The sequence below is a fragment of the Sinohyriopsis cumingii genome, chromosome 4 (genome assembly GCF_028554795.1).
Source record: "Sinohyriopsis cumingii isolate HCF-2022 chromosome 4, ASM2855479v2, whole genome shotgun sequence".
Classification (NCBI taxonomy): domain Eukaryota; kingdom Metazoa; phylum Mollusca; class Bivalvia; order Unionida; family Unionidae; genus Sinohyriopsis; species Sinohyriopsis cumingii.
Window position 1 is genome coordinate 106,581,958 of NC_142964.1, and position 72,089 is coordinate 106,654,046.

The 72,089-nt window shown below is 36.2% G+C and overlaps 1 long non-coding RNA gene across 2 annotated transcripts; it reads right to left on the reverse strand.

Annotated features, from left to right (window-relative positions):
* Positions 1–23,661: 23,661 nt before the first annotated feature.
* LOC149801839 (uncharacterized) lies at positions 23,662–59,843 on the reverse strand. 2 transcript variants are annotated; one of them, XR_016420481.1, is made up of 4 exons: positions 59,487–59,843; positions 50,088–50,185; positions 27,794–27,926; positions 23,662–24,556 (listed from the first exon to the last, which is right to left on the reverse strand). It is a non-coding gene; the product is annotated as an uncharacterized LOC149801839 (long non-coding RNA). The 2 variants fall into 2 exon arrangements; XR_016420482.1 differs by lacking the exon at positions 50,088–50,185.
* Positions 59,844–72,089: the final 12,246 nt, after the last annotated feature.

Below are 72,089 nucleotides of genomic sequence, written 5' to 3' on the forward strand. Positions count from 1 at the left end.
TTATATCTTGATTAGTTATGAGTTAGTTCCTGAAGCTTATCGGCAAAATTCAGAAACTTTAAAAATGAAGCTGACTAGACCTATCTCGAATTTGCATGGGAAAAAGCACAACAATTTCATAGGATGTGCTCTTCTAGAAAGGTTAATAAGATTACGAAAGTCTCAGACAACTCATATTGTTTGAAGAGTTTAAGAATTGTGTCCATAGTTGACATTAGGATTTATCTTGACGAACATAAGATCGAAACCTTGGATAATTCTTCTCGTGCGGCTGACGTGTATGTTTTAGCTCATATAGTTTCTTTTGTACATAAGACCTTGCCCACAGTCTTCTGGCAGAAAAGTACTTCAGTCTAATACAAGCCCTTCTAAATCTCAGACTGGCACAACTTAGAAAAATCAAGCTTCATATATGCTTGACTCAGGATGCTTGTCTCTTCCAACGTGTACCTATTGTAAGAAGAAAGGACACGTTATTTCTGATTGCTACAAAATGAAAACTAGGCATCAGAATCAAGACGGACCTATTCCAACTGCTCTTATTTCTAAGAGGTGTAGGTCACGGTCTTGTATTGAAAGCAATACATTTGTTGGGTCTAATAAATCCCAGTCTGATTTCATTATAGAGAATTATGAACCATTCATATCTAAGGGTTCTATGACACTAACAGGTGATTCGGCCATACATATCCCTATTAAAATTTTAAGGGACACAGGAACTTCTCATGCTCTTTCATTGTCAGGTACTTTGCCTTTTTCTGAGAAGTCTTCTTCTAATGAGAGTGTTCTTATTCAGGGAGTAGAGTGCGGCTTTGTTGATGTTCCTCACCATTGAGTAACTTTATCATCAGACTTAGTCTCAGGACCCTTGGCAGTCGGCACAGTGTATGTTTTACTTGTTGAGGGCATTCATTTATTACTAGGCAGTGACCTAGCTGGAGACAAGGTTGTGGTTAATCCACTTGTAACTGACAAGAATTGCTTAGATCAGAAAGTAGATCCGATTAAAAAAGAATTCCCTGATTTATTCCCAGCTTGTGCAGTTACCAGAGCTATGGCAAAGAAAGCTCTTGAGAATGATGTTTGATAAGGAAAGTATTCCTTTAGCTGACACATTTATTAGTCAGATGAGGTCACTTTCACTCCTTATTTGGCTCAATCAGAATTTATTGATCACAGTGATCCTCTTTTAACTACTCATTCTCTTTATTCTAATCAGGGTGAGAAACGGCAATCACTTGTTGTCGAAAAGGAAAAAGATCCTAAGATTTCCTACTTGTTTCAAAGGGCCATTAGTTAAACTGAAGCCACTGAAGTTCATGTCTTTTATTTCATTAAAAATTGAATTTTTATGAGAAAATGGAGACCTCCCGAGGTACCTGCTGATGATGGGTGGTCAGTGAGCTATCAAACTGTAGTTCCTAAACCTTACATACAGGTAATACTTAGTCTGGTCCATGAAATTCCATTGGCCGTTCTTTTAGGGATTAATAAGACTTATCACACGATCTTGACTCATTTATATTGGCCAAAAATCAAAAGTGATGTTGATAAATACTGAAGATCTTGTCATACTTGTCAAATGTTAGGAAAACCCAATCAGAAGATACCTAAGGCTCATCTAAAACCTATTCTTGCCTTTGACGAACCATTTAGTAGATATATGGTAGCTTGTGTTGGTCCCTTATCTAAGACCAAATCATGTAGCCAATACCTTTTGACTATTATGTGTGCGTCAACAAGGGTTCCAGAGACAATTCCTTTGGGGACTATTAAAGCTTTGATCGAGTGTTTTACCAAATTTGGCCTTCCCAAATCTGTTTAATCGGGTCAAAGTTCAAATTTCAAGTCTGGAACTTTGCATCTGACATTGCTTTAATTCTGCATTCAGCAATTCACGTCCAAAGGAAAATTATGGTTTGACAGAACTTCAAAGGAGAGAATGTTTGAATCTGGATATTGAGTTCTGTCTCTCCTGCTCATTCTTCAAAATTTTCTTCAGTTTAGATATTACTGCCGTTATGAAGTTAAGAAGAAAATAAGAGAGTTTAATTAAAATATTACTGCTCCTGGGATCTAAATAAATTATAGGAGTACCCGTATATTGAAAGAGATAGCCAGGTTAAACATACCATTAATTATGTTGTACCTGTCCCACTCATTGGAGATCTAAGTGAAGGAATATCATCGGATTCTACTGATATTGGAGTGACAAATCTTTGGTATTCAGAAATTATGAAAGATCTGGACCAGAAACTTTCACATTTGCAAGAGCAAGAAAGAAGTGAACTTAAACGGTTATTATTTGAATATGAGCACTTATTTCCAGATGTGCCTACAAAAACAAACAAAATTTTCCATGAGATTGTAAATTACAAACCTGTGAAACAACAGCGGTACATGATAAACCCTCTCAAACAGGAATACTTGAAGAAAAGGAATTCAGTATTTGTTGGAGAATGATTTTATAGAGCCCAGTAAAAGTAACTGGAGTTCACTATGCATACTTGTTCCAAAACCAGATAAAATATTCCGTATGTGCACTGAATATAGGAAGGTGAATAGTGTGACAAAAACAGATTCATTCCCATTACCAAGAATCGATGACTGTATTGATAAGATAGGGAATGCCAAATATGTCACCAAATTTGACCATCTGAAAGGATTTTGGCAAATTCCACTACCGGAAAGAGCAAAGGAAATTTCGGCATTAGTGACTCCATATGGACTTTATCACTATAAAGTGATGCCGTTTGGTATGAAAGGGTCGCCAAATACTTATTAACGTCTCATGAATATAATCACCTCTGGTCTAGACAATTGTGATGCTTACATCGATGGTGTCATCATCTACAACGATACCTGGAAAGACCATCTATCAACAATTCGGAAATTCTTTGACAGACTCACAGATGCAAGTTTGCAAACTAATTTATCCGAAAGTGAGTTATGTCGTGTTAGTGTAACTTTTCTGGGACATATCGTGGGACATGGACAAGAAGTTAAACCTATAGATGCTAACGTCAAGGTTATATCTGAATTCCCTGTACCTGTTCAACCGATGCAATGTTAGGTATGGCCGGATAGTATCGGAAATATTGTTGAAAGTTTTCTACAATTGCTGAACCCCAGACAAATTTATTGAGTAAGAAAAACAAGTTCCTCTAAACTGAAAAATGACAAGTTAAAATCCATATTTGAACGCGCGCCACTTGTTACAGCTCCAAATTTCAGCCAATCATTTAAACTGTCTGTTGATGCAAGTGATGCTGTTGTTCGAGGAGTTTGATTAAAAAAAAACGAAAATGGTATTGATCATCCAGTGTGCTATTTTTCTAAGAAATTAAATAAGCACAAAAGAAATTTCTCATCAATCAAGAAGGAATGTTTGGCTTGATATTGGCATTACAACATTTTGAAGTTTACATTAGTTCAGCTCCTTCTTCGATTATTGTTTTAGTTACCACAACCTCCTTACGTTCATCGGCAAGATGAAAAATAAAACTCAAAGACTACTAAGGTGGAGTTTGTTGTTACGGGAATATGATAATGACACCAGGCACATCAAGGGAAAAGATAGTGTAATAGCAGACGCACTTTCCTGTGTATAACAATGTATTATTGCATGCACACTGTTTGTAATTTATAAGAGTTCTTTTTAACCTCTTGTATAATTAATCTATGGTAAAAAGAAAGATTTATCATATAAATATTTCATTTTCTTTATGGGAGAGTGTTACGTACATTTGATTTAATTTATATTTAATTTACTTTAATTGTTTGTAAGTTTTAAAATCTTTTACTTTTAATTTCATTACATGTCAAAATAATGTAGTTTTGTTGCTAGGAACTTGATTTCTTTCAGAAAATATATTGACCATGACTCTTTAATTGTAAATACCTAAGCCTGTTCTAGTTCCCGACCTTGCTTTCAGAAATCACTGAGACAAGTAAACAATTTTTTATCTTTATCCTATTCTTAGCATAAAATGGTTGATTTTGGTTAAGGTTATAGTGGGACTACGTGTTTTTAGACGTAAATACTTCTCGAAGATTCTGGAAAGATGACTCTCATTCGGGAATTTGTTTTGCGTCTCGAGTTACTTTATAATCTGTGTGTATAGAGATGTTTCTCATTTAAGCTTCTAAACACTGGGACGTAAAGGTTTTTCTTTTCTTGCATCATTTTGGGATTACACTTTAATGTTTATTCGAATTATTTGGATTCAAAATGATTAATTAATTTTCCTGGAAATATATGAGTGCTCATACAGAATTATTGCACAAAGATATTTCATTAAATTATATCGGGAAATTAAAACACCGGATTATTGTTTTGTGAATAACAGAACTGTAGACACAACATCACAAAGGATACAGTATACGTCATCGCCTTCCATCTTGGATTCTTTGTCGGGAATCGAACCTGGATTCATTAGAACATTTCATTATTAGGACTTCGAAAATTTAATTCTTGGATTATTTTTTGGATTTGATTCTTACAATCGTAAGTTCTATTTTTTCATTTTTTAAGAGTTTTTCCAGGGAAATAAATTATTTGTTAAATTTGTCAAAGCTTGTTTGTTTTCACTTATTCTTTTGTTGCTGTTTATTCTAGCCTAAACAGTAACATAAGAATTAGCTAACACATAAAAACAGATTCAACAACAAGATTACAAAAACAAACACCATAAAATTACAAAATAAAACGATCATGATAGGTTTGCTTGGATATCATGTGTTAGGTTCTATTTATCATATGTAGAGTTATCTTAATAGCAAACAGAAATGGAGATTATCTCTATGAATACTCCAGTAAAAAGTATGACCATGTGTATCGGTCGGATGGCTAACTGACTGTTTGAGGTCATAATTGTGAATAGAATCTAAGATTTTGTATGTGTATTGCTTTTCAGGACTAAGTGAAAATTCAAATATTCAAGAATAATCAGGTTGCTATTTATAGAATTTCCATACTCTGGGAGGTTGGGAAACTGCTCAAAAAGAGAGATTTATTCAACTTGTTTTTTTTCGACTATTGCATTCGATCACCCATTCGTCCACCTGCATCCTCCTTCTAACTCAAAAATTAAAAGCACCAAGGATACAAAAAGCACACACAAACTAGTCTATTCATTCACCGATTTACACCTTACACTCGACCGTCGTTAATGGGGTCCCAAAATCTTCTACCATGGCCGTTTCAACGCAAACGTGAGCTCCCGATGTAAATCAGCAGACAAGCTGCTCGCTATCTTTGTCTAGTTTCTAGAATTGTCTATTTAAAAAAAAACAACTGTGTCCAATATTTTCAGTGTCTATTTATAATATTTTTAAAATAAATAAAACGCATAAATAGGATGAAACTCTTGAATACACGTGTTCAAAGAGATGTTACTCCAAAATGTACGGAATTGTTGAGATTATCAAAGACGATTGAAAAGATAGACTGACCAAAGCAAATATGGTGACAGTGTTGTTAAAGAAACTCCCGTCTGAATCGAAACGCCAACAATTTGACAGTGTTTGGAACCCCCCTGGCGACACTCATGCTTGAAACCACAAATCAATGAATGAAACGAACAAGCCTTGCACACACTTCACTTCCCTGATGCCTTCCCGTTTCCAAAAAACAGGATAGGGCGGGGCACAAACAAAAGGGATAGTGTGAGAATAATACAGCATGAGGGCGGTAGAGGCAGAAAAATGGACTGACCTTTCTTCCATTGTGAGTGAGGTTTGGTCCCGTTTAAACGATGTATGTTATACTTGTATATTAATGCCATGGAAATGGTTTAAAATGCAGGAGGCTAAGCTCAGTATTAAATGATATTAAACCTTATTTCAGAATCCACGCCTGGGACACGCATCGTCTGTAACTTAACATTAGGAGCTGATCTTTGATTCAGAAAATACTGATGACATTTGGATAGATACACAGTGTAAAGTGCAGCAGGCAAGATCAATCATCTGATCCTCAAGACATACTTGAAAATACTGTGCAAAAAAGCAACAAAACAAAGCAAACAATGTCAATAAAAATAGGCTTAAAATGGTTACGCTACTTTTCTATTGCTATTCCCCAATTTCTGACATAGTCTTGTTGCTCTTCCAAGATTTAAATTTATAATTCTTTGCTTTTGAAAAAACAATTCAGTTGCGTTGAAATTAATGATTTGTCCATATACTTTACCGATGAGAGTCTCGGGCAAATGCACTTCTTTATCAATCATCCAGGTAGGGCACGATTTCATTTACAGACAAAGTCAGTTTCTTCACTTTCCCGTTGCTTGTTTGGAAGGAACAGTTCCACTACAACTCTGTGTACATCTTTTATCTCCTTCCAACATGATTGTTAGTGTACATTATGATTGTTACATTACTAACGACTGCTGCGCATGGGCGCGCACACAGAGGGACAAGTGGGGAGAGGGCACGTACCCTCCCCACACCCGATTTCACCTCTGAGCATGTTTTGGCTTACATCCGTAAAACAATAGGTGACAACTTCACGTTTGCCAGTCCACACTCACCTCTATGATTTTGCTGGCGCCCCTGCTGTTGTATCTATCAGTATTACATTAGTTACGATCGATAGAAAATCCAACAAGAGAATATTATCTTTTTATATATTTTTAAACTTGTTTAAAATATATGACGAAGATATACTTTGTATTTCCTTAAGTAATATTCATCCGTGATCCGGGTACTACCACAAGTACTATTATGTGTACTCGTTATCAACAGATACAATGAACATCAGAGATTCCGTGCGCATTTCCGCGAATCTTGCTGTCAGCCGAGTGGATTTTGCCGAGTAATGATGATGAGGTTCAAGTTGAACGGCAACATAACAATAACCATAATAACAGTGTACTAATTTTACTGCTGATACTAATATTAACACTAAAAATACCATTCTTATTCTGAATCGTTAATTATGTCATCTATATATGCTTAGTTTAGCTAGTGATGAGTGACATAGTCCGTAAATAGAGAATACTAAGTATCAGCTTAAAAAATATGTTACAAAGATTGTTGAGGGAAAGAAATGCACGTGAAGACTACAGACTTACCACAAGATTATGGATCGGAAGTGGTTTGTTTTATTGACATGGAGATAAATATTGATTGCATGTAATACGTATATCTTAGTAAATGATTTAAACCCCAAAAAGCAAGAAGAAGATTAAAGGTAAGAGGGAAGGAAGAGAGAAACTGTTGAATAGAGAAAGAAAAAATTTGCATTAAATATGGCGAGGAATTATTTTGCATTGCCAATCATCACCGCTGGTGTACTGCGTCATAACCGGGATAGTCGCCATATAATTTCAAGCAAGGTTTTACTTCTGGTTTCCTTATTTCCCACACATTTAGAGTAGGAATTTTACTAAAATTATGGCAAATTGCAAGGATTCAGCTTGTATTAGTCTCAGTACAAACGACTGTCTGGTTTCTGCAAATATTAGCAAACAGGGACAATTTCGGTTATAACGCGGTATACCAGCTTCGTTGATGCCTGTTACCAATGAATATAGCTGTTCAACTATACTCAAATATTTTTGAAGGAACTAAATTCAGACCTATTTTAAAATGCATGTATCTGTGCAAATATGTCTATTTTATGAATATATATGTGTACGCCACACACTGTAGTAATAACAGATATTGGTTAAACGTATGCGATGCATTTACAGTTTTAACATTCTATTATTTGAAGAGGACATGTAGGATTCGTTGAAGCTGAAATATGTTTATATTTCTTGGAAAATAAAGTTAATTATTATTATTATTATTATTATTATGATGTTTTGGGTAGGCCATGACTAGATTTTCGATTGGTTCCCTATTTACATGTGTTTCATTTACATATGGCGTAACCCAAACTGACCTTATCAGTGTAATTTTATTATCGCAGGATTTTTCTAAGTGATAAAGAATGGAAAATTTGGTTTTAGCAGAGATCTGACTTTTTAAGCAACGAGTCGCAATTTAAAATGTAACGGGTCACTTTTGTTTCATTCTGAATTTTGCAGTCGTCGAGAGTAGTTCACTATAATTTAGATCTGATTGGTTGTTTGATATTAAACTCTCTTCCACATGTCACTTGTCACTTGTCACAGTCACAGTCACATGTCACATGTCACTTGTCACAGTCTATTGGCTGTCGAAGAACGCTAATTATAGCAGTAGGTGCTTAACTATGCGACTGACCAACAGATGCTTTGGTATAATTTAAACTTTGTTTATAAAGACTTAGATATCTTTGTTTCGCATACTTGGCGAATGACAGTACATTAGTATCATATGTAACCAGCCCGTTACTGCTGGCCGTTTCGAATCTCGGGCTTTAATGGGATTGGGGACGGTACAACTAAAGACATAATAACAAGAAGAGCGCATTATTATCTGGCAGGAAAAGGGAAATAATATTTTAAAGGAGGTCACGTGTATTCGAGTTTTCGCGGCATACGGCATTGCCAAGTTTCCTTATGTCTTTAAAAATCTGCCAAAGTTTTAGAATACATTTTTATGACAACCATAGGGATTATAGTAAACCTTTTCAAAAATTATCTCCAGAAAACAGCACTAAGAAAGAAAAACCTGACCCAATAAACGTGATACAACACGCCACGAGATTCCGTTTAAAGTTTTCTTTCTTTTTCTTATTAGTATCGCCACAGAGAAATGTTATTTCATTAAATAAAAATATTATTTAACACACATACTGATTTATCCTTTAATTGATTTTACATTAATTAATCATAAATAAGCATAATTTGGTGATAAGATTTTTTTTACATGTTCCCTTGCTACCTAGATTCTGATGCAACAGAAATGTGCATCAACGCAATGTGCAAAACGGTCTCTTTCAGGACAGTGGAGGGCTGCACAGTCTTGCGTTACTCTACATACAGAAGGGTTATTATTTATTAATAAGAGAATGGACAAAATGCATGAGCAAGCAAGTTGCCAGGAAAAATACTAATCTACATGTTCAGTTCGTCACCTTGTCAGTAAGATTCTTAAAGGATTTGTAACATTATCCTTGATCATGCATAAATTAATTATTAAATTAGCAAGATATAGCTCATTTATATTGAATATATGTGTGTACTTCTGCTGTCGCTATTTACATAAGTATGATGATTAATGAGTGAGCAGTAGATAGAATGGTAAGTTACAAGGCAGTGCTTAACTCGATTATAATGAAGTTGCCACTTGATTGTTAAATACAATACTTTGTAAGTGACACATTTGTCCATGAAATATCCAGATGTGATATCTGGATGACATCGAACCATCTCAGAAGGTCAAAATTGGAGGACAACAATGCAGCAAGCGACATCATTCAGAAGGCAACATATTACTCACCGACGGGAAGAATATCAAATTTGAAAGAATCTCATCCGCTAAAGCAAACAATGAACGCCCTGGCGTAGTTTTCTGATGAAATCGACCGGTCTACACTGAGAACGGAACTCCAACCTAACAACCGAGTTAGAGCCGACGCAGAGACAGTCAACCCTGTAGAAATTTTACGTGCTGATAAAGCAGCTGAGGAGGTGAATAGACCTTTTTCTGAAAGGTCATTTTTGAAAAATTAAACCTCATACGAAACAAATAAGGCCAATAATGCCAAACCGAAGCCTCTAACTTACCGAGAGTTTCTCTATTAGTTCTTTTTGTGCTACTTTATCTTTGTCGTTCGTGGTTTTCTAAATTTCTATGTGCGCTCGTTTACCCGCCGGACGTTTCTCCTCTACTGCTGTAATGTGTGAGTAATGAAATCATTATGATATCAATAATGGCGCCAGCTATGGAGTCTTATACAGCTAGATTAGATAGAGAAAGACTAGAAGCAATCAGAAGATATATTCTCGTTCGTGATACTCTCAAACAAAAACTGCAGGATTGCCAAGAAGCTCAAGTTAAATATGCAGAAGGTACAGAACAATTATTTAAACCAATTGTCGAACCAACCAAGAATATTGTTACAGCAACTGAGGCAACACAAAACACTCTTGAAACATTGCCTGCTGATATTGCTGGCCGTCTTCAAGCAGCTCAACCACCACCCCAGCAACCTCCTCAACCACAATCTGAAGTTCAACCACAACCTCTCTCAAGAGTCAGAACCAGGATAATAGATAAATTTACACCTGAAGGTATTGCCGATATTTAAAAAAAAAACCCAGACAAAGTAATCGTTATTGCCGCGTTTGGATATCGTGAAAGAGACAAATATTAAAACCCGAATATATTAATACTCTAAAAGCTACCGATTGGATTAAGGATATATATCGTGTCGCTACTAATATTCTGCAGATCAGATCTGTGAAAGATATTAATGATTTTAGCATCTTTAACCAGAAAGGAAATGATTATGTTGAACAAAAAAGACAAGAAAGGAGACAAAAAGAGGAAGAAATGAAGCTGCAACTTGAAGAAGCTAACCCAAAATCAAGGAAACAAAGAGAAAAGTAAATGAAGTCGAGACTTAAAGAGGTTGAACGAGAAAGGAAACAAAGATAAGATGATTTGAAATCTGGAGAAATTAGACGCAGGAAGAAATTACGTTCTTCACCAAGTAAGAAAGAAGCAAAATGGAAACCAGTCTTAGGAAAATGAGAGAAAGAAGCAGATATAAAAATAAGTGAGGAAGAAGGAGCGACTGGAAGTGGTCTTATTACTGAAGGAAGTGGTCTTATTACTTGTCCTGTCAGTGTTCTTGCCGATGTTGACCAACTAGAAATTCTGATCGGAGGAAAATGTGCAGGTAATAATTCTCCAGAAAATATTAATGAAATATCTGATATTTGTCAACGATTATTTACAGGAGGTGTCATGGATATTAATGTTTATCGATCTCTCACTGATGAAATCGTTGATGAATATCACAGTGATTGAGGATATGTAATTAGATCAGTTACAATAAAATAAGATGATCGTACACAATGCTCAACGTGGACCTGTAATGGTCAGGGTGATAAATTCGCGATTACCAACATATAAAGTTGCATACAGAGATGTACTTGGTGATGTTGTTCAGGGACTATTTAGAAGGATAGCCCCAAAAACAATGCCGGTTGCAAAACAATTATCAATGAAAGCTATTGACTTTGTTCGTGATGAAGTTATTGGTGCTGTTGGTGATATTGCCGGTAAAGCATTTTCAGCAATCAAAGAAAGATTAGCTCGATTAGTACGAGGAAAACCACAGCCAGTAAAATTGCCTGGCATTGAAATTATGCCTGCAAATATCAGTAAAATAATAAATCAAGCTGCAAATAAAATATTAACAGTTTCCTTATATACGTCAGGCAGAAAAAGAAATAAAAATAATAGCAGGAAGTTGTCTTCGTGTTAGACGATGATATTTATAATAAAAATGTTCAAATGTAAATCCGATCCAGATTTGGTATGGACGCACCGGTTCCTAAATATGAATCTATACGCGATTATCAATATTATTCTTGTGACACACGTGTACGAAATCAGCGTAGTCGAATCGAATTACACGTTCAATATAAAAGCTGACAATTCTTACCTGCTGAAGCGTTTACTGAAGTAGAAGGAGAAATTATAAAAGCAGATGATACTGGATATGGTCCAGGTGATAGCGTTGGTTTTGTTAACAATGGTATTATGGCGTTGTTTGATAGCGCTACGTACATGATTAACGGAAGAAATATTGAAATAATTCGAAAAGATGTTGATGTTGCCACAAAGATATTAAATTTAGCAAGATATTCAGATGATTATACAAGATCAGCTGGTCCGTCAGTGATGTTTACCAAAGATAACACTAATCATCCTGAATATAAAAGGGTATCTACAGGTAACGTAAGAAACGCTGCAGGAACTGCAGAAACACCTGCAGTAATATCGATGAACGCAAATTTCAACTTGGGATTTGCAGCACGTAGATCAATGTTAAAAGTTTATCGTAGAATATTTTCATGTGCAATTCCACTGTCTCATATCTTTGGATTTTATAGAAATGTCAGAAAAGTTATCTTTGGAGTTAAACATGCAGTTGTACTTGTAAGAAAGGCTAATGATGATGATACACTTTGTGATGTTGAAGGAGCTAATCCTGCTCCAACTGCATCACTTCATGGTAAAGTAATGCTGACAAAACTTTCACTGTGGATGCCAGTAATGACCCCATCAATTGCTGACGAAGAAAAATTAATTACTTTTATGAATTCAGGCGGAAAATTATTGTTATCATGGTTGACAATGACAATATGTAGCATTCATAGTAATATTGCTTGGTTATTCACATGGCATATTGCGTCGCAACAAGGATTTTCTGCACCAAGACATATTTATTTTGCTATACAAATTACTGCACGATTAAACTCGCACACAAATAGTCATATGATATTTGATAAATTTAATGTTAGTGAAGTTTCTTTAAGGATAAACGGACACCGAGAACCATCTGAAGATAAGTTGTTAAATTTTGATCTGAATCAATTAGCACGTGCATATCATTGTTTAATGACGTTTAAAGGACGTGATCAAAAAACAGATACTGGTTTGCAAATATCACAGTTAGATTATACAAGTCTATATCCAATCTATTACTTTTCACTGGAACATATAGACTATTTTAAATAATCTGTCGTTGATATTCATCTTCTAACTCGTGTAAACCCAGCTGGTGTTAATTATAAAGCAATTGCAGTTATACTCAGCGATAGAACAATGCTACTTGAAGTTGTTGGTGGACGAATGAGAGTTATTGATGCTTCAGCAGAAAACATGTAATTAAATCGCTCACGATATTTATAATGTCATATCATCATGTTAGCGTTACTCTGACTCCTTTTCACATTTAAAAACTTCAGTCAAGTTCAGCAAAGAACTGCGGAATAAAAATATCACTAAAGAAAAGATCTGATCACATGTGGTCAAAATAAACTATCATTGTCAGAACATCAACTCAGACATTTCAATAGCGCCAAACAATCAAATACAGGCGTTAAACTCAATATTTCGGCTGGTGCGGTTAAAACTCAATTAAAACAGGTGGTATATTTCTTCTTCTTGCAGATATATCAGCGTTAATAGCCGCTGCAGCCCCAGCTGATGCAAAAGCAGCTGCACTTGGTGCCTTTGGAACTGCTGCTGGGATGGCAGTAAAGAAAGCAACAGGATAATGATTTAAAAAAGGGTAAGGGGTCTAAGATTACCAGGAGCCCCTTATCGATACGTAAAAGGTTTGAGATTTCCAGGAACAGTTCGTTTATTTTTCCAATGTCAAATTTTGATTTACTTGATGCTGCTAAAAAAAATAAATATAACACTTTTAGAGGTGCATTTATGCGTGATCAATTACCAGAACGACCAAACAATATTGGAACCGGTATCATTAATCTCGATATATAAGTTCCGGTCCTGGTACTCAATGAGTTAAATACGCAATTGATCCACGTGGAATTATTTATTTTGATTCGTATTGACTGGCTCCAACAAAAGAATTTTTAAATTACGTAAACACAATAAAAACTCCAGTCTGGTATTCAACATTACCAACACAAACAATAACAGATCCGCCAATATGCGGCCGTGACGTAATTGATGTACTCGACGCTATATCTTCATAACATTACCACCTCATAAAGTCGTACACGAGTATACAAGTAGACACTAATCGTTTTAAATAGATCTTGAAGTATAATGGTAGTTATTTACGAAAGATCTTCCATGAAAGACAAGAAAAAAAAGATGATATTGATTTGTCAATTTACGCGACCAAAGATAAACTTGCCCACAATATGAAGCTCTCAGGAGTTGAACGAGATGAAGTTGTTATATTTCAGGATAAATGCGGTGTTTTAAAGACGAATAATATTGAATGGAATGACATAATTCGTTGAGTTCTCGGTGCTACTACGGATAATATTCCGGTATTTACTGACGGTGATAGAATCGGAGACTCAAATATATCGATCGCAACTATTAGAATTGAAATTGCAAAAAGTGTTACTAATCATTTACGATCTACCGGTGATACAGCTTGAATGGAAATAAAATAAATTGTTTTAAGAGATCCAACATCTGATGAAGATGCCGCAACAAAAAATATGTAGACAATAACTATAATACAGTTGATATTAAATTAACCACGCTGCGAGCTGAGTATGACGTTCATTAAAGATATTTTTTAATCTTCGTAGTAAGTCCGTTGACTGTTGACGTAAAACTCGGCGATATTTAAAACAGCTATGTCCGACATTGAAACGATTAATAAAAGATCATGTGTTATCAGAGATCCTAAATCATTTTCAGAGCTAATCATGATAGTGAAGAGCAATATCGATGCTATTAGAAAAGCACTAGAAGATGTTATAAAAGGAATTCCTGATATCGTTAAAAAATGTAATCTGATTAAAATTCCCCACAAGAAGAGTATCAACGTGGTATACAGTGTCATCAGGATCATCAACATGGTCACAGCAGAATAGCACTATGAAACCTACCGCAGAAGTCACTGGTGTGTATAGGCTGTCCGTGTTCAGCGGTACAAAAGTTTGTATATTTACCACGTATCCCTGGAGTCATTCAGCCGATATTTTGTCTGGAACCCTGTCTATTGTGTTAAATAAAGGAGACGAATAAACGTTTATGCTAGAATCATCTGATAAAAATTTAACCGCAGCGTCTTACTGGTGGTGTCTGGAATTTGTCGCTGAAACACTTCAATTGATTACTAAATAATTAAAATATAATGAGTATTCTGATCAATGTGCAACATTACAGATATAATCAAGCACGTGAATGGCAAGCAAAACTAAACAAATATCGTTGACGAATATACAGTAAAAGTACAAAATATCGCAGACGTATAGTTGCTGTTGACATAATTGTATATCCGGCGTCTGCTATTATTGCTGGAACCGGCTTATTACTATCAACAATAACACCATCGCTAGTGATAGTATCAGCAGTTGTAAAATTTGTTACACAGGAACAACAATTGCCGGTATTCCGAATATCATCGCAAACAATATGCACGTGTACAAACACAAAATTACATGATTATATACTACAGTTACACACAGCGACATTAGCATACTCAAAGTCATCCTCGTGATTATCAAGAAGCATTAGAGATGGAAAAATATTAGATTTTGAGTTCACGGAGATGATTAAAATCTACAAAGAAACATTACTGTGATAGAATCCACGCCTCATTTAAAAAATAATACTAATAATAATGTCAACGCCGAACAAATTACTACAACAGATTGTCGTTAACACAAGTCCGTCAAAAACAACGATGAGATCGGTAAGCTCAGCTAATCCTGAATTTAGTGTTACCTTTCCAACTGCAATTCCAGCGAAAGAAATTGCGCTAGCACAATTACGAGTATATTACAGCTGGCCAAATATCAGATCAAAATCATTCGGTGGATTACAGGCGAATAATTCACTTGTATTTGCAAATAAAAATAATGATGATAGAACTCCTGATTGGCAAGTTATCAGAACTCCAACAGGTAGTTATTAAATGAACAAATCAACGATGAATTCCAGCGCAGAATTAAATCTATAAGAGTCAACAATAGCTATAACAGTTCACGAACCAACATTATTAGTTGCGATTGAAATATATCTGCAAGATTATGTTGTAGATATTTATCAATCATCAATCAGATATGTATTTGGATGTCCATTAATCCCGCCAGAACATAAAGAATACCAGAACCAAAGCGACATGATTTTTCTACTAGCGAGAAAACATTATAACAACTACAGAATATCGAAAAAGAGGACAATGGCTTAGCCGTATAGGAAAAACAGTAGCAGAACATCCCCTCAAGGTTCCGGAATAATTTATACTACTGCGCATTATGGTAATGAAATAAAGCGTTATTAGTACCAATATATATATATATATATATATATATATATATATATATATATATATATATATATATATATATATATATATATATATATATATATATATATATATATATATATATATATATATATATATATATATATATATATATATATATATATATAGTCGTAGTGATCAAACTAGTACTTATTATATTGATGAAAAGTTTATCAAAACATTTTCTGATGACATTAAACCTGAATACACACGCGTACTTGATACTCTACACAAAAAATCATACAATATTATAATAACGATGCAGAGCAGCAAATCATTGAAACAATACAACATTTAAATGAGGTTATATCTAAACTTGAATTAGTAAAATGGGCGATGATTGAAGAAATATTATTAAACGAATTAAAGGGAACACAAAGTTATTACCGAAGCCAAATAATAATTGAATACAGACTGTAAAAATATTTCTCGATCACTCTAAAATAACTGAAGCAGATCTGTCAACATTTGTAATACCAGGATTTGAAACTGACGAATTAAAAAAATTAGTCAACGATCTTTATTAACGAAACCTTTCCAACAATTGTTGAATCATGGAAACAAAAGCTCCACCAGTAAATATTCTCAAGCATAACAATGATCCACATGGTGGCGGCAGACATATCTCACCAGGAACCGTGAACATCACATCAACAATCGCAATCAATCTTGTATGTGATGAAATTGATGGCATCTATTAAATCTATCTTGAAAAATCTAGTCAGGCTGAACAAGGATATATTTTATATACATTTACACCTCAGGTATCTCCCGGATATTTGATTGTGCAAGAACCTATTAATCCGGTTTATCTAAGGTGTCATAATCCGCTATCAAGAATACATTTCAAACTTACTGACCAATCCGGACACTTAATTGATTTAAGAAACTTTGAATATAAATCTCGAAGTAAGATCTTAACGATTTCATGGGTATATTCAAATTATCAAACAATTTCAATATGATGCGATAAATTTAAATAATCTAATCGAGAAAAAATGTATAATAATAATTTCATAAACAAATATCTATTTTTAACAGAATTTATATTTTTACTGATTATTTTGTTAATTTGATGGGGTAAATAGTACCCAAACAATGAAAATCAGTTAGAGTATATAATTTTGATGAGGTAAATAGCAATAAAATAAAAAAAAATCTTATCAAAACAGAAGAAGAATTGTTTTTTGCATAATAATAATAAAGTAGAATTTAAAAAATTATCCTGAATAACTATAACCTTTGTTTGTTTCCTGTTTGGGGAGGGGGAGGGGGTATTATGGGGGGCACGATGTTAGCAATGACAAGGCTAATTATCCTATGCCGAACATTTGATGTTTCTCTTAGTTGCTGTAAACTATTTTATAAACAACGTAAAACATAATCAAAACAGACATTTCTGCGAGAGAGACCGGAAAGAATGTATAAATATTTTTATAGTTCCAATTTTTGACTATGCTGAATGTATTTTGGGACGATTGAACTATGAAAGAAAAAGAAACACCGGAGAAAATTACTTTGGAGACCTTGAAAATGGAAAGAGGTAGTTCCAAGATTTCCGATCGGGCAATTTTTGATGAGGAAATCGGGTGGGATAGCCAGAATCATCGAGCAATAAGCACAAAATATCTCAGGGCCCCGTTTAACGACGCATTGTAAGTTTACGCAAGGAATTTTGTTAATGTTAGGCGTAAGAATATCTTATGCTATTTCGTAAGTGTATTTCACAAAAAGATCAATAGGAACAGTTCGTTGGTCTAAGATAAACTTTTGCGCAATATACTCTTTTTCATGGTAGGTGGAGGTAGGTGTGTGTGTGTGTGTGATTCGAATTTTTTAACGTAGCTTTAACAATTTTTCAGTCAGATCGCTACGATATCTGTAGTGTGACACTTTATAGTGATGTCTAGCAGACATGTAGCATGATGTCCCACCCAGTCACATTATCCTGACACCAGGCCGACCAGTCCTAACACTAACCTCTTAATGCTGAGCACCAAGCGAGGCAGCTGTTAGTACCATTTTTGTAAATCTTTGGTATGACTCGGCCGGGGATCGAACCCACGACCTCTCGTTTCCGAGGCGGACGCTCTAACAACTAGGCCACCGAAGCGGTAGGTGGGTAATAAATAGGTAAAATAAAATAGTCAACGTCGACAAGAACAACAATAGCAATACACTGACTAAAAATATCAGGCAAAAATATCTTGACCTACTGGTCATATTAAATGACATATGGATATTATTTTTTATTAAAGAAAACGGTGTGTGTGCGTGCGTGTGTGTGTGTGTGTGTGTGTGTGAGAGAGAGAGAGAGAGAGAGAGAGAGAGAGAGAGAGAGACGGGGGGACTCTCGAGCTATAACAGATGTCGGTGAATAAACATAATTTAACGTTCTTGTTGAAGATATCGGCTAAGCCATACTTCATTAGCCGTCTATATTAAAATGGTTATCTAATCATTTCACTATCTTTATCGACTTTTATTTTCTTTAAATTCATAAATGTACTTGAAAGTCCTCATGCTATCGTTTTCAACGACAAACCAACAGACTCCATCATTATCGGTGAGGAGGTAAATGTGACGTTTTATGCAATCCATTGCGGCAACTAAAACCTTTCGAACTCACCTGATATTCATTGCAATACTACAACTACAGATTGAGTAAGGTATTTATTTACATTTCCTTAATTTTTGTTTTGCACTATAACACCAAAATTTGAAGAAAACAATAAAGATTCATTCGTGCTCCAACACCCCCTCTCTGTTTATAGTCTCGTCAAACCTTGGGCTAATATTACATTGTACAGATTTTAACATGATGGATTGTTAGGATGGAAGATGTCTAAAAAATATTCTCTCTCTCTCTCTCTAACACACACACACACACACACACACACACACACACACACACACACACACACACGCGCGCGCGCGCGCATTCTTCGTAAATTATCTCAACATACCATTAAGGTAAAAGTTAATGACCATATGTTACTATATTTTTAACTATATAACAAAAGTAGCTTTAATTCTTTGCATTTATTTAATGATACGTTAATGCTAAGAAAATAAATTCTATAAAATATAAAGGTTTATGTCTCCAATTGTTAGGCTCAGATCCATATAAACAATGACTATTTAGGCCCCATTTCTATTGTATCCACTACGGTCTACAAGTCTTGAAAAGACTATTACAGGACTTAAGTTTTAGTTGTATATTTGCTTGGAAAAAGTGCTCTAAACGGATGAAAGCTATCAAAATAACTAAGTTACAATGAAGTCTGATCGAAGCATGCACATATGCATATAAACAATTCCAACGAACTTCACATGTATTCCGTTGATCTATCTGTCTCGAGATTTTGAACAACAATGGGCATGAACTAATCAACGTATAAAATGTAATTTTGCTATCATTTTTAGTATGCTTACGTAGATGACATGTTATGCATATTTGATTTAAATCATTGAACTATTTGTACATTTTAAAATCTTTTCATTTTCTTTAAATTTCATTATTTCAAAATAATATTTGCTAAGAACTTTTTCCAGAAAATAGTTTCACATTAACTGTTCGTTTGTGTAAACACCATGTGTTGACTGGATCCTGACCTTGATTCAAAGTTAGTAGTAACCACGTAAATAAGTTCTATTTTTATTTAAAATGATTGGTTGTTGCCGAGGTCATGATGGGACTTCGTGGTTTAAGGCGTAAACAATTTTTTTTTCTTAGAGTAGAATGATTGGTTTTCGTCAGGATCATGTTAGGCGTACGTGATATAAACACGACCACGTGACCCCCTTTTCGATTTCGCAACTTGGAGAGTTTCGAAACTGCGTCTTAGAATACGATATAACCTTTGTTTTGGAGAAATAATCTCAGTTGGGCTTTTACACAGGAAAGTGTTGCGTCGCTTGATGTTATTTCAAATTACTTGGGTGTAAAAGGAATAATTATTTCTTTCCTGGAAAATACGTGTGCTCATATGAAATTCTTTAACAAAGACAGCTCTTATAAAACTTCATTCGGATGTCCAAAACCGGAGTTATATTTTTTGGTCTCTACAAGGAACTGTAAACTTCAACACAATACAGGTTACAGCTTACGTCATCGTCTTCCATCTTGGATTCTTCGTCGGGACTCGAACTTTAAATCATTAGAACGTTGAATTATTAGGACTTTTAAAATTGTATTCGTGGATTATTCTTTAAATATTTTTGGATTTGATTCTTGAAACCAAAGTTCATATTTTTTATTTTTAAAATTTTTTTTCTCAGAGAAATAAATTAATATATTTGTGAAACCTTGTTGATTTTATTCTTTGTTGTGTTACTGTTTATTCGAGCCTAAACACATAACATAAGAGACTTTATTAGATTTTCAGGGATCACAGCCGTGTTTTATTTCATCTACGTTTTATACATATTTTGAAACTGTTTGGAATTGGATATTTAAAAAGAACAACAACATTGTTGCCAAGAATAAGCATTAACTTCTCGACACAGAAAGAAATGAAATTTAATAGTCATATCCCTATGCGTCTGTATATGACCTTATTAAATGTTTTGAAAATTACATGAATTTGTTTATTTATTTAGTTTAAACACATTTTAAAAACTTTTTGAACATTTACATTTTGACTAAATCTGGTCAGAACTATTAAAAAAACCACTTGAAGTCGACAAAGGAAAGAAAATGTCCCGCTTTTTTATTCGTTAATATAAAAAGAGACAATAAATAAATAAATAAATTCATAAATAAGTAAGTGAAAGAAGGACATATACTCATCTTTCTCGAGGCAATGAAGTTTCCTGGAGAAGATAATCATTTCAGTTTTCTGTTTTGAACAGCATTTAAATATACCACATTCTTACCGTTGATGGAATATTAGTGTGTTCACTTGGATGTCATACAAGATGCATTATCCTTTTTCTTCTTTGAAGTTATTTTTGTTTTGTTTCTATCATTTTTTAAAAATTTTGTTAATTTTTTATTTGGTAAAATTCCCTGTGTAAACCAGCGCACTTGAAAAAGAATTGCATATTAATGTATTAAGATCTGAGTAGCGCTGAATGATATAAAGAAAGAGAGATGATCTACTGATATCTGAATGTCCTGATTGACAAAAACTATAAAAAGAGATATTATAAAAACTTGTACTAAAACATTCGAATCTGTTAAATAAATAAGTCAAGCAAATTGACAATTTTGCTGGGAAAGGGAATAGCAAAAAATGTTCTGCAGACAGCTACGAACTCAAAATATAAGCCTGAAGAAAATGTAAGTAATCTATCAAGATAAGTATAGTGTTCTTTTTTTATAAATCTTATTATCTTGATGTGCTGCAAGTTTCCGCCTGAATTATGTGTACTTGAGTGAGCAGCCGTTTTTATTAAATTATTTCAATCGAATTTTGATCTCACGCACTGTGCACCTTATGGTCAAATTTTACCTGATGTATACAGAGACAGCTGATCATTTGCTTTAATTATAATTTTCTCAGGTTTACAAAATACAGCAAAATTTCTTAATCACAATATTTGTAGTTCTGAGGAATTCTTGTACAAATATGCAACTTCAATGCCAATAGAAACATAAAAAGTGAGAATAGTTTATTAAGCTCATTATGGAATCCTAATAAACCACTGCAAATACTATATTAATATATAGAATGGTTGTGTCGAAATGACATTTTGTGTAATATCCAATTGGAATTAAATACTGTGCACACGTTGTGGATCATAACGAATATTTTCAATTTACGTTCCATTTAAATGTTCTTCAATGAAACTGCTGTCTCTTTATTAATATTAGTTTCTTGTTTCAGCTGACACGTTTTTTTGATCAAATTACCAGAGTTTGCATGAAAGAATTCCTAATATTAGCCGTTATGATAAGAGACTATTGATCCAGTTTCTTGAGGATGTGACTATCTGATTTTGGTGACAATGAAGATGTTGCTGACGATGATGCTCATCATTTGCAGTAAGGAATGCTTGCTTTTTTTTCGTCTGGTTTATTAAAACACAGCGGGGCCCTGGATGGCCGAGTGATCTATTAACTGCCATCTCACCGTTTGTCCAAGTGGGTTCGAGTCTCGGGCAATATGAGTATGTGAGGAAGTTTGCCAGTAGATTTTCCCCAATTCTTCCTCCACCAGTTATTCTTACCGTGAATTATTGCCTACCATACGCTATAAAATGACGATAACCCTAAACAAAATTAAAAGACAGCTGCTATTACCATATAAAGTGGAGAGGTTGACATCCTTACATGTAAACACGCAGACAAAACTTTATACATTTCAAGTAGAAGGTATGATAAAGAACTTAGTCTACCGGTTTAAATTTTCAGCATCTTGATTTATCTCTTTACTAAATCAATATGTTCCATATCATATGGAATGGAATGCCTCTCTGTATATCTGTAATTCCTGACTTTGACATACCGTATATAAAAGCATAATTTTTTCTACCTTAGGGTTACAAGCAATTTATATAGATTGATTTCTTGGTGTCTCACTTGTTTATATTTTGCGGAATAATCAACAGAGGAAAATGTATAACACATATATTATTGTTTACGTATTTATTTGTTATAAAGCGAATGTTTATACACATGGTTTTAAAAGAAAAGGACCCGCTATACGGTATATATATATATATATATATATATATATATATATATATATATATATATATATATATATATATATATATATATATATATATATATATATATATTGGAATATCATGGCGCATCTCAAAACAACCCTCTCATAGTGACTCTCGCTCTCCACACACACATACTTACAAAAAAAACAAACCGCTTACGGCTGCCTGGTACTTGCCGTGAAGTTACCTAAAATTGTAAGAAAAGCTTAGGAAAAAATGTACGTTATTCTCGTTACTGTAACACCCATAATCACGTACGCAGATCGTACGTAAAAACTTAAGAAAATCTTGGGCGTACGATGTTTGGTGAAACGGGGCCCAGTTGTTTAAAATGTACCATGATTTTGCTTAAAATTATTTACAAGATATGCTTCAACCTCTTGTTAACAATAATACCTACACAACTGGATCATCGAATACTATTCGACCTCCACAATTGTCGGCAGGCATACACTATGCCCATAGACACTAGCAAACACATTCATAGATAACTGGGCGACTGGTCAATTTGCATCGAAAAAATGCATATAAAACTCTCGCGAAAGTCCGACTTTTGTCGAGCGATTTGTGTTTTCTGCTTGTTCTCTCCTATCCAAAATATACTGAATTTCTATGGAATGTGGTTCAAAAAAGAAAATATAGGTTTCATCACATGCTACAATCTCATTCAAACATCTTCGGTCACTCTTTTCATATTTGGTGAGCAGTTGTTAAGCGATTTCAACCCAAATCTGTATATGATTAACTATCATCAAACGCAGAACCCCTCTAAGATAAAAAGTTCTGAACTTCAAATGATCCGTAGTATTTTAAACACAGGTTGAAAATTAATGCTCAGAATAATAGAAAATTCTTCTACTGTGTAACAAGCAGCTTCATCAGTTGTCTCCTTCACTGTAACCTCTTACTCTTCACCAATTGTAGACAGACTTTGGATTCTCTTTTATGGATTCGCGACCATCTTTAAAACGATGAAACGGCATAAAATATAAGGATATTATAGAGAATTACATCCATAAATTTTATTCAAGTCGGACTTGACAAATATCAGAGAGGATCGATAAAGCACCCGTATTGTACAGCATGATTTGTTCTCAGTAATGAAATTGTTTTCTTTCTACGACAGTTTTACGTCACTGATTTACCTGTTATATCACACGCATCTATTACAGGTGTTAAGGATGGTGCGCGAGCAACTGCACATCAATGTTTACGATGTTAAGTTTTATCTATCAATCGGCATTAAAATTATTGCCATGTTCTGTAAAACGAAAAAGTTATAACAAGATAATCAGAACTTTTCAAATGACCTCCTTCCTATATTATAAAACAGTATTTACCAGAGCTTTTAAGTAGAAACTGGTATTTTGTAAAAGATTTTGCAATATTTGAAGCTGCAACAATCATTATTGTACACTTACTTTTCACAAAATTAATCATTCTTGATTCTAAATTGATGAAACTGATATTTAAGAAATAAAAGTCCCCAAAGGCTTCAGACATTGTATGTTGAGTTTTGGTCCTTTCAATGCAGTTCTATCTTATTTTTACTATCCCGTTCACAGGTAAACAGTAGCAAAATTATGTAATAATACAGTGTTTGGTCATGGTGGGAAAAATACAAATCGAAGAAATGAAAAAGACAAATAAACAAACAAACAACAAACGAAAACATTTGGTAAGATCTGAATTGGCATTTTTCATTTCAATTGTTTTCCAAACGTTTAGATACATTCGGTTTCTGTTAAGCCTGAAACGGGTTTACCGTATGTTTTTTTTTTTTTAAATTTGGATAACTCGTATAATATCTTTGGTAAATAACAATATTTGCTTGAAATTGTTAATCTCACGTGTTCCGACGAACAGGTCTAAGGCATTGGCAATGCGAGTCAAGGCAATGAGCCGTGCGTTCAAGCTCATGGCAGATGATTGCGCTACAATCCTCCAATACAAGACATGCTGAAATAAGAAAATATATGACTTTATTATTCCAAACAAAACAAATCCTGTTTTAAGAAACGTGAAATATATGACTTTATTATCCCAACCAAATAACTCAGTATTAAGAAACGTGAAAATATATGACTTCGTTATTCTAAACAAATAATCCTGTATTAACAGGCACGTAAGTTAGAACACGGTGCAGAGAAACAGAAACGAAACTAAAGAAAGCAAGAGAAGTACGCAAGACAGTAAAGGACATGGTTACATATTCTATACTTATGGTTCTATGGTATTTTATAGGATACACGTGAGTTGTACTTACTACGAGAACAACTCTAATGGTATCTACATGTACAAATATGTTCGTATTTACTCTAATGGTATGTAAATATGCAATTAGGTTCGTGTATAGGTCGTTAGTGGGAAGCTTGGATAAGTAGGTTGTTTGAAGATTTGTTTTAACCTGCGAGGAAGATAGGAAGTTAGATTAGTACCTGAGGTTTGTAATACGTTTCTCTGCAGATTTAATTGTTTGTAAATGGCCTGCCTTTACATGGGTAGCGTTGTTGTTGTTGTTGTTGTAGGGTTTAACGCCATTTTTCAGCACAAGATAGGCTGAACATGGCGGCCAGTATAAATGGTGGAGGAAGAACCCGGAAAAACCCAGGAAAGAACCACACACCGACCAGAAGCAACTGGCAAGTTTTCTCACATACCCACACCCAGACAGAGATGAGATGGCAATGATTCGTAACGGTGAGCGCTTTAGACCACTCGGCCACTCGGGCCCCCCATGGGTAGCGTCTGAGTAGGGCGAGACACATACCACGTCGCCATATAAGTTATATTTGGTGCGCTCAATTCAAAGACAATTTGTTTTTTTTACAAAGCAATATAAATTTTCTACATGATTTTTACCTGGTTTTGAAAAACAGTTAACTTATCTTTATGCAAAGCTTTAACCATATTACTCAGTTTAATAACTCCATTGCAAGTAAGTTATAAATACAAAGATCATATAAGATATGCATGAGTACCGTTTGAAAAGACGAAAACTACACTCTCAAACGGAGGTAGATGTATCTTCGAAGAAGCGTATAGGGTATCTCTTAAAAATGGAAAAGTGACCATTATCTTGTACAAGTGTTGATGAAACTAAAGTGAATGATTCGTTTGTTTCATTACATCCTAAATTGCACAGCTGGAGTGCAATAATTTAAAAGCATCCACAGCATGATGGACCTCACCTCCTTCTAAGTTTTGAATTTCTTTTTTATCGCCTTTCTGGAGTGGCTTCAACTTCCGCAGCCGTTGTGCACATGATGTCGTGAGACCATCGCTAAATCTAAATGTTTTAGCCCATTGAACAACGTAGAAATGTGTATTTATTTTGACAAATCTAAAAATACATCACAGTAACTCATTATACAAGTACAGCAATGAAACAGTGGCTATTGCCTGGATACTGGTGAATTCTCATGGTGAATGTTTTTACACTAACCTTACCAATGATTTCGCTGTAATTATGATATGTTCAGTGCATTCATGAGGTTGTTTTGCAGTAGTGTGCTGCTATATGAGGAGCTGTTTGGAAAAGACGGAAAAGAAGGGTGTGCGTGTGATTTGGAATTTTTGTACGTAGCTTTAACACATTTTTAGTCATATCGCTACCATGTCTGCGTTTGGCAGTTTATTGTGATGTCTAGTACTTCATTATGTTGCAGAGATGGGATATATATATATATATATATATATATATATATATATATATATATATATATATATATATATATATATATATATATATATATATATATATATAATTGTTTGTCGATTTCTTTTATTTTTCATTACGTGATATTATAATGTAAATTTATTCACTAGAGAAGATACTTTTTTAAAAATAGTTTGACCTTGAACTTTAGTTTATAAACACCAGGTGGTGATCCAAATCCTGACCTTGTTTCAGAATTTGCAGCAACCTTCGTAAACAAGTTCTATATTATTTTAAAATGGTTGGTTGTTTCCAAGGTCATGATGGAACCTTGTCTTTAAGATGTAAACAATTTTTTATATTTTTTATTTCTTAGAGTAAAATGATTGGTTTTCGTCAGGGTCATATTGGGTTAACACGGTCATGTGGTCTGTGTTTCGCGGTTCCGGTTTTTCCATTACTGCGTATTTGTTAGTTTTTATGGAGATGTGTAGAGAGAGCTTTCTCAGTTTTGGGCATTTTATCTGATGTCAAGTTATTTTGTTGCAGCCAGATTTTGAGTTACAATTTTCTTCAGATCCGTTGGATTTCAAAAGGATTAATTCTTTTTTCTCTGGAAATATTTTGAGGAGTGCTCACACAAATTTTGGAAAGACATTTCTTACAAATTTAATTTGGATTTCCAACACCGGTGTGTCATTATTTACATTTCTACAAGGAACTGTAAAAGACTACATAGTACAGGATACAGCATACGTCATCGTCATCCATCTTGGATTTTCCATCAGGATTCGAACTTGAAATTATTAGAACATATAGTAATAGAACTTTTGCAATTTAATTCGTGGATTATTCTTGGATTATTTTTGGATCTGATTCTTGAAACTGTAAGTTCTTCTTTTTCTTATTTTTACAGAATTTTTCCAGAGAAATAAATTAGTTGTTATATTTTAAAAAGCTTGCTGTTTTCACTCTTTCTTTGTTACTCTTTATTAGAACCTAAACACGTAATATAGAAATTGGGCGCTCGTCCTTAGGATAATTTTGAATTTTGGATAAAATATTTCAGAAAACTTAGTTTTTTGAAATGAGAATTCCCCATATTTTGAAATCTTAGTGAAATCGGCAAGCTTTTTCTAAAATGTCATCAAAAATAGAAATCTTTCTTTCAAATCCTACCCAGGAACAATTAGATCTTTTCAAAAAAGATGATTTGATTCAACTTGCTAGAAAACACTATCTTTCTGAAGTAACGGCTTCCTTAACGAAACAGGAAATAATAAATATCTTGGTTCAGTATTTGGTAGAAAAGAATGTTTTCGATAAAAGTGCTTTGGTTTTAGTCAGTAAGTCTGTACCAGACTCTGAGACAAAAATATAATAAAAATACCGTACAAATGTGTATTTAAATGTTAAAAAATCTAAATATGTATGACATAAAATCATTACACAGGTACAGCAACGTAACAGTGGCTAAAGCTTGGTTACTGGTGAATTCTCATGGTGAATGTTTTTACATTGACATTAACTGTGCTTACGCTGTTGGGTTTGTACACATATACAACGGTCTTGCTGGCACTCAACATGCTGGGTACCGAAGCATGGGGTTGTTTGCAGTGATGTGCTTCAGTTGGATGGGGAGGATGAAGAGATGAGTTGAAAAGACGGAAGCTGTATAAACAAGTTATATATATATATATATATATATATATATATATATATATATATATATATATATATATATATATATATATATATATATATATATATATATATATATATATATATATATATATATACATACATATATATATATACATACATACATACATATATATATATATATATATATATATATATATATATATATATATATATATATATATATATATATATATATATATACATACATATATATATATACATACATACATACATTATATATATATATATATATATATATATATATATATATATATATATATATATATATATATATATATATATATATATATATATAATAGTACAGTGTATTACATTACAAATGGACAACATTGCTAGTATTAGAATATGAGAATAGCATTGGCACTTTAAAAAGTATCTAAAGATGGCGCTAATAATCTTGCAGAGTTATTACTGTCTGTTCCATCCGTACCATCAATGCAAGTTGAAGATTTTTCTCTTCTTTCATTATGGATGTTATTTTTAGAGGGTATAGTGTAGAATTCTGAATGTTTGTTTGACTCTAATGTTATCTATATCTATATTGTTTGCTTAATATTTGTCAGTGATTGAGGGATTGCCTACCTGATTTTCGTCATGATTGTAAGAAGTAAACAAAATGTTTTCTTGAATTTCAGTTTTAGACCTGACCTTGTTTACGAATTAGAGGTTTTTTTATCCATAGGAAACACTTTTTTTGTTTCAGGTCAAGTGAACTGTAGTTAATGTATATACAGAAATTTTATAAGTATTAATTCCTGTTTAATATCAGTCTCTGAGAATCTGATCAGAATTTGTAATTGTGTTCGGATATAATTTGAGAGGAATAATTTATTTAAAATACACATAAGAATTACAAAGTGCTCAATAACTTTTCGAACCAAAACACTACTTTGGGATTCTTGAGAACTCATTAGAAATATTCTGAATTATTTCCCTGTGGTACATCTAGACATTCAAGACTATTGGTACATCAAGACATTTAAGAGTATTTGAATTAATTCGGAACATTCTATACCTTTGGACTGGTGATGTAACAATTGGGATTATCTGGGTTTTAATTGTCAATACTGTAAACGTCTTTTGAATTTTCACTTTATATTCCTGGAAAAATATATTATTTTGCTGATTTAACTGAACTTTTCGGTTTTGCTTCGTTCTGTTATATAGTTAAAACCAGTTAAACACGCACGCACAACACACACACACACACACACACACACACACACACACACACACACACACATATATATATATATATATATATATATATATATATATATATATATATATATATATATATATATATATATATATATATATATATATATATATATATATATAAGAAAATCATTTGTACTTTAGATATGTACCAAAAGGAAGACATGAGTGAACTTGTATTACGCGCGGTATTTAGTATTACCCGTCCATAAACTGAATTAAAGATTCTTCTCTTCTTTCACACTTATTATTGATTAAAATCGAAGATGAAATTACGTAGAATGCTATGATTTGTCTGGTTTTCCAGCATAGAATCCGTAAAATAGCATAGCCTCTTAACCAAGAACAGTACGTCTTTAGAACCAAATTTTACTTAATTGGCGCTAGTATAATTGACAGAAGTGAATGTACTAATCAAGTTTTATGGCTTTATATACAACAGTAGTTAGTATGTGCAAAATAATAACATATATATAAATTTAAAAAAAAACAACAACTATTCTAAGGATCCAGAAAAACACAAATATCTCATTTCTACCTAACTGTAACTTCTGACAGTGGTGATGACAAATTCGAAGAAACCTATTCATTTCACCGTTTGATCTGGATTTATGCGGTTTTATTGGGAGTGATCAATAGAACAAACAACATAGACACTAAAGAGGGTGTATCACCTAGTTGGAACACTTTACGTGCATTGTTTGTTGTTTATTAGTTTTGATGTGTCGACTGGTAACATAACATTTTAGGTGAATCTGCTTGAACCAAAATAAGCCCAAAGCCCATGAGATCCGTGCACAATATTCTTGTTATTAATTGGCTGCCACCGTGGTGTATTTTCCTTGCCCCACCTTCTGGAATCACGTTTATTTTACAAGTCGGATAGACGTGCGAAAAGTGACTAAAAGAAATAAACTCCCTAGCGGCTACGTATATTAGAATATGGCCCATTTACCCTACATAGAATACTCTAAATACCAAACTCATCCTAAAACATGAGTCAACTGGGTCGATATTCGCCTAGTTTAGATAAACCGGAAACGTGGGAGAACCGAGAAAAAACAAGACATGACGCTGTCCGACACAAACATACAACGACTATGCATATAAGCATCCGGTGGTCTAGTTTAATGCAGACAGAGACTTGACATTGTTGTTACCGCGCGATATGCACTCAACCCCTAAGAAAATCCTGGCTTGAATGTCAATCTATAGTAGCAAATAAATTTGCCAGTGTGAAGAGACTGCTAATAGATGTCAATCTCCCTCTGACAGAAAGTTATCGTACCACGGCATTTTTCCAAATCAAATGTTACGAATGTCCGGTCACGAATCATACATTCTGGGAATCGACAGAGCCATATGAATCCACATTAGCACCGACATATATCATTTTTATACTCAGAAGCACCTTTGTTTTGCATCCTGTAGTCATCCCGTTAGACAAATATGCCACAAATCAAATACTGTTTCCTCTGGCATTTTCAATACTGTGCCTTTTTTAATTCCATGTATATAGCGCCTCAACTTCTCCAGCTGACCTAAGCCGACTGAATCATGTGACATCACACAGGAATTTCTCTGGAGATCCAGTACTGAGAAATTATGTAGTTTGTATAAAATTTTATATTAAATTTGACAGTTGCTCTTTGAATTCATATTAGTGACAAGAAATGTCTGCTTATAAATGTTACTGTATCGACTGTGCAAAACTGCTTCAACTCTGCTGTGATTGTTTCACATGCAAGAAATGATGCATCGTCTGAGCCAGAATTACATGAAATACCCTAAATCATTAGTTCTTTATATCTGGACTCTTTCACTGAGTTGAAAATGTTATGATAAATAGAATTTCAAATAGGTAATGATGTAATAATTAATTTATGTAACCCTTCGAATAACTTCCTAGGCTAAAAATATTAGAAATTATTCATAAATTCAACACAAAAGCATTTCCCATTTTAGACCCTCTATATGTACGGTACCCGACACATGGTTGTCCGATGTATATGACACATGGTTGTCCGATGTATATGACACATGGTTGTCCGATGTATATACACATGGTTGTCCGATGTATATGAGCACCCTACAAGTTTACAGATGAATCTACCACCATGATCGCAGAATACATCTTAGGATATGATATTTTAAAACTCTAGTTTGTTCTCGCAAGGCTCTTAATTTTAACTGCTGACATTAAAGAGAAGTCTACAATTCGGCTTTGTAGTGCGGCCCCGTCGACCAGTCAAATCTATAAAATGCCCAATGTATCTCTACTAGCACTTTTAAAAAAGCAGAAAGGGCACATTATATCGAGCATGAGCACATATTCTTGTCAGATACACTTATCACCTTACATCCTGCGTGCCACGTTCACCATTTTCGTATGATAGTCATCCTTTCTCTTAAATTAATCTATCAAAGACAATAAGGTCCGGAATATTGTTCTAGTTACAGCGTCCGTGCCTGGGACACCAATTTTTTAGTGGAGTCAAATTGATAGTACATTAAGGGGGTAATCTTTTTTTTTTAAAGAAATAAAAAAGAATCCAAATCTATATGTCAGGTATTGCTTAAGATAAATACAACAAACGGACAACAAAGAGTACAAAACTAGTTTTTAGCCTGCCTCTCACTATGTGTTTGTCAACCGCATAGACAAAAGAAACCAATAAACACAGAAACTTCGAAATTACAAAGTTTTACCTGATTTTTTCTAATAGAAAGAAAGCCTAAATTTGTTTGACGTTTTGCATGATTGGCTTCAGTTTGACTGATGATGTGGTAAACTAGTTGATAATAGCCTACAAAGGGAGGAGCTATAGGAGTCACGGTACTAATTCAACTCCCATAGTAAACATATGGAAACACCATCATATTCAAAATTCAATAACTTAAAATTTCTGGGTGCTGATGATCAGACATATTTCTCCATGCACAAATATCCTTGGTGCAAGCTTCTATGTGGAGAACACCATATGACCCGCGGCATTTTTGTAATCTACATGTGCATGAAACACGTTATTGAGTTTGCACCAAATGAATCAGTAGCTTTCATTATTGAGTACTCCTAAGTCAAGCCTGTAAAAATACTAAAATTGCATCAATATAATTTTGTCTATATTTTTTAAAATTACAGATAGGATAAGCTCTCAAAATATATTTTTGCTAAAATTTCAATTTTCATTATTAAGTAATTATGGACCACCAAACCTCGTATATACTCTATTATTTGTTCATCCATTTCTAGACTGGTTCACAGTTCTTCCGTATAATTAGTACCGTATGTCCTATAACCAGATATAAAACTTTTAGAAAAAGTTGTATTTTACTCATTGATATTGGAGCATAATTGTAAGAAAGAAGTGGCCATGCTTATTCATGGATAATAGTGCAATAGCATTTTATGTGATACCACTGTATACAGCTAAATTGCATCCGCATTACATGTTGCTGTGTTGTATTGTACTTATCAGTGGCTTATTTTTGTTATTAAAATAATTGTTTTCTGCCATTGTATCTTCATGTTATCTTTCTATGGCATGCATGCTACAGAAACGAAAAACAAACATACTGGGACTAATATGAATCCAGTTTCATCGTAAAACATGTACCAAACAATAGATTATATCGAATGTAGTTAGCCTATGGCGCGACATACGATATGTACTAAACACATTTGCATTATGACCTAAATCCAAAATTGCTGTTTGCTGATTGTTTTGGGAGACAAAGAAACAGGATCTTTTTCTCCACCCATCCTTTTATCATGTGATATGATTGTGTTTCTGCTTCTGTGCTGGTTCTCCTGCACAGGAGCCAGGGTTTTCGCGCACGTAACTCTCTTCGTTTATTTTTGCTATATGTTCGTTCTTTTACCGTTTGTTTCTTGTTGGGTTGTTTTGGTTCTATTTCTCTCTTTCTGTCGTTTTCCAGTTGTTTGTTTTATATTGCATTTGTAATTTGTTTGGCGTTTTAGTGAATTCGCCCTGGTCTTTGCTGGTGTTTCATCATGGTAATTATCGTATTTTGATTGGGTGTTCTCTACCTCTAAGTCTCTATCTACTGTTTCTGATTTTACTAAGTTTTCTATTCATTCTCATTTTCAAGTGTTGCATTTTTATCCAATTGTATGTCAGAATTATGTTCCAGATCATCCGAATTTGGAATGCTATTCCATCCGGCATCAGCACAAGCTTTTGTTGTTGTTTGACAGTGGCTGGATTCATCCAATTCCTTGCTGCATGTCCAATTTGACCAAACCTTGGGCCACACACACACACATCCTACATACCATGTCCAATTCGGCATTTATAGCATTGTCGGTGTACATATCCTATATACCATGTCCAATCTGACCATAGCTGCGCATGGTCGGTGGTGTATACATCCTATATACCATGTTACATTTGATCAAATTTGCGGCATGGTTGGTGTATACATCCTATATTCCATGTCCAATATAACCAAACCTCGGGCATGGTCAGTGGTGTATACATCATATATACCATGTCCAATTTGATCACATCTGGGGCATAGTCGGTGGTGTATACATCCTTTAAGCACTGTCCAGTTTGATCACATATTTGGCATGTTCGGTGTATACATCATATATACGATGCCCAATTTAACCCCACTGGGGCATGGTCGGTGGTGTATACATCCTATATACAATGTCAAATTTGATCCAACCTGGGGCATGGTCGGTGGTGTATACATCCTATACACCATGTCAAATTTGACCACATCTGGGGCATAATAGGTATATACCTCCAACATCCTATGTCCAATCTGATCACATCTAGGGCATCGTGGATGGTGTATAATCCTATATACAATGCCCAATTTGGTCACATTTGTGGCATGGTCGGTTTATAATCCTATATACCAGATCCAATTTGACCAACCTGGGTCATGGTCGCTGGTGTATTCATTCTATTTTCCATGTCCAATTTGATAACATCTAGGGTATGACTGGTGCATACACCCTATATACCATGCCCAATTTGATCACATCTCTTTCATAGCCAGTGATGTTATACATCATGTATACCACGTCCAATCTGACCACACCCTGGGCAAGGTCGGTGGTGTTTACATCCTGTATCCCGTGTTGTTAGCATAAAGCCCATCAAACAAAAGAATGTGGGCAGTTTCTTTACTTCTGTCTGTACTGTGAGTTATTCCTTGAAAAGTAGCCAGTTTGTCCTTCTAGAATTTGTAATGAAATTTCGATTGGAGTTTATCTGTATGTGTCTCTAAATACAAGCCCGTTAAATGGACATCTGTCACATTTCTTTATATTACTCACTTCCTTTAATTCCTAAAGTTCCATTTTGAATTATTGCCGCATCTGGGACTTTTTTTCATGTGAACATGTTCACAAGTTATGCGCTTATTCGCAGATTTATTTGCGCTTTCAAAACCCTCTGTCTCCCCCCTTTTAGAACTTCCCTACTAAAAACGTGCTAAGCTTTTTCCCTTCCAAATCGTAGTTTTTCGCTTGAGGACAGGAATACAGATTTCAGAAACAAACCAGATCAAGTTTCAAGAGAGAAGAAAAGAAGATAACGTCAGAAAAATATGAAAATTAAAAGAAGTTTGGAGTAGTAAATGGGGACGATATAGCCTCAATAAATTTTCAGATCACCTTCAGTGAGAAATTGAACATGGGATTACTAGGACTGTATAGCGTCAAGGGAAAGCGGCGTTGTTGCATAGGTACAATATGAATGGAACAGTTGAGGTGACAATCACGGTATTGAATATTAGTAACAATGTAGAAAGAGGCTGACCTAAATATGAGCTACTCGAGGGAGAAACAAATACAGGAGAGATATATAGAATCTATGTTGGGGTTTGGACCGAGACAAGGAAATCCCAGTCAAGGGGTTATATTATTTGTCTCTCCACGAGGCTTGTCCGAGTGGGGAAACATATAATGTAACCCCATGACTGGGATTTCCTTGTCCCGGTCCAAACCCCAACGCTGATTAGTTTTCTCACCCAATATATTCCTTTAAAGTAAAACGAATTCTTCACTAGTGTACACGTCCAATGTTTACATGCGGCGCATGAATATAAATATGTTAACGAGGGCTGTGGTGTGACACAGTTTATATGCGTGCGCAAAGAAAAATAACAACATAAAACGTCGCATAATAATGAGGTATTATCACATTTAATATATGGATGTTATGTGAAATTGACAATAAATAATTGCTATTTATTACAAGAAACTGTTTTATTTTCATCAGTTCCAATTTTGAAAAGTTATATTGTAAATAATTAAACGATATTGGCTACTCAGCTCTACTGTAGTCATTCCTAGAACAAGCTGTTACCAAGAGTAATATTTTGCTTTCGATTATTCATGGGTAATTAGAGATCTGTGTGACTATCGTATATAACTATTCTTTTCTTTGGAGGAGGTGAAACTGTTTGTGACATACATGTGTTGTCCTTAATATTGATTATAAATTTACCCCCGTGTATAAAATAGATAATAATAATAATAATAATAATAATAATAATAATAATAATAATAATAATGAGGACTTTGTATAGCGCCTAATCTTTAGAAGCTCTAAGCGCTTTACAACATTAGACAACACCTATAAGATAAGAAACATAATAATATTATTACAAAAACAAGCAACACGAAATTAGAAAAACATTAAAAACAAATTAAAAAAAATATGCTGAGAATATTTCAGGTAGGAAACATTATTAGGTTTTTAAGTTTGTTCTTGCAGTCGAAATAAGTGAGTTTTGAGAGCCCTCTTGAATGTGATCACTGTGTCTTTGTGTCTAAGTTCAGTGGGCAATTCATTCCACGTTGCTGGGCCCTGGTATGCAAAAGAACGCTGTCCATATGACTTTGTTTTCATAGTGGGAATAATGAGTATACGATTGTCAAAAGAGGAGCGTAAGTATCTTGCTGGTGTGTACACATAGGTGAGGTCAGATAGGTATGTTGGACTAGAGTTCGACAGCGAAATGTAGCACAGAGAACAAATTTTGTGTTTGATTCTGGATCGAATGGATAGCCAGTGTAGGGTACAGAGCAGCGGGAAGGTGTGCTCTGATCGTGGTACTCTAAGTATGATCCGAGCAGCAGTGTTTTGAACTTTTTGAAGTTTCTGGAGTAGATATTGAGATGAACCAGACAGAATTGAGTTACAATAGTCCAGTCTTGAAAGTACTAATGAACAAACAAGTGTTTTAGTGGCATCAACTGAAAGATATTTGCGAATTGAGCTGATGCGTCTCAGATCAAGATATGCAGCCTTGCATATGCTCATGACATGTTGGTGCAATGTGAGAGTCCTGTCCAGAGTAACACCTAGGTTTCGTACTGATTGTGTGAATTTAATGTTGGCGTTGCTGATAATTATTGTTTGAGGTAAAGGATGTGAATGAGAAAGTCTTTGTGTTGTGATCAGAATGGCCTCAGTTTTATCATCATTCATCTGCAGCTTGTTACACGTCATCCATGATTTCACATCAGAAATGCACCTCTCTACACCTTGGATGATACCATCACCTTCAGTTGGGTGGCTAGAATTGTATATCTGGGTGTCATCAGCGTACAATTGGTGAGACACTGGATGATGATCTATGCCACTTGAGAGCGACTGAGTGTACAGAATGAAGAGAACAGATCCAAGAACAGACCCCTGTGGAACACCACAACATAGATCAACTGGGCTGGAGTGTATTCCATTTGCAGTTACAATTTGTGTCCTGTTGACCAAGTAGGACTTGAACCACAGTAAGGCTGTATCATGAATGCCAAATACATGCTGGAGACGGTGAAGTAATATATCATGGTCTACTGTGTCAAATGCTGCAGAGAAATCAAGGAGGGTCAGGACTGTAATCTTTCCGCTATCCAACGCAGACAAAATGTCATTAACTACTTTTAGAAGAGTAGTTTCAGTACTGTGGGAAGGGCGATATGCAGATTGTACATTGCTAAAAAGACTATTTGAATTTAGATGAGATACAAGCTGGGATAGAACAACCTTTTCTAAGATTTTTGAAATGAATGGGAGATTAGAAACTGGGCGGTAGTTCTTTAAATCGTTATGGTCTAGTGTTGGTTAGATCCTCCAAAAAACGGACTCTAGCGGATAACCATGTGCTGAACTTTCAAGTTCACGGATTCTTTGAACATTTATTTTTCTGTTCTGGAAATATGGCAAGTGCTAGAGTGAAATTTGCTTATGGATTAATGTGTTGATTCCTTCTGGCTGGTAAGTGCATTATTTGTCATTAAATATTGTAGGTATATTTTTGATTCAAGCGGGGCACAGTGGAGATGCTTAGCAAAATTAGAATAAAGCATGTTTTATATAACACTTTTCTGGCTGTTACCAAGTTTACTAAGTTTTCCGTAGTTGTTAAGAGAGTTGGGAGGCTACGAAGTGTATAGGTCTATAGTCTGTGTGCATGGATAAGTGTTTTCTGTTATAGTTCATTTCACACATCATTGAGAATTTTATCCTATCTGTAGCACAGCCATTTTTCAGGTTAGCGTCATTAAATGTAGCAAACAATATATAATTTGGTTCACACGAAGTATTTAAAACTAGTTAGGTAGCTTTAGATACATTTAATGACGCTGACCTGAAAATGTACTGAACTAGGCCTGCATATAGGATAAAACTGACCATGCGTGGAACGAACTAGCATAATACGAAAGAAAGTTCGACATCGTATGCGTTTGTGTCTTTGTCTCTCTCGAAATGTTGTTTTTATGGTGTGTTCTCAAAGATGGATTTACCTTAAATTACTATGTGTTTGTTATATATTTGTTGCTGTTCTTGTTTTTGTTTGATTTTAGTACAACTACGTCAGGCACAACAGAAGACAAACACCAACAATACTATCCACACAAACGTGCGCGAACGCATACAAACACAATATCTACTATCCACACAAACGAACGCGCACGCATACAAACCCTCAAATATACTATCAATTCAAACGTACGCGAACGCATACAAACACACAAATACACACACACGACAGAGGGTAGAAGCAAAAACAACGTTAACCCAAATATACTATCCTCAACGTACGCGAACGCATACAACTAACCATACAGAGGGAAGAAGAAAACCATTATGTTATCAACACAGAGTGATGAAATAAGCCATTATATATACTATCAACACAGAGTGAAGAAAATAACCTATTATATACTATCAACACAGAGTGAGGAAGATTTTTTTTTAAGCACCTAAGTCCCCAGCTACAATGACCAACTCTACCAAACACCCAAACCAATACTGACACCTCAAAACCCATTTAACCCAATATTCTATGGCGTCAGTGTGTGATTTTAGAAACAAATCAAGACACAAAATGATGGATGAACAGACTGATGATTTTCTAGATGGTTACCAGACTTTTTTATACAATGTAAACTTAGTTCAAGAGGAAACGTCTGAACGGCGTCTGATGTGCATGTCAATGACTGAACCATTTAGATTCGCTACTGGAATACGATCATCCCTGTTCAGAAAGTACACTAATTGTTTCCGAAAAAGAGGGTATAAAAACCAACTACCATGCCACGAACTTTATCACTCGTAATACAACAGATTCCATTGAGAGACAGGACTGTCATGGACTTTCCCGAAAGATCATTTCGGACGGACACCTGTGTTCTGTACCCTAGGATACCTTTGTTACCATAAACATGTTGTACAGTCACTTGTTTATATTTCACTTTGATCTTTGTGATGTGTATTTTATCGCTGTATTTAACCATTTGGGCTTTATGTATTTTTGTCTTTCGTGTTTTTCCATTATTTAAACATGTGTTGAAATAAACGTGATCTGAAAAAGAATATAAACTCTTGTATGTCTCTCTTCGTGTCAAAAGTGGCATTACCTGCACTATGGCTACATCTGCTCTCTCTGCTCCGTTTTCCTCCACTTTCAAAGACATCGACGAACACTTAGATCGTGCTAGTTGGGATGCCTTGTATCTTTGCCTCCCCTTAACATGTTAATTGCACGACCTAGCGGTTCAGGCAAAACCGAATTTGTCAAATGTTTGATCGAAAATAAATATCATTTGACTGATCTTTCATCTCAACGGATCGTGTGGTGCTAAAAAGATTGGCAATCGGCGTACAGTCTGTTGTGAGAAAGTCAAGGCGATTGTATCGTGTTTGTGGAAGGAATTCCTGTCGAAGACGAGATCGTGCCTGACCCCAGTCAAACCCTTCGATGACATGTTAAGAGAAGAAGAAGAAGAAATTAAACTATGGTTTATGCGCAAAGGACATCATCGTAATGCCAGTATCATTTACATCACTCAAAATTTGTTTCAACAAAGTAAATCCCATTGCACCATTATACTTAATGCTCATTACGTGATCTTGTTTAAAAGCTCTAGAGATAAATCGCTAGTGCAAGTCTTAGCCAAAGAGTTATGAATGCATTGGCTGACTCATGCATACGACGATGCCACTCCAAATTGATGAAACAATGGAAACTCGCATCTTTAAGAACTTCTCCAGTGGTGACACCCTCATCCTCTTTAGCTGCAGTGGCAGCTGCTCACAAAGTATCTGCCCTAAAAATCAAAGTCGAAGAGAGATCTGGCATGTTACAGGATTTATTGGATTTGTCCAAGCAAGAACTGTTCCGATTTAATTCATTGCGAACCGCTCCGCGACGAGTCATGCCTTTCATCAAGTTGTTACGACGTAAAGACAATCAGTGGCGACACATTTCAGTAACAAAAGACCTGCGGTAAAGGATGGGGATCAATGTTTGTGTGATCTTTAACACCCAAAGATGTCCCGTAAAGAAATGGACACCACACTTTGGCTAAAAAGGAAAGAAAAGGAAAGGAATTCCTCCTCGTTTAGCCAAACATTGGGACATGCTGCCTGTCCTGTTCAAAGCTTCTTCGCCCAAGCGAACACAACTCATTCAAACCGTCTCCAAGGACGTCGTCGATACTGTGAGTGAATGTGAATGTTGCCTGCATATCTTGAAAGGCACGATACCTTTGTTGCCACATCAGAAAGAATGCTTAGCCAAGCTTCGACACGTTCTTTGCCAAATGGTCTAAAGAAAATACCCATCCGTCAAAAGAAAAAGATGTTGGTACAAGGCAAATGAGCTTTGCCCATTTTGTTTGGACTCTTGCTGAAAGGAGCATTTGGAACAATGCTTGGAATACTCATGGGAACCAGTTAAAAAAATAAAAGATGACCACGAAGATACAATGGACCTCTGGAGTCAAACGATCTCAGATGTGACCAATGAAATTGGATGGGAGGACAAAAACTGGCTCTAGTGCCTAACACACGGTGGATGGAATACCATCATTTGCAAGAACAACGGACCCCGCATTTGCCTCCCAATCCTCTTTGACCAAGATGTCCCAGTTACACAACGAACTGCAACCGTTGATCGATCGCAACGATTTGTCCGAAACAGAAAAATCTCAAAGGTGCGGTCAACTGTTGAAACGACTGCAACTCTTTCACCAGAGATCTTTAGACGAAACAACTCCGCCAGCTCTGAAAGTTTTAAGACCCTGATGGAAAGTTCATCACAGCCACCACAATTACCACCACCCCTAGCGGTCACGTCAGACCCAGTGCCACGAATGCTTGAGGAAGAAAAGGTACGAAAAGTCTTTCAAACACCGCCAGTAGCTCCCATTCCTAATACGATTTCAGCGTCCTTGTTGACCCCTTCCCCCACTCCCCAACGAGAAGAACTTAAAGCTTGGGTTAAAAAGATGATGTCCACTCCTCCTTCGACAGAAGTCCAAACGAAAGAAGGGAAACCAGAAGTGAAAAACGAAACGAAGACCAAAGCCATTCCATTACCAACACCACCACCGACACCACTACCCTCGACTTCTACTCCCGTGGCATATCTGACACGTAAAGCCGTTTCCAAACCATCATTACGCCCCATCCAGAGTAGCCTAAACTGGGTGACATTTAAACTGGAGAAGGTGTTAGAAAGAATATATGAAGATCCAGCCTATTCTGCAGGTTACGGTGGAGTTCAGAAATTGTATAGTGCTGCCAAAACCTGTCTGAAAAATCTCCGTTTACCTCAAGTGCAACGATGGTTACAATAACAAGCCACGTACACTTTACACAAATCCATTCGACGAAAATTTTCCATAAGTCGCACCCAGTGGAAGGCATCGATCGTCAATGGCAAGTCGATTTAGTTGATGTCTCTCATTTGGCCACCTACAATCGTGGCAACAAATATTTGCTTTGTGTCATTGACGTCTTTTCCAAATTTGACTAGGCCGTATCATTGACTTCCAAATCGAGCAGTGAGTTAGTGAGAGCCCTCAAACTGGTGATAAAACAAAGTGATCGTCAATCCTCTTCGATGGCAAACCGACAAAGGCACCGAATTTCTGAACCAAGCTTTCCAAACAGAATTAAAGAAACGTGACATTCATTTTTCACCATCGGTTACATTCTCCCCAATCCTTCTCTGAAATACTCTTAAAACGTTAACAACGGGAGTCTTGTGTCCAAAGTCAGTCATCACTCCGACAATGACCAAAACAGCAATCCTCTTTTAGACACTCCTCTGACTTCGAGTGACCCCTCGGACAGCAGCTGAACTCTGGAATTATGAATATCAACCAATTGTACTTAACCGTACCCAGTGACAGTTCCATGTAGGTGTTTCCCAACAATATTTTGTGTTGTTACCCGGCCAAATTACCTCAGGCCACCCAGTTAGATCACGAAGCCCATTTGGAAGTGGCGTTGGTGGAAATGATTTACCCTACACAAATCAAAAACATCATTGACACTCAAAACACTTTCCAGGTCGAAATCCTGAACGTCCAATTGCAAGAAGAGATGAATGAAATCAGTTTTTCAGGTGACACAAAGTTAGCAAACAATCCATCCTTCAGCAATTACACGTTGTAAATTTCGTCAGGCTATTAACTTCGCGGTGAACAATTGGTGGACATCATTGCTGTCAGGTTCGAGGCAGCGTTTCACAAAGCCCTAAACAGAATGAAAACAACTGTTAAAATTGAGTACCATAAAGTGGCACGTCACCTACTGATGAAATTTCAGGATATCGAAACGTTGTCCATCAGGTTTAATGGTAGTTTGTTTGAAATGTTGGATGGACATTGGCAGATGGTAGCACATACTTTGAGCCCAAAGATCCCATTAAAATGGATTTTTACATACCTTTAGGATCCCCTGTAAAACTAAACCAAAGACTCAATTTGATCTTTGTGTATTCCTTTTTGGTGGAATACAACGTAGTGAGACACGCCTCCGTACTGTTACTACGTGTCCTTCCTTTCAAAGTGGATTCTACCACGGTCAATGACCAAGAAGGTGGAAACACCTATCTCGTTCACTGCGACTTTGTATATCCTCACTATTTACCCGTTAGTAAGTCGTATTTTGACACTCCAACATTGCTATAAAAGAAGATCTGGGACAAAATAGTCCATTCTCCAAAGGGAAAGTCACGGTGAGACTCCATTTTCGAAAACGATTCTCCAACGAGTTGTAAGCCATGTATCCAGTGTACCGAGGCGTCGCTCAACCCGAAGGCATGGTCTATGAGATATGCTGAAATCGGCCTTTCGTTCGATGGCCCCGGTTTTGAAACCGATGGTGACACGAGGATTGCACTCTTTGAAAGATGCCGCATTGACGCACGGCAAAGAATTTCTCCACAATATCATCTTCGAGAACCAAAATTCCAAAGACGAATTCTTGAGAGCAGTCAATAATGTCTGGCTTAAAACTGTCCATTGTTGACCCATCCTCCTATGAAGATGTGTTCAAGAGTAACCAGGCTGAAGGAAGCTTAAGTGAATTTAAGCCTGATACCCAAGAATGAAGAGATAGAGAATGTCAGAATGTTGAAAGTGACGAAAGACCTGATAGAAAAGGTCTTCAGCGAGGAAACCAAGAAAGAGAAAGAAGAGTGGACGGAGAAGTACAGTCTTCAGAGGCAAAGAGAGCAGAGAGAGAGAGAGAGAGAGAGAGAGAGAGAGAGAGAGAGAGAGAGAGAGAGAGAGAGAGAGAGAGAGAGAGAGAGAGAGAGAGAGAGATGCAGCAACAGCAGCAACAACGAAGCAGGAACCATACTGAGGATTTGTCGACTGCCGTGTGGACACAAAAAAGTTATCTTTCCAAAGAAGCAGACCCTATCCTGTGGGAAAGTCTGCCGCCAGACGGGTAGTCAATCTCAGACGATAAAAGATTGCCATAATCTGTGTCCACAAAACGGCCCTTTTCAGTGCTACCCAGATCTCTGGAAAAGAGACTATTCAAATTGCCAATTGGTATGAGTGTGGAGTAGTGTGACTATAAACACTTACTCCTTTACTGATATATGTGTGTGATTGTGTGTGTGTGTGTGTGTTTGTATTTGTGTTTGTATTCGATCGCGTACATTTCTGTGGATAGTAGAGTGTTTTGTATTCCTGTATTTTTTCCCTTCCCGTCTGAGTGGATAGCAGATTGTGTATTTGTATGCGTTCGCGTACCTTGTGTGGATAGTATATTTGGGGTTTGTTTTTTTTTCATTCTCCTTCCCGTGAGTGGATAGTAGATTTGGGGTTTGTTTTTTCTTTCTCCTTCCCGTGTGTGGATAGTAGATTTGGGGTTTGTATGCGTTCGCGTAAGTTGTGTGGATAGTAGATTTTTTTCCCTCTTCCCGTGTGTGGATAGAATATTTTGGGTTTGATTTCCCGCCTTTCTGTTTTGTTCGTATATTTTCCTCCCTTTTGTTGAGATAGTAGAATTAGGTTTTTTTTTCCCTCTTCCCTCAGTGTGGATAGTATATTTTGCGTTTGTATTTTCTTTTTCCCTTTTGTGTGGATAGTAGAGTGTGTGATTGTATTCGTTCGCTTACGTTTTTGTGGATAGCAGATATTGTGTTTGCATGCGTTCGCGTACGTTTGTGTGGCTAGTATATATGGGGTTTGATTTCCCTCCATTATGTGTATGTGTTGATAGTATATGTTGGGTTTGTTTTCCCTCCCTTCTGCGTACATTTTTGTGTGGTTTTTTTTGTTTTTGTTTTAATGTGTGCGCGCGTACGTTTGTTTGTTTGTATGTATTGGTCTCTGTTTGTCCCTATAAAACTCCCTTTATCCCTATCAAATTATTTCAACTATCTACATACCTACAAAAGCGCATATTCAGGTCAGCCACTTGGAACATTGTTGCCATTATTCCCCTAGTAACTAGTACAGTGACGTCACTGGAGCTGGAAATTTTGAAATTATAAATATAGACTTCAGTTTTTACAGATTGTAGCTGTACATAGAAAGTGGGTGTTTCTTACGGTTTTATAGAATCAAATCCAAAAATGATCCAAAAATAATCCGAGAATAAAATGTTAGTAGTCCAAATAACAAAATGTTCTACTGATTTCACGTTCGAATCCCGTCGAAGACTCCAAGATGGAAGACGATAACGTATGCTACAATCTGTAGTGTTGAAGTCTACAATTCCTTGTAGAAATAAGAATTATCACTCCGGTTTTTGATAGCTGAATAAATTTAATTGCTATTTAAAAAAACTGTGCTTGTTCCACAATATTACATAAGCACACGTATTTTCCAGAAAAATAACAGAATTAATCCTTGTGAATCCAAGTAATTTGAAATATCTCTAAACATCACAATATACAACGAACAGTTTAACGACACAACTTCTACTGATTAAGTCTCCAAAACATGGGTTATATTGGCTTTCTAACACGTAAGCAAGGTCAGGTGATCATCTTCTAGATGTTTATAGAAACAAATACTTGTTACAGATCACGTTTACCCAGTTTGACCCTGACGAAAACCAATCATTTTACTCTAAGAATTAAAACAAAATGGTTTATATCTTAAAGACAAGATCCCATCATGACTTGGAAAAAACCAATAATTTTAAAATAAACTAGAACTTGTTTATGAAGGTTGCTACAAATTCTGAACAAGGTTAGGATTTAGACCAACACCTGGTGTTTATAAACTAAGTCAATGTCAAACTATTTTCTAAAAAAAAGTATCATCTCTATTGAATAAATTTACATTACAATATCATGTAATGAAATATAAAAATAATAAAACTGACAGACAATTAAAATGAAATAAATATATATTAAATCATATCACGTTGCCTGCCCGCAATTACGTAAGTCAGAAACAAAGGAATTGGTTAGAAGCCATGTATATATGTTGGACTCCGCGGCTATAGTGGTTCTGTTCGTAATTGTTACGAGAGCCCAGCTTGATGGGCGCCAAAAATCACATGTGGACGTTGAACGCTTTGTTTAAGAACAAAGGACCCTTATTGGCGTCGTAAATCTCACCAGACGTTCGGAGCACTGTCTGCTAAGTTGAATAGAACAGGGTAGAATCGATATCCAATCGGAATTGAGAGAGGGTGTGGTCACCATTTCAACTCGAATTTAACTGAGTACTTTAGACTAGAAGCCCCATTCATTGTGAAACATGGTGCTGATAAGTTGTAGCAATAACTTCGGGAAGCCACTCGTGAATTGGCGGGAAAACTTAGGAACTTCTAAGGAACGACAAAACTTCGTAAAGGTCAGTGAGTTATTTGCTTGATTGTTGCAGAATATTACGGCATTGTAATTGTAATTATGTACAGTATGTATACTTCATTACTAGAATCGTTGGTACGTAGAATTACCTTTGTAGTGTTTAATTTCATGCTTATTTGAGAAATGAGCTATGATTATGTAAAGAATTATGTAGATTGCTAGCTCGTAGTTAGAATTAATATTGTAATTCGCTATTTGGTTAATTCGTAGTAAACTAGTGCATTTATTCATGTGATATCTGTATTTTGCAACTGTTGAATTGAATTGTAGCTTCGGAAAATGGTTTCAGGGTGTAAAATTAGTTAATATGGATATTTTGAATATTTGTGTACACTTGTGGGAGTGTAGTGTACAGATGCGTTTGACTGATGTGTTCAGTATAATGAGATCAAGAATATATATATATATATATATATATATATATATATATATATATATATATATATATATATATATATATATATATATATATATATATATATATATATATATATATATATATATATATATATATATATATATATATATATATATATATATATATATATATATACGGATGCGACGCAATTTATTGATGTCAGTATGATAAGTAGTTGATACCGTGCTTTTATTACGACGTTATTTACCATAAAAGAGCGTATGGGTATTTCGATGTGCACGAATGCGTGACCGAAAAATGTAATAGCCTTTATCTGATGATTGATTGTTGGTTTAGTGTGAGACGAAATGGCTAAGGAAATAACGTCCTTGTGTTTTCACAGGAAGCTTTTAGGAGACAGACTTCCGGTGTGGTTTAGTCCCGAGTCTCTAGGAGAGAGGCGGAATAGAGACTAGTGGAGAAGTCGATTGTGAATCAAAGGATAATCGGGGAGCAGAGTCAAAGAGGAGGAGGAAAATGAGTCGAGGAGGAGAAATGGGAGAAGGAGCAGTCAAGGAGAAGGAGTTAGAAGGGAAGTGGGAAGGAGAGAAGGAATTGGCGGGATAGGAGAGATACAGATGAGTAGAAAACAAGGACAGGTGGAAAAGGGATCTCACTCTATAAATCACAGAATGCAATAGGATATCAGTTGATGGAAAAGAAGAAGAGTGATTGGGAAATTATTATCATTTGAATATTGAATTGTATTAAGTTGTTATTCCTTTGAATTTCACCTTTGTGTTCTCAATAACATAACTGTCGGCATTGCGGCTGGGGGCTCGGAGCTTTACCTCTATCACTAATTTCACTTCCTATAAAATCAAGCTTGGGTGGGACTTCCATAGTAATTTAAATAATATAATGGGAGCACACCACCCCATCCCTACCAAACGCCACAAATCAGATATAATTAAATCAAATATACATAACACTAATGTTTGGGGATATGTTTAATCCCCTTAAATTCTGGGACAATTTCGTAATTTTAGCGTTACTTTTGGTCACATCCATTTTGGCGTTGGTCTTTTCCTTGATTATAGAAATTTCTAGCATCATTACAGTTATGCAAATGAACACCGCCAACACAATTTCATGTCTAGGTAACGCTTTATAAATAAATCTCCAGTTTGTACTAGTATATGTCTGTTTCTGTCTTTGTTGTGTTTTGCCCTCTACCATCCTTGTCCGTAGACAGGCCCTATACAATTTCCCCATTGTCCCTAGACAGGCCCATCCATGTTCAAGGTCCATTGTCCCTTCGTGTTCATCGATCTATGTCTATGTATTGTATCTGTTATATATGTATATGTCTATTTCTCACCCATGAGACAGAGAAATCTAGCTGTTTTGCTAACCTTACTTTTCTTGTCTCAGTCTAGTCATCTCAGACTAGTCGTCTCAATCAAGGTGTCCACGCGCTCAGAACTACTTTTTAAAAAAAGAAACACTTGTTGTCTTCTGCTGTGCCTGACGTAATTGTACTAAAATCAAACAACAACAGCAACAACAGCAACAAATATATAATAAAAACATAGTAATTTAAGATAAATCCATCTTTGAGAACACACCATAAAAAAACATTTTGAGAGAGAGACAAAGACACAAGCGCATACGATGTCGAGCTTCTTGGCATTATGCTTGTTCGTTTCACACAGCATGGTCAATTTTATCCTATATGCAGGCCTAGCTCAGTACATTTTCAGGTCAGCGTGATTAAATGTAGCTAAAGCTACCTAACTAGTTTTGAATACTTCGTGTGAAACAAATTATATACTGTTAGCTACATTTAATGACGCTAACCTGAAAAATGACTGTGCTACAGATATGATAAAATTCTCAATGCTGTGTGAAATGAACTATAACAGAAAACACTGATCCATGCACATAGAATATAGACTTCATAGCCTACCAACTCTCCTAACAACTACAAAAAACTTAGTAACAGCCAGAAAAGTGTTATATAAAACATGCTTTATTCTAATTTTGTTAAGCATCTCCATTGTGCCCCGGCTGAATCAAACTTTTAATGACAAATAATGCACTTAAGAGCCAGAAGGAATCCGTTTTCCGTCAATACATTAATCCATAAGCAAATTTCACTGTAGAACTTGCCATATTTCCAAGACGGAAAAATAAATATTCAAATAATCCGTGAAGGGTCTATTATACATGAGGGTAATTTTACACTCAATATTAAGGACAACACAAGTATGTCACAAACAGTTTCACCTCCTCCAAAGAAACGGAGAGTTATATACGATAGTGACACAGATCTCTTATCACCCATTAATAATCTAAAGCAAGATGTTACTCTTCGTTACAGCTTGTACTAAGTATAACTACAGTAGAGATGAGTGTTATTTGCAATATAACTTTTCAAATATGGAACTGATGAAAGTAGAAGTTTCTTGTAATAAATAGTAATTATTTATTGTCAATTTCACATAACATCCATATCTTAAATGTGATAATACCTCATTACTATGCGACGTTTTATGTTGTTATTTTTCTTTGCTCACGTGTATAAACTGTGTACTTCAGACGCAACGGTCACACCACGACCCTCATTAACATATTTATATTCATTCACCGTATGTAAACATTGGACTTGAACACTAGTGAAGAACTCGTTTTACTTTAAAGGACAATATTGGGTGAGAAAAATAATCAACGTTGAGGTTTGGACCGAGACAAGGAAATCCCAGTCGCGGGGTTACATTATATGTCGTCCCACTCAGGCAAGCTTCGTGGAGAGACAAATAATATAACCCCTTGACTGGGATTTCCTTGTCTCGGTCCAAACCCCAACATAGATTCTATATATCTCTGCTGTATTTGTCTCTCAATAGAGTAGGGCGTTATCAGGTCATCCCCTTGCTACATTGTTACCAATGCTCATACCGTGACGTCAACCTCTCCTGTTCCATTCATATTGTCCCTATACAAGCCCACTTTCCCTTGACGCTATAATTCCCAATATTCCCATGTTCAGTTTCCCATTGAGGCTATATCGTCCCAGGGTTATCTGAAATGTCTTGAGGCTCATCGTCCCATGGGGGTCTCTAATATATTTTCCATTGAGGCTATATTGTCCTCATTAACTACTTTTGGGGTTAAACTAATCTTTATTACCGGCGCCTAACGTCCGTGAAATTAAGACAAAAAATAAAAAGAGTTGTAAACGGATTGGCAAGATAACTCTTCATAGATAGATTTTTTAATACATAAAAATGATTTCTGCAGCAGCCATGTCCTCTCCAATTGTGATACGTGTTATACTTTGTATGTTCAATGCGATGTGATTTTCTTCAGATTGTCGTCTGGAATGTGACTGTAAGTAAGTTGACTTTTTTATATATTTATCACTGTATCTTTTTTTGTGGTTTATTTAGTTTTTATTTTCTTGTTTACAATTATGCATGCGAGTTAAAAAAAACTAAAGAAATATGTGGCTGGTAAGCGATTTATGTCCTGTGTACAATTTCGTGTTCATTTTCATTTCTTTTTCTTTATTGCTAGATTTTTGTGGATTATTGCGATCAAAGTTACACAGTTTGTAGAAACACAACTAAGAATTTAGTCGACGCTTTAAATGCGTAAATAGACTGGAATGTAAATCAGCCTTATTTCAACCCTTGGTAAGCTTTACTGTGTTTATCTACAGATTGCGCTAACCTTATGCAATTGTATTAGAAAACGTCCCGCTTTCGAATGATAAAAAAAGCATTTTCATATATTAGAACATAATAGTTTCTGTCTACAACAGCTTGCAATATAAAATGGTTATATCATGCAATATACATTTCACTTCAAATAACCTCCCGCGGTTCATACAATAATATACTTACAAACTAATGCCCCAAAAAGTATTGTCTTCATTTTATCGCACTGCAGCAAGACCCGGGCACAGTACACTGGTTCTGCCTGTGGAGTGACTTTAGCAAGCCTACGAGGGAAATGAACACGATTTTAATTCACGTGATGAAATGGGGTCAGTTCGTTGCTTATCGGAACGGAACCGGGGTTTTTGAGACGCGAATTTCTTCTTCCGTTTATAGCGATATATATTTCCAAATTTCTGAATGCAAGGGACACTTACTATTATTTACATTCTTTTATTTTATTTTATTTGAGTACATACCTTTTATACCAAATTTGGAAAGGGGATATAGATCAACGAATGCTACATTGAAAGGTATAGAAATTATAATTGGTAAGCCCCAAAGCAAACCTCTCGTCGAACAAACAAGTCCATGTGCGCGATTGCTTCTGGTTCTCATTCAGCAAAACCAACAACTATGGCTGCTTCTCTTAACACAAAAGCGGTATGAGCATCTTCTTTGATCGTATGGTTTCAATGTAATTTCTCAAAGAAAGTTTAGAGTTGTTTATTCACTGGATGAAAATAATGATTACACTTTGTGCGATATATGATTTAAATCCAGACACGATTTAGCTGATACAAGAACCGAATGGAGTCGTTCGTCATGATGTGAACATTGTCGTCCCGTTTGACGATAAGTCACGTCGGAACGTTCATAAGGCTCTGACATGAATCACGATTTGTGAGGCTCTATCTGTAGTGACTTTGATTTTAGTCCGTGACACCTACTAAATATATTTGTCTCATAGACTTCATTGATCCCATTATTCAAAAACAAATCACTTGGAAACGTTATCTCATAAATTTCCATATCTTAGAAAAGATCTATTTTTACCTCACTCCCTCTCTGTCTGTCTGTACACACATACACACAAACACAGAAACAAACACACACACACACGCATATATGTATGTTTAGCATCTACGCTGTATCAGTGATATACCACGACATGTATAAATTATGCATTAAAAGGAGACCAGGCTTGCCGAGTTTCCTTTGAATGAAAAATTTATACAACGAGTGGTATATCATTGATACAGGGAATTAATTTATATTGCATACAATTACATTTATTTGCCCTTTGAACGGAGTTAAGAGTTGCTACAGGCAGCTGTGTATTGACCCACTGAATGAACTCCTCACATCCCCAAGTGTGTCCGCCACAAAAATAGATCTATGCCTTTTTGTAGCTATTCACAATCACCTTTGGATATTACTAAGTTGACTGTTTTGTTTGCTTTTTCAATTTCCATTTTTCTTCACATTGATTCTATCAATATAATACATACTTTTGATTTAAACATGAAAGATGATATCAGTGAAGAAAGCATAGCACTACAAGCATTTAATAGAAACTAAGCCAAATGACGAACCAACAAGAGGTAATTAAAATATTTTAATATATGTACAGTTGATCTAAGCCATTATTTTGCTTTAGTAACAGTACTACCGATCATAAAACTCTCTCTCTCTGTCCGTCTCTCTCCGTCTGTCTGTCTGTCTCTCTCTCTGTCTGCCTCTGTCTCTATCTGTCCGTGTCTCTGTCTCTGTCTATCTTTCTCTCTGCGTGGGTTCGAGTCTCGGATTCGGGTAATGTGGGTATGTGAGAAAGCTTGCCAGTAGCTTCTCGTGGGTCGGTGGTTCTTTCCGGGGGTTTCCCGGGTTCTTCCTCCACCATTAATACTGGCCGCCATGTATAGCCTATCGTTTGCTGAAAAATGGCGTTAAACCCTACAACATCAACTCTCTCTCTCTCTCTCTCTCTCTCTCTCTCTCTCTCTCTCTCATCCTTTGGTCTGTTTGACTTAACTTTTACCATCATTCATATGTCCAGAGACATAGTGGGATGACACAAGCGAAAATCCTATACGATCTCCTTTTCATAGATGTTCTCCCGTATCTTGCTGATATGCGCGCGCGCGCGCGAGAGAGAGAGAGAGAGAGAGAGAGAGAGAGAGAGAGAGAGAACATCAACGACAAAACATTACATACATCACAGTATGTGTTCCCCGTAACCGAGAAATTTACCGTATAATGTCCACAGGTTTTGCAACTTTGTATCATTGATTATATAAATACCGTAGATGAATCCCATGGAAAGTGCACACATACCATCACGACGAACCACATTCTTGCAGGTTACGTGGTGTAAGTTCCTTTTCAAAATTTTCATCCAAACCCATTTTCTCTTTCACTCTCACTCCAGACTTCTGAGTAGTTTTTTTTCCGTTATGAGAGGGGAAAGGGGAACAAAAAGCAGTGAGGATGGCAATGAAATTGTGTACCACATTCAATTCATTTAGAAAGCGGTGATTATTAACACTTTTTATCGTTATTTTTATACGTCACTCATGATTAATGTGTGGAAATGCATCATTGATCTAGAATCAATAGCACACGGTTGATATAATGTTTATAAATGCGTATTATTACGCCATGGGAAGATCACAATTTGATATACAAATAGTGTGATTGATGAAAACAATTTGTAAAAAGAACTGTCAAGGAACAGTGGTCAACGCTTTTTTTAATGTGGTCTAAGCATTTTTGATACACTGAGTCTTTGTTAAGTGTCTTGCGTGATACTGCCTTCACGCTGATACGCAGCTGCGTACTAACGTGTTGACAAGAAGAAGAAAAATAATGCATTACAATCCAATTATTTTAGTGCATTGTTAGCATTGCAATCAACCTGGAAATAAGAAAAATAACTCTTTGATTTTATCACCAGTGTTTACATCGAATATACACTACCACTTTCTTTGTTGTTCGCCACGCGAGGAGGAGAATGACTTTGTCATTCTATTCTTGCTTATATCACAATACGGTCTAGCTTAGCTCCTGAAGGCAATTAGAAATCAGAGACGAACAAGACAAATATTACACGAACAAAAAGACGAAATAATTTTTTTCAAAACTGTCATCAAAACAGTCCTTTGAAATGGAGACTGATAATTTGATTTAGTTTTCAAATTTTCTTCTGTTAAACAAAATTTAATATTGGTTATTTGATAAATAGCATAAGATTATGATTTTTATTGGATTTTGAATATAAGGCCAAAAGACATTTCTATACAGCTGTAACTAATTTGCGGCTCTTATAGCTATCAGGCACTGCACTGCTCTCACCCTGATTTTTAGATTCCTGCTACTATCGTGTGACCTTAGTTAGCCAAGCGAAGCTTCTCCGTTTTAGGGATAGATATGGTTAACCAAGTAAACTTTTAAACTGAACATAAAAAATTGCCTTTGAACATACAATTTACACATAATTAAGTTGTCCTTTCAATATACTTGGTGTATGCATTTAATCTTTGTCTTATTTGAACTGTCTCGATGTGTCACAGGATATAATCCGGAATGTCTTTGAATGAATTACAATAATTCCAAAGTCAATGAGCACGTTGTCACTCCAATGAATAATTATTTTTTTTAAATCCTCTCTAATTATAACTGAACACAACTAAAATAAAGATTGAATAAAGTTGTTAAGAATGGACAAAAACTTCTCTTGATCACTACCTTCATATAAAACCCTAAGCCACAATAACGGGATCAGGATGAGGGTCAAAAGTTTATTTCTAGAAAATCTTGTCGTACATAGGGTCAGGTCTTTTGTTTACCTTTTAGTATAGAACATGACAAATATCAGTCAGTACAAGAATTTCGAAGTGGAAAACCAATATCCTGAACTCAGACACAAGTAAACATATTTAAGGTTTAGCCTACACTCATATACAATTGTTAGCTATGTAACATACTGTTTACAAAATAGCCTTATAAGCTACAATCATTGACGAAAATAAACACACACTATATAAATACATAACACCTCCCCACATCGAGAAAAAGAACGATTTATACAATATAGCTTTCTTTGACATATTAGTCAAACATAGATATAATTAAAATTACAAAGGATTATGTCTTACGAAAGTTGCAGTATATAAAAAACAGAGCAATATAATAATTCTACACACGTAAAAGTGCATCTGCAATCTAATTATCGTTTCTCTAAATATACCTAATATCAATGTTGAATTCCTGCAACATCAAACTATATTTCAGCAATGTCTGATTTTTGTTTGTCGTTTTGTTAAAGTAATTGAGTTGTGATTACTAAATACATCAATCGGAGAAGAGGCTGAAATAATGTACACTTTACAAGTTCGCAAAGTCAATATCAAAGTCAAACATTCCTTCTTGAATGCGGAATACTTTCCCTGGTGATTGTTTAATTTGCTAGCAAAATAGCACACTGGATGATCACCACCAGTTTTGCCTTCGTGAATCAATATTCCACCAATTCCTACATTATTTTCATCAACAGACATTTTAATGTTTGGCTGAATCTGGAGATAAAAGAACGGGCGTACTTTTAAGTATGGCTCTTAATATATGAAGAGCCTAATGAAATTTTTCAGACCAATGCAGTTTGGATTTCCTACTCAACAAATGGGTCAGGGATTCAGCACAGCAATTATGGAAAAATTTGAGAAAAGTTCCAAATAATATCTAGCCATTCCCAAACTTCGCATCAGCTGCCTGTTACTCATAGGACTTGGAAATTCAGAGATAGCCTTGACTTTCATAGCTACGGGTTTTATTTGACCCTGTCCAACACTATGTCCTAAAAATGTAACACAAGCACGCCAGAACACACTTGCATTTGCTTCACGGAGTTGATCAAAGAATTTCTGAATGGTTTCTAAGAGATCTTTTAACGTGTCTTATAGATGATGATGCATACCATCAGTTATGTAAATGTCACGGTTATGTGTACCGGATATAACCATGTTCATGAAAAGCTGGAATGTTCAGGATGAATTATTCATACCAAACAGTATCACTTTATATTGATCAAGTACACAAAGATCCTGATCTGCCATGGCGTAATGTGCCTGCAGACCAGGGTTTATGTTTTTTTTTTAAATGGTTACTCCTAACAAACAGCACAGACCCAGATCTATCGGCTTATTATGTGACGGCAGATCTGGGTCTGTGCAGTTTCCGGTTGGACTTCACATACAAGCGAGTACATATCGTATTTTTGTACCTGCATAAATACACCGTAGATCAGCGTCTCAAATCATGTTCTTAAGATATTTTTTTAAACACCAGTTTGCTACAGCACATATGCAGGGAGTTATTTTCTTATTCCTTTTTAATACCGAAGCTAAACTTCTTGAGTATAGGGAGTCTTAACCCAATCATAACATTAATAACAACTACCAAATTAATTCACTTGGCTTGCTCACATTCCTTCAACGGTAGACATATACTGGAGCTACGTTTTGGCTTGGCATTGCAAATTCCTACGCGTTTAATGCATATCCTCTCCCTTACCCTCACACAAACTAAACTTGACCCGGTAGGGGGCCTTACGTAAACTCCATTACTTTTTAATTTCCATATTATTATGATTGCGTGTTTAAAGTTTAATCTATACATATTTTGTTTGAAAAAAGCCAATGTAACTGCAACAATAACCGTATGATAAGCCGCTTCTATGGTGTTATGAGAAATCCCCATGTATTTAGCTACTTATGGCCCTTGACATAGGGTCCTAACCCAGAAAGGGTTCCATATAATTTGTGTCATGCTGCTATATATACATATTTAATGCGTGGTCAAAACGTATTTTACATTGTTTCTATACATATAATTTGTATTTTGTAATTAATGGTAGAAGTCGAAACTGTATCTACCAGATGGATATCACATGAGGATGTTTTGTGCCAAAATTTCCTCCCAGCGGTTTATGAGAAGATTGAGTTACAAACAACGGAAAGGTGGACAAGATGGTATCACCTCACCTCTGCAGCTGACCTGGGGATAAGAATAATTGTTAGAATAATTTACACAGACCTTTGCTTCACCAGAAATTGGAAAAAAGCGATAAGAGATAAAGTCGTGGACGCAAAAGTAAACGAGGATCCTACTTGCTGACAGGCAGGGACTGTTTTTCGAAATGATACTGATACGTACGTGGTGTAGGAACATAAAATTAATTGGTACACATGATAAACGTCCATGAAACTGGTCTATAATGCAATGGGACGGGATATTTCGAAATATCTTAACGTGATGCATACCTCAGTCCGACTGATACAGTGTATAAAGCTTGTCACATTTGTTAGGAAGTTAACATTTCCTCACCCTATCCAAACCCTTTTCGATACCCTTTGAAATATTGTTTGCCAGTGCGGGAGTACGATACAAAAAGCAACATTAGTTTCTCAGACAAAAAATTATTTTATCAAACCAACGTGTATTTGATTTATCAATGCTTAAAAATCTTGTATTAGTAGCAACATTTACTACATTTAACTAACATGAAGAACACCGATAACAAGCATAGGGTCTTGATGAATGATTATATTAAAAGTCATAATTGCGTTTGCTAATTAAAAAATCAACATAAATACTGTTTAGAAGAAAATCGTTGAAAACTTATGAAAAACAAATGGTACTTAGAAAGCATGTTTTAACCTTCGGTTGATTGCTTTAAGCCATTTAAGCCTATATCTCTACAGGGCAAGAGAGTTTCACGAACAAAAATAAGAAGTAATAACCCAGGAAATTTCTTAGAAGCTAATAATAATATAGAAAATAAGCATAATGATAATTCAAGCATTACACTAGGTATGCTATATGACTTTTGTAAAGATTATAAAAAAGAACACCAATGAAGATGCCCAATAAACTCAACCATCTGGACATGGACTTAGACTACGATCATAACTTATTGAATTCACCAGTAACTGAGGAGGAATTCTTAAATGTAATTAAAGCCCTAAAAATAGGAAAACCACTTCAAATGACAGTCAAGTCAATGACTATTTCAAAAAAACACAAGATGCTTACTAATGCCCATCTATATTTCTTTTCTCATTTTAAAAACTGAGACTTTTTTAATCACATAACCTTGGCTTGAAGGTAACCTAAGGCCACTTCATAAGCATAGCGGAGATCCCTCCAAACCCGGCAATTAACGTCTGATTACTATCCTTAGCTGTTTTAGTAAGTTGTTTACATCCACACTGAACTAAAGGATCGAAATTTTTCTCAACCATCACAACATGTTAGCAGAAAGTTGGGTTTCGTGCTGGGTATTCCAACATAGACCATATATTTTCTTTGTATGATTTACCAAACACCTTGAAACACAAAAAGAAAAGATTATTTTGTTCAGTTTGGCAGGCGGGTCCTTGGAAAACAATAATGGAAACAATAATAATGGCAAATATCTTGAATTATTTTCTATATCAAAACATCAAATCCTGGGTAAAGTTCTGGTTTTTCAAGTTCTTTGTGTTGCTAGGCGTGGAGAAATTCTCCCGCCGATATTATTTTCAATGTTTCTGAACGATATTTAGTGTTTTCTACACACAATGATTTTATGGGAATCGTACTAGGAACAGAAGGTTCTGACACCGAAATGTACTTGAAACTTTTGATTCTGTAATATGCAGACGACACTGTAAAATTTGGAACTTATGCTGAATCTTTCCGACAAAATCTATATGTGTATTTTGCAATATTTTGTTTGGTGTCGGGGTTGGGGGTTGGAGTACAGTCAAACCTTGATACTCAATGTCAATTAAACAAAAACAATAATATTATTTTTTCATCTCGAAATTGCAGTCAGGTCGAAGTAACATTTGGCGGTCATACCATCTCTATTTGTGAGGAATTTAAATACCTATGTATTTTTTTCTCCAAAACTCAGAGATTTTTAATATTTATTAAACACAACGTTCAGGAAGCGAAATGAGCGCCATGCATATTCTCTGTAAAGAAGAAACACTCGGCACATTCCGATAAATTTACAGTTACAACTTTTCGACCACACAGTTCTACCTACTTTGCTATACGGATGTGTTGTTTGGGGTTCGAAAATACACAGCTTGTTGAAAATGTTCACACCAAATTCCTAAGATACATAACAATACTTACAGACAGGGCCGGCGCTACCATATAGGCAAACTAGGCAGCCGCCTAGGGCGCTGATTTCAGGGGGCGCATTTTTTTAAAAACATTTTTGTTTATAAACTATGAAATTTATATATTCGGGGGGGGGGGGGCGCCAGAATCTAACCTTGCCTAGGGCGCCAGATAGACTGACCGAGTCTGGCGCCGGCCCTGCTTACAAATAGCATGCCAGTCGATCTCTTTTATTCGGCCCTTCGTAAAAACCAATTGACATTCACATTAAATGTCACATGATTGGATCTTGGATCTCAATAATAAATTTAAAATATTCAAAAATTTCCAGAATGTTATACAATATTAATTTAAGTGATATCCATTCCAACTTTATTTATAAGTGGTTTTCACATATTAGAAACACATTGATTTTATTCGGAAGAATAAAACCAAGCACGAATATGTAACCCTCAAGCTCTGAATGCAGGCTTTTGCACAGTCGTTAAATGACTTATTTATACAGGAATGGAGTGCAAGAAAAGAAGCTACGTCAAAAAGTACTTGTCAAATATTCAAACAATATTTAAACTTTGACAAGTATTTGATAGCTCAAGAAAGAAATATGTATTTCCCTTTGCTAAAATGTAGAACTAGCTACCACAAACTTCCAGTGGAGTTAGGGCGTTGAGAAAATATACCAAGACAAAACAGAAAATGCACTGTGTGTGATTGGGGTGACATACGTGATGAATTGTACTATTTATGTGTCTGTCTTGAGAGAAAGATGTAAATTATTAACATCTTAAAACTGTATTAATCCTAATGTAATAAAGTTTGGTTAACTCTTTTCTTCCAAAAATTGCTCAGTATTATTAAAATGTCTATCTAAATGTGTTGATATAATAATGAAACAATTTTTCTGCCTGCCAGTGACGTACAATTTGCATCACTGACTGGATGTGCACTTGTATATGTATGAATGTGCTTTCATGTACGTATACGTAGATATATAGGTGTACGTACATGTATATGTATGAGTAATACGTACAAAAATTGTTCTTCACAATGTACTGTTTACGTGTTTTACATCATACGATAGTAATGCACACCCTATTTATTTTGTAATATATTTATTTGTACACTAAACGTTTTAATACACACACTGCCACCTAGCATATGTAGCATTACGTTGTTTTCATGTGCCGCCCACGTGTGGATTGAGATTTCAGTATCCAAAGTTTTCACATGCCGCCCGCTTGTGGACTGAGATTTCAATATCAAAATGTTATGTTCTGCTAATACTGTATGCAGTGAATGCATTTTGTGAGTTATATCGTTGCAAAAATAAAACTGTACATGCAGACTAATAGACAGGAAAACTGTTGTCGAGTAGAGAAGAGTATAGCTTGCTTATACCATTTAAGATATACTCACTATCTTCGTCTGTGCAACAGGCACAAGTTTCAGCAACAGCGTGATAACGATGGATCGAACCTGATGCGAAAGCAAGAATGAAGTCTTCCTGTTCACGGTCCCATATGACTGTTTATAAGCAGCATACACTATCTAGCCTGAGGAAGATTACTAATGGTACTGGCATAGTATCGTCGCAAGCCACAGACGACAATCATCTTAGCTCTTTTTTCACCTGCGGCTGGTGGCTGCTGGAGATAAGATTTTCACGATCCTCGTCAATATGCATAAGCCTTTTTTTTTACTGATAATTGGTATTGCTGGAAAACGAGGAAATATTGTCGCAGGCAGCCATAGATGAAACAGGAGTGTAGCGGACTGTCGTCCCTGGCTTGCTAGCATGCTGGCTTAAACATGATAACATAACCTTGAGTGACTGAGGATATCTGATAGTTATGTACACCATGAGTTGTCAATATCATTATGTAAATGATATCTACATTTTTAAGATAGATATAAGGTAATACTTCAGATTGTATGTTGTCAAAGTATGACAGCTTTCATGGGAAAAAGAAGCGACTTTTATTTGCGTTATTACATTTTTTGCGTCAATTGATACAGTGAATATTGTTGAGGTTGGATACGTCACAATCATCACAGAGCGGTCTTATCTCACAGACGTCAGAACTAGCAGCTTTAGAGAAAAGATTGTATTTGCTATTAGGATTTGGTTTTTTTTTTTGTTATTATTTAATATATGTTTGCAATTAACATTTATATATCCCCTATTGCTAATTAAACAATTTTAGTATTTTATTTGATCAAGGGTTTCCCCCATAAGACTTTGTACCGTTTGTCGTAGAGTGTAATATGTACTGTATGGTTAACACTGAATATCACAATAGAAACAGTTTATGTAAGCTCAGTCACTGACAATGTGCACAGTTCATGTGGAAAGCTATATTTAAATAAGCTATTACATAAAACTTAATTTTTTAGTTCGTTCTTAGACATTATTTGATGACACCTTCTCATTGCTTGCATACAAATTCAGTTTTGATATATTGTAAGATCCGTTCATCCTAAAGAAGAAAGTAAAATAGGACTATATATGGAATGTAAGCTTGAATGGCATACATAACGGCCACATTATGAAATAGATAATAAAACGTGTTATCTTACTTTGAAACGCATATCTACTGATAGATTGTTATGTATCTAGACCATGTCATCCGTAAGCAACTGAAGATGAGACTTATGTGTTCTTTATTTTTCTGGTATAATAATTTTTAAATGATATAATAGCAGGAAACGTACAATTAAACGTTAAAGGAGGTTAAAGAAGAATCAAAAGCCAATATTTAATTATGCCGATTTTTTCAAATGAAAATTCAACGTTAATATTTTTAAAAATTACAATGTCAAAAAGAAATCTGGCTAACTAAATGATCTCGAGGAAAAATTTGCCAACTAGTTGATTAATATTTGATCAAGTTAGTGAGCTGTTTTTTCGTTATTTATGTCATTCCAAAGATAACTCTTATCTTCGTCTTTGCAATAGACATATGTTTGGGAAAAGCAGTGGTATATAGTTGTAACTTATTTTGGAGGCGAAACTGAAAACGAAACCCTATTGTCGACAGATATTCCCTACTGTTGTCGGATGAACACGCGCGTAAAATCATAAAATTAATCGGCATAACAGATAGAGAACATAAAATTCGGGTGTTTGATGATGCTTAATAGAGACTTGTACCTTAATGAGTCGCTATCATGGCACTAAACACATTCTCTTATCTGCTAAGGTTATACTTCGTTTTTAGATTGTTTCCGTTTGGAGCGCATCTGCAAAACATGAGTTTGTCAGTTAGGCAATACCCTGAAAAAAGCCTTTCATCTTTTACGCAGCTACAGAACTAATATGGAACAAACATCTAAGATTAATATACATCATGTTCGAATTCGACATTTCTCTAAGAAAATGTTATCATTCATTGACAAATTTCTAAATATAGATACAAGAATAACAGGTGTTTGTCTTTCTTGATTAGTTTATGTAATTTAAAACTCATGTTAATTTTTGCAAAGATAAGTTTTTGATACCATTTATTCCAAAGTTTTATAACCCAGAGACAAAGATAGCATTTTGGAATAAATTCCAGCATGCCTTTATGAGCTGGTACTTCTAGGAGCTTAGAATCCAGTTTTATAGTATCAGCCTTAAATTGATTAACACATGCAATCAGAGACTGACCAAACTGATCAACTATATGTCACCTTTGCACTATATCTAGAAAATTGTCAAACATCGTCATCATTATCGTCATCATCATCGTAGTCGTCGTTATTATTATTATTATTATTATTATTTCTACCCTGATTCAAATTTCAATTGTATTTGTTTGCAAATCCTACATTGTACGTCTCTTATAAATGTCACCATGCAAATATAGCTCGTTCCCAAACAATCTCATCGGACACCACATTGGCAGACCACTGACAGATTATACAGTACATTTTATATCATGTGTGTGCTGTTTAACATTTTAAATAATTTCTTTGAAACTCAAAAAGACATTACTACAATTTTATGTCTTCTATATTTTTGCTTTTTTCTTTAACAACTGACCGCTCCGTTGGCCTAGATGGTTAGAGTCTCCGCCTCGGATACGGGAGATCGCGGGTTCGAACCCCGGCCGAGTCATACCAAAGACTTTAAATACGGTACTAGCAACTGCCCGACTTGACAATCAGCATGAAGAGGTTAGTAAGACTTAAGCCTGGTGTCGGGATAATGTGACTGGGTGGGACGTCATGCTACATGTATGCGGCAATGCCACGATGCTAAACATCGCTATAAACTGCCTCACTGCAGATATCGTTGCAATATAAGCGTGGATTCGATTGTACGAAGCACGAAGCTTGTCGGTAGAGTTTTCATCCCACATATAAGTACATTGAACATGGCGATTGAAAACAGGTGCCTGCGGGGCAGTTTATGGCTTCCCTTATTACCAATTTGACTAGGAAGAACAAATTTTCGTATTTTAAAATTTTGCCATTGAAAAATAAATTGAAAAAAAAAACGCACGCTCATCAAAAGATCGCTCAGCGTGTTTTATAAGAATCGGTATCATCATCAAATTTTGCTACCATTTAATACAAGGACGAAACCAACAGCAGCTCTCAGAGGAGGAGAAATAGCTAATGATCTCGCATTCACATGAATATATTTCAAGCATTTAATCACATCCATACCAAAGGAGAGAACATCAGGCATGCTAATAACATAGACGGATTGCAGAGGAACTTTAGAATAACGAGTACAGAAAAAACCCACTCGACTACCTTAATGAAGGCTTGAGAAACCTAAGGTTGACTATCCAGTTGCCAAAGAATTTGGTCACTCTATTTCGTTATATTCAATTACACATTCTGGTACTTTTTATAGAAACGTGTATGATGAATTCCTTTGAAATAACGACAAGAATCTGAGAAAAGTCGAAAGGTAATATATATATATATATATATATATATATATATATATATATATATATATATATATATATATATATATATATATATATATATATATATATATATATATATATATATATATAAAAGAATTAAAAAATTATAAATCAATCATGAACAAATGTAATCGGACATAAATTATCAAAAGGATTTTCGTGATAAAGTAAGAAAAGATATTATTGGTATAATAAAATGAGACGAAATAAAAAGATCCGACTCCGGTTACAAGTACACTGGAAAATTACAACTAGAATGGACCTGGTTTTCGATATGTTAATCAGGTATAAAATCCATTATGATCGATCTAAGCAACGCCGATTTCGTTGCTGAGGTGTTTAGGTTACTGTTCGTTAAATTTGTGAATACAAAATACGATAATCAAACCGTAAATTATTCCTTCTTCTCGGATAAGCTAATTTTCATGCAAGATGTATGAACATTATTAACATATTTCCAGCATTAAAAAAGTCATTAATTAAACCACAACCAATTAATATGGGAGGATTGTTTTATTACATTGCAACATCAAGGAAGTATAACACCCCCGAATTAACTTTGTTTGTACTTGATTGCGTTCTAATATTGAAACCGTATCAAATGACTTCATTATACTTAGACTTTTTACATTCTCACTCAAGACGGGGATGTATTTTTCACCATATCAAACGAGTATATGGCAAAATTGTAACAAGTACCATATATACTATCGGTTGTCCTAACAAAAAATAACTGCATGATGGAATTTCCGACATAACATATAACAAGGAAATATGGAGCATCTTCACAGTTTAACAAAAGTATGATCGTCTCGTTCAGATAGCTTCCTCTTCCGCGCCACCAAACACTTGCCTTCAGTCTGCTGAAACTGTGGTTGGTTCCATTATGTGGAAATCTGGCATGTAGGAAACTTTGTTTGATGACTGAAGATCGTGCAGGCTGTTGAAGCTGTGGTGGGTTCGTCAGGTGGAAATCTGGCATTGTTTGATGACAGAGAATTGTACTGTTTGTTGAAGCTGTGACTGGTTCCTTTAGGTGGAAATCTGGCATGTAGGAAAGCTTGTTTGATGACAGTGGCTCTGGGCAGGATTACGGCCAATGGGAATTTAACATGGAATCTATATATTATGTATGTTCGGCCTGTTTACGGACAAGGGAAAGTTGGGTCCGTATAGCGTCTGACGTCACGGTACGAGAGATTGGTAACAATGTAGAAACAGGTGAGATGGCGTCACAGTACTGAAGATTGGTAACAATGTGAGATGACGTCAATAGGGAGCAAACAGCGGGTGTGCAGGTGTGCACCAGGCTGACCTCAATCGAGAATAAAGAGTGGGACTTTGATTTATATAACACATACAACATACAGTCACAAACACTTATACAACGAAAACAAAATTATAGGCAAAAAAGCAAATCTTTTTGAGGCATATGATTGGCCCTGAAAAGGTCCTTTGGGTTCTTTTATTTTCTCCAGTTGTTCCACTAGCTCCTCACTTTCCCAATTATTCCTTTCTTGTTCTTCTTCTTCTCCTTCTTCTTCTTCTTCTTTTCCGTCTCTTGCATCCAGTCAGGATGTCCCATGGCTCTAAATATTTCGTGTATCTTCATTCAGTTTTGATTCAGTTTGTCAAAGTCCTCTTTCTTCTTTCTGTTGTCTTGTTCCTTTCTCTCCTTTGTCCAGGTATCTTTAATCTTCTTCACCTCTTCTGCCAGCACGTTTCTCATCATTTCCTCTGCTTTCTTGAGCTGGCCCAGTCCCCACTTCACATAGGACCACTCTGTCCAATACAATGTGTCTTCTAGAAAGCACCTGACTTTGATTACATTATCAAGTGCCTCCTTCAAGCTTCCCTCTCTCACATATCCTGGTGTAATAAATTTTCTTAATTTCTTCTCTTCCTCCTCTATCATACCTTCCAACAGGCCCTTGGCTACTTTCAGGCTGGTCATAAAGTCCAGGCTGCCTGGGAACCTCCATTCCTTATTAAGCCTTTCCACCACAGAGGTGACATCCATCATCCAGAAATAACTGTACCTCAAATTGTTAAACAAATATGAGGCTGCTACCATCTTCTTCTTTGGTTCAATGTTAAATGGCGCAAATGACGGACGCTTGAGTTTATATTTGTAAAGCACGAATGTGAAGGAAAACATCCCTTACACTCATTTCTCATATTATCTACTATCACATATGGGAAGAAGAAGAAAAACCAAATCACAAATGTACTATCCACACAAGGGAAGGAGCAAAAAACAAAACACAAATTAATATCCACACACGGGAAGGAGCAAAAAAACACAACACAAATTACTATCCACACACGGGAAGGTACAAAAACAAATCACAAATACACTATCCACACACGGGAAGTAGCAAAAAGCAGAACACAGATTACTATCCACACACGGGAAGGAGCAAAAACAAATCACAAATATACTAATGACTCACGGGAAGGAGCAAAAACAAACCCTAATATGCCATCGACACAGAAGGGAAAGGAACAAACCACACACTCTACTATTCACACAAACGTTAGCGAATGCTTACAAACCCAAACAATCTAATATTCACACAAGCATATGCTCACTTATACAAGCACACACTCTACTATCCACACAAACATAATTGAGCTCATACACACACACACACATACACATCAGTAAAGGAGTGAGTGTTTATATTCACACTACTCCACATTCACACAAATTAGCAACTTAAATAGTGTCTCTTTTCTAGGGCTTTGGTTAGCTCTGAGAAGGGCTGGTTTTAGAACTCCAGACGCACCATGCTAATGGTGACGTCTCCCAGGCCTGGCACCACAGACATTTCTCCGTCTCCAATCGTTCTCCCAATTGATTCTTGTGGTTGGAAGCGCTGAGGGAGGTTGACTGGCTACACTCTCGCAGTCTTCACTTTGAGGGATAACGAAGACGTCCCTCCTTTTCCTGTTCTGCACGCGTGAATGTTGCCTTCTTTCCTCCTGTGGACGCTGAGGCTCCCGCTCTTGCCTCTGCAATTCTTGGTCCCAGACCTGTGTTTGTGGGACGACAGGCCTCTGTTCTGTTTGTGTCTGTGGTGTTGGAAGTGACTGTGGATGTGTCCTTACCATAGGCTTAACTTCATAACTCTCTCTTAGCATTAACTGAGGCAAAATTGTTCTTGTTTTTTCCTCTTTTCTTTCTTCTTCTTTTCCTTCTCCTCCTCTTCTATTCTGTCTTCCTTTGCAATCGCCTCCGAAGTCAGCTCATCTAATAAACGCCTGGCATATTCCAGGTGCATCTGGAGTTCCAGTAACTTTGCTGTTCTACTACTCATTCTTTGTAGTTCACGAATCAACAAGGGTAGCCAGACTTACTTACTTACTTACTTAGTTGGATTAAAGTGATTTTCGCATCCAATGGAGCATGTATCACTGTTTTCTGCACGCACAGCGTGCTCTTTAATTACTCCTTGGGAAAGGAAAAGAGCCACATTCCCCAGGCTTTTATGTGTTCATGGAACACTAAGTAATTAGGCCGTCAGATCGAGGTACTAATTAGTTCCTAGCGATCTGGATGTATGGCCGAGGTGAGTGTGATTGGACCCAGCACGCACTCATTGCTTAGGTTGCATTGCTTTGCTGATTGAGACGAGTGGGATTGGACTCAACGCGCACTCGTGTATATTGCTATGGGGCGTGCACTGCACGCGTGATGTTTGATGTCCGGCCGTGGCAGAGGAGAAAAAGGCTTATGGATCGGGAGGCGGTTCATGGCACAGTTTGACGTTTCTAGGCTCCAGGGTATAGTTTCTAAAAGTGTCGTCCTGCATAATTTGGAGGATAACTCTGTGCTGTTTAGAGTTGGTTAAGGATAGATTCCCAGGTTGACAGCCATGGGTTTTGATGTTGCCACCCTATGTAGCGGGCCCTGATGGTCTTGGGTATTTGAGACCACCTTGGTTGGTATTGGTTGTAGGGTCTTAGTATTCTAATAGTGCTGTTTTGCGTTGCAGCTTTGTGCTGCTCGATCTGATGTTCTTTGTGTTTTAGACCACCTTATGCCGATCGTAAAATAACAGAGTTGGCGACACCTGCTCTGAACCACACACACTTGAAAACGGTACACCACAAGTGAGCGTACTCAGCCCAACCCTTTTCAACATCATGATTAATGACTTGGACACCAACTTAACATCAAAGTTAATTAAACGATCCAATCCATCAGTTCTAAACTACATCCCTGCTTGATTTTCAATCGTCGAGCGATATATCCCGCATTGTGAGCATCGTCTTATTCTGCTGAAATTACTAAATTGTTAAACGTGTCAGCTTTCCATATCACACTAGCATCCAGATGAGTGTTCTTGGCTTCTTTTCCGTACGTCAAGAGATTTTCCAGGTATGCTCGGTAAGGGTAAGTATCCATGATGCTACTGACCAGTTTGTTATTCAAATACAAATCCACTGAGCTGAACAAGGAATGCATACAATTGTTGACGGGAGCTACTTTGTCATTCTCTCCCTGATTTGAATTGTCTGCCGTTTTTTTCACTTGGACTTTCAAGTACAAGTAACTGCTATTCAGATCGATGTAATCTTAGGGCTGTCCTTTAATTTCAAACTCGATGGGTGCTGAATCTGTCAATGAGGAGACGGGATGAAATTCGACCCATTGGGATTCTTGCATCGTCATCATGGTGGGTGGCATGGCAAACAAATCCAGTTCCGACATGGAACGCGCAAGACTCTCGGTGCATCATTTTTTGGTCTCTATGATTTAATAATCAAAAACGTCTAAGCCTCGGTCGGTTCTTCTTTTCTTAGTCTTTCTAGCTTTATGAGTATGAAATCCTCTGAAGGGTTGTTTTCTTCGTCGTCTCTTTCTTCCTTGTCCTTGCTGTGGCGTCAGGGAAATAGGAATGCTTGACTCAGCAGCGCTCGTGGCATTTATAGGTGTTTCTCGTCGGCCCAAAATGTCTTTGCCCGTTTGTAGCAAGATATTTTTGCATGCTCTCAAGAATGCTTCTTTAGGGTTTGGTTTGTTGATGATGACATTTTGGAGAAATTCATTGCCCTGCGTCAAAGAGGCATCTTTCAAAGCGTGCAATCCTCGTGTCATCATTGGTTTCAACACAGGGGCCACCGAACGAAAGGCTGATTTCAACATATCTCCTAAACCGTGTCCTCTCTGTCGAGCGACGCCTCAGTACACTGGATACATGACTTACGAGTCGTTAGAGAATCGTTTTCGAAAATGGAGTTTCACCGTCACTTTTCCTTTGGTGAATACAATATTTTGTCCCAGATCTCCCTTTAAAGCAATGCTGACAGTGTCAAAATACGACTTGCCGACGGGTAAATAATGAGGATGTACAAATTCGCTGTGATCTTGATAGGAGTTTCCACCTTCCTCGTCAGCGTTCGTGGTAGAATCCACTTTGAAAGGAATGATACGCAGTAACGGTACGGAGGTGTGTCACACCACGTTGTACTCCACCATATCGGTATACACAAAGATCAAATTCAGTCCTTGGTTCAGTTCTACCGGGAAACGAAATTATCTTCAAAATTCCAGCCTGCCTTCAATGGCTGGTATGGCGGGCTTTTTGCTAGTCTTATCCGTAACCATACTGAGGTCCTCACCCAGACTGTCATACAATTCAGGGTAAAATCTAATATCTACCATTTTGTCCTCCGGAAATTTGATCAGTAGGCGATGAGCCACTTTATGGTACTCGATTTTAACATGTTTATTTAGTTTGATCAGAACTTTGTCAAATGCTGCATTGAATCTGTCAGCAATCGCGTCCACCAGATGTTGACAGCTAAAATAATGTCCTGGGTTAATTTTAAACTCATAGATGTACAGTACAAGAACAGTGTTGGGTACCGCTCAATTTGCAGTGAATTTTTTATGTTGCTTAGTGGTAATCATGGTTTGTTGCACTGCTTCTTCCAGAACTACGACCTCAAAAGTGTTTTGAGTTTCAGTGATGTTTTTTATTTTTGTAGGGTAAATGATTTCCACCAAAGGCACTTCCCAATGGGTTTCAAGATCTAACTGGATGGTCTGAGGTAACTGTAACTGGTAAGATTAAGTAAAATTGGTTATTGTTGTTCATAAATCCAGAGTTCTGCTGTCCGAGTGGTCACTGTAAGTCAGAGGAGTGTCTCCGCCCAAAATGTGGCTGTTGTTGGAGTATTGACTGACACTGGACGCAAGATTCCCGTTGTTCCCGTTCGAGGAGTATTTCAGGGGCGGAATGGGAAGAAGGCAACCGATGCAACTGTTCAATAAAATGGTCCACAGTTGTTTGTCTCCTTGTTGCAAACTCAACTTGGCAATGGCTGCACCGATGACACAAATCACTACAACGATTTGGCAGAAAAAGACGATTCATGTTTTAGGTACAGGTTCTCCACACCACACCCACAAGGGTTTTTTTTGTTGTAGATATTGCAGAGAAGAACTGGTTGAAGGAGTCATCGCTGCAATGGTAGAGGTAGCTGTGGCGATGTGGAAGGGCATGGTGCACTTCTTTTTTATAGTCGATGACTTGCGAAGTGTCGATCCAAGAATTAAAACTGGGAGGATATCCTTTCCAACGTACCTTGACTTCTTTGACACGCCGTTTTCCCACTTTTCAGGTTCTTCGTTCGAGAATGCTTTCGATGTCGTACACGTCGTCTTCATTTGTGGTCACGCGTTGTAACTCGGGCAAGTAAAACGTTCCTTTTAACACTTCCCCGTTCATGTCTTCCAATTTATAGACGGCAAGATGACGACCATGTACTCGTCCAGTGACACGAAACAATTCGGTGGTCCAGTTGGGTAAGTAACCTTTGTCGAATGTGCGTTTGGTTTTGCCAATGCGCACACAATCTCCTACTACGAACACTCCACTTTTCTTGGGTGGAGAAGCTTTGGAAAGGACAGACAACATGTCCCCATGTTTGACTAAACAAAGAGGCTGTCAGTTCCATTTCTTTCCTTTGGGTTTAGAAGAGGGAAATTTTCGGGGGGGGGGGGAGTGACATCTTGGGGCGTTCAGGAGCATAAAAACACTGATGCCCATAACAGGTCTTTTTATACTGGAATGCGTTGCCACTGATTGTCTTTACGTCGTATCAACTTGATTACGGGCATCACGCGTTGTGGAGATGTTCTCAACGGACAAAATCGGGAGAGTTCTTGCTTGGACAAATCCAGTAAACTCTGTAACATGCACGATCTCTCTTGGACTTTGTTTTTGGGAGCATGTAGTTTATGAGCAGCTGCCACTGAAGCTAAAGAGAAGGAGGGTGTCACCACTGCAGGAGAAGATTTTGGACACGTTGGTTTCTATTGTTTCATCAACTGAGGAAGAACGGGTTGTCAAATTGGGTTAGACTGGCATCCACAACAACGGAGAAGTGGGACAACCTGAGGCTACTGGAGACATGGTCACTGTCGCTGCAGGTCGTGGTTTGCGAATGCATGGTTGGGTCCTGGCCGAAGTGTCTCTCTTGCGGGGAGAAGCTGTTTTCTGAGGGCGTTTCTTTTTCTGGGGTAGTTACCTGGTCTTGACACCGTTGCTCTTTTTCTTCTTTGAACTTGGTTTGGCGTTTTTAGGAGTGTGTTTTTTCTTGGGGTGAACTTTGTGGGTATTAGGACCCCATTTTAAGGGGGAGCGTTTGATGACACCTCATAGAACAGCTCCCTCCATGTTTCAAAATAATTTGCATTTTGGTTTGAATGTCGATGCGGCGGGGATCGGCCAGTTGTATGAAGGCTACTTTATTTCTGTCATAAAAGCGTTTGATTTGATGAGGAATCTTAATGATGCCTAGCAGTAATTGACGTGCTGTCACCGTAAACCATTGTAAGACTTCTGTGAGACTGGCTTCTAAGACAAGAGTACGTATTTGTTGATTTTGTTCGCGACTGATACCGTACAAGGCACGAATCGATTTGACGGGAAGACGAGACTCAATGAACGTCATGTGGACGATGTGTGAGTTATAGTTTTATTTATTAAATCGACGAAGGGGACGTGTACAGGACTGGCCCACCGTCTTGACACCAGTGGTGAAACAGATGGGTACGAAATCACAAATAATCTTGGGTAGTGGGTTTCAAATTTACGAGTAAATAGGGTTGTGGGTTTTGAGTGGCATCGTCAGTAGTATAGGGAGCCACTATAGCCTCAATGGGAATTAGCATTACAGACCCCCCCTGGGCCACTATAGCCTCAATGGAAATTTAACATGGAGAAAAACCCTGGGCCACTATAGCCTCAAGGGAAATTGAACCTGGAGAAAAACTCATGGGCCACTCTAGCCTCAAGGGAAATTGAACATGGAGAAAAAACCCTGGGCCACTCTAGCCTCAAGGGAAATTGAACATGGAGAAAAAACCCTGGGCCACTCTAGCGACAAGGGGAATTGAACATGGGAATAGAGTGTGGGTCTGTCTAGGGACTAGGGGAATTTAACATATGGAAATTGAACATGGTGGGTCTGTATAGCGTCAAGGGGAATTGAACATGGTGGGATTGTCTAGGGACAATGATGGTAGAGGGTCAAACACAACAGAGACAGAGACATACATGCACTAGTACAAGCGTGAGATTTATATATAAAGCATTACCAAGACCTGAAATCTTGCTGGGGTGTTCAAAAATTTGCATAATTGTAATGATACTATAAATAGCTATAAACAAGGAAATGCTCAACGACAAAATGGATGTGACTAAAAGTAACGCTAAAATGACGAAATTGTCCCAGAATTTAAAGGAAAATAAACATATCCCCGAAAATTAGGTTACAATGCTTTAGAATAAAATGGATAAAACTACTTACAATATCAACTTGTGTGACGATCAAGGATAAACACCAATGTATCTATTTATAGCTATAATCAGCTAAAATTCCTATGAAATCTCACTATCTATTTATACTACAACTTGTGGGTTATTCCTTTGGAAAATCCCACTATCTTTTTATAGCCTCAGCTTGAGTGACGTTCCTGTTTATGAACTCTAGTATATATGTATAGCTACAACCTGTGGAAATCCCCAAGTCCATATTTATAGTCTCGAAATTTCCAGCGTCAGTGACGTCACTGTAC